This window comes from Anabrus simplex, chromosome 1 (assembly GCF_040414725.1).
Source record: "Anabrus simplex isolate iqAnaSimp1 chromosome 1, ASM4041472v1, whole genome shotgun sequence".
In the NCBI taxonomy this organism is placed as follows: Eukaryota; Metazoa; Arthropoda; class Insecta; order Orthoptera; family Tettigoniidae; genus Anabrus; species Anabrus simplex.
The window spans coordinates 269619402-269691490 of record NC_090265.1 but is presented as its reverse complement, the minus strand read 5'-3'; positions in this window follow the sequence as shown (position 1 = coordinate 269691490).

The window sequence follows — 72089 nt, the reverse complement described above, 5'->3', positions numbered from 1 at the left end:
TTCAATTTCTGGAGAAGAAGGCGGAGATTGGTGAGATGTTCCTGATGATCTTTTCCAGTAACAATAATATCATCCAGGTAGTTAGCACAACCGGGAATTGAGGCGGTGAGTTGAGCCAAATAGCGCTGAAAAATAGCCGCTGAGGATGAAACACCGAATGGGAGCCGCTGGAGCTGGAGCAGTCCGAGAGGAGTGTTGAGTGTGAGAAATTTCTTAGATTCTTCGTCTAAAAGTAGCTGGAGATATGCTTCTTTAAGATCAACTCGAGAGAAGAATTGTCCACCAGAGAGACGACGGAATAAGTCTTCTGGACGTGGAATAGGAAAGATGTCGGTTTCGAGTTGTGCGTTGACTGTAGATCGAAAATCGCCACAAAGTCGAACATTACCATCAGGTTTCTTGATTACCACGAGTGGAGTAGCCCATTGACTAGAAGTAACTGGTACGACAATTCCAGTTTGTATCCATCTTTCTAATTCTTTCGTGACCTGGTCTTGAAGTGCTAGGGGTACTGGACGTGCTTTGAGGAAGCGAGGCTTAGCTCCGGATTTCAGCTGTATGTGAGCGGTATAGTCTTTTGCTGTTCCGAGTTGAGAGTCGAAGACTTCAGGAAACTGCGCCAGGAGAGCGGTAACATCAGAAGTAGGATGCAATGTAGATACGACGTTAATGTTGTCATGTATCTGGAAACCAAATAAGTTAAATAGATCCATGCCCATAATGTTTGATGCAGTGTAGTTGTTAACTACGAGAAGAGGAATGGCCTTCTGAATTCCTTTATAACTAGCCTGAAGCTTAATTTGACCTTTGATGTCAATTTTCTTCTTGTTAAATGTCACGAGCTGGATGTCAGCTGGAGTGCATGAAGGTGAACCTAAGTCGTGGTAGGTAGTCAGGTTAATAATAGAGACAGGTGATCCAGTGTCTAATTGAAAATTGACAGATCGATCAGAGAATGAGAGAGGAATGATGATTTTGTGAGAATCCTTTGTGGGAAGAATAAGATTGATCTGATCCACTTCCATGTCTTGGCGGGGCTGTATATGCTTCCGGCGCGCTGCAGTAGTCTTAGCAGGGCGGAGTGAACTTTGACAGACAGTCTTAATGTGTCCAAGTTTATTACATCGTTCACAAGTAGCTTTGAAAAAACGACAGTCACGACGTTCATGATGCTTGAAACAACCTCGGCAGGAAGGCAGGAGTTTCGAGGTGTTTTTAGAATTGGGCTTCCGTGTAGCATTACGATAGGGAACCTGGCGAGAATGCGTGGTGGAGAGCGCCTTATCCGTACGGTGCACTGTAGCAGAGGACTTGCGGGCCTGAGGCGAGACTTGTGCAACTTCGTGTGGAGAAGCTATGGCTGCGGCAGTCTTGGTAGTAAGCTCATAAACCGTAGCAATACGCTGGACGTCTTCTAAAGAAGGGGTACTCTGCTTGACAGCGTCAAAACGTATTTTGTCTTCAGGAGTATGTAAAATTATCATGTCCCGAATGAGAGAATCAGTGTAGGATGAACCACAACCGTCCTTGGAGCAGATGAACTGGCAGGGTTTAGCTAGACCACGCAATTCAGTTATCCATTCAGTATGTGTCTGATGGGGTTGCTTTCTGCTCTGAAAAAATTTATAGCGAGCAGCCACTATGTGAGGAGCTTTGGCATAGTGTTCCGTGAGACGGGCCAAGAGCTGCGTGAAGGGTACCTCAGATAAGTGTTCTTCTGGACTTAATTTACGTAGTAATTCACACGTAGCATTGCCAACCGAACTAAGAAATAGTGCGCGGCGGCGTTGATCATCTGTGACAGCATGGCAGATGAAATGCTGTTGCAAGCGGGCTAAATAAACTGACCATTCTTCCTTAGCCGGATCAAAAGCAGAGAACGGAGGAATAGCTGACGGCTGTGTAGAGACAGAAATAGCTTGAATAGCCTGAATTAATGCTGCCTGTTGTTGTTGCATAAACTGTTGTTGTTGCTGCTGTAAGGCTTGGAAAACCGTAGCGAGTTGTTCCGCAGTAGCCATTGCGAGATGAGTGCAAGAAAGAGTAAGGTAAGCTGTGTGTCAGAACTGGTTGGAGTGTCGTTGTTGTGTAGCACGTCGCCGTAGAGTTGACAACTGGGCCCGTGGAATTGTAGTGTTGGTTTCGTGTGTACCTCGTCGCTATAGAGTTGGCAACTGGGACCGAAGAATTGTAGTTTGTTGCTTTGTTACCTCGTCGCCATAGAGTTGTGTTGTAACCAAGGTTGAAGTTTACAAAACACAACTTTTATTGCTTCACTTTATGATATTTACACAAATAACTGAAATTTATTTTGAAGCAAAAAGGAATATTGAATCTTGAGAAAAGTCTGTCTTTATACAATATGTACAGGTTTGCAGTCTTTATATACACTTCTATCTTGAAAAGATAGTTTTTGTGAATTGACACTTTGATAGTCGAGAACTATCTGGCACACTAACATAAATGTTCATGAGAGTCCTTGTTTGTTGAAGTGCCTGAATTCCTAAAAAGCAAGTTCAATTGATTGAAGAAATTCCACCTAGCGAAACTAAGGGAGCTTGCATAAATTAGGGAATGAAAATGGCCTGTAAAAGAATTACGGAACATAGGCAGCGGAAACAGGTAAGGGAGCGGTGACCAGAGGTGAAACCTCGTACTGCCAGAAATTCAGTCCACCTGGTCGAAGCACATTTTCAAGAGGAGTAGCCTCCGTGCTCGACGTAGGGTGTATTCTGGAGCTGGACACCGGGGCAAGTGGGCAAGTGAGCAGGCCGGGAGCTCCTATTTATAGTACACTCGATGGTCAGGCACGCGCACTGAGGGCTGCGCGTCGAAGCTAGCAGAATGATACACAGGCGCGCGTGCTGCTGGCTGGCGGAGCGAGAAGGGAGCGCCGGACATACAACAACATCCCTATGGGTATCGGCTGCGATTTGACGAAGCGACCAACCTGCCCTTCTCAGCCCGATCACCATACCCCTCATAAAGTCGTCTGTCTGCTGGAAATGCCTCCGTTGACGGCGGCCTGGCATTCTTAGCTATACACGTGTCCTGTGGCACACGACAACACGTTCTACAATGACTGTCGGCTGAGAAATCACGGTACGAAGTGGGCCATTCGCCAACGCCGTGTCCCATTTATCGTTCGCTACGTGCACAGCACAGCGGCGCATTTCACATCATGAGCATACCTCAGTGACGTCAGTCTACCCTGCAATTGGCATAAAGTTCTGACCACTCCTTCTTGGTGTTGCATTTGCTCTGTCAGTCAGTGTATATAAAAATAGTGAGTCTTGTTGCGATAAAACAGATGAGAATATGAAATTATGACATTGCAACTGAAAGAAACTAGGCATGAATTTGAATTCTTCTTGACCGGACATTTAACAATTTATACGAAATATTTCCCTCACTGACTCACTTGACTGTACCTTCAACACTTTGAGTGTAATTACGACGTATTCCTTTGATCTGGTGTTTACTGTAGATGTGTCACGCCTAACTTGGTGATACATCCTTGTGACTGCTTCTTCTCCATATCATCTGACTTCTTTGTAAGTCAATATGGTATTACCTCATGGCAGATGGTGTCCCTCTCTGACTCCATGGTAAGCCCTTGCGTCTGTGTCTTCAACTAAGTGACTGACCAACTAACTTTGGCCTCACTCTCTCAATGACCAATGATTAATGGCTCACTGAGTCTTCTCCATCTCTCGTTCACACTCGTTGACTGACCGACTGAGGCCTCTTCATCTCGTAGACTTCGTCACTGTTCAGCTTCCGTTTAACTAATGACTGACGCTACAATATGCACCCACCTTTTAATAGACGTTGGTTGACACAGCTACGTAATCTCCAGAAATAACAATGACATACTCCCACATACGCGACAAGTATTACATGTAATGGTGAAATCCCCTGGGGCGGCTGAGTCTCTGAGCGAATTGCTAAAAGCTCACGATGACGTAGCCATGACGTGGCGATGACTTGGCAGAAATGTCAGCAGTATAGCAATATAACAACGTCACATCCACATCTGATACATCGAAACTCTCACTGTACAGGTATTTAATGTTAATCTACATATCTATATATATAAAATAACTTGTCCTGACTGACTGACTGACTGACTGACTGACTGACTGACTGACTGACTGACTGACTGACTGACTGACTGATTCATCATCGCCGAGCCAAAACTACTGGACATAAAGAAATGAAATTTTGGGGATACATTCATATTAACATGTAGGTGCACGCTAAGAGAGGATTTTTGGAAATTCCGTCGTCAAGGGGGTGAAAAGGGGGGTGAAATTTTAAAATGAGTGTATCTATATCTCCAAACCTGCAAAGTTTACAGACGTAAAAATTGGTATTTAAAGTCTTCTCTAAAAATGAGGAAATACGTATTTTTTTTGTTTTCAGAAAATCCCAATAGGAGGGGGGAAAAGGGTAAAAAAGGGGTTGAATACCTTTAATCAGGATACCGGTACTTATATCTCAGAAACTGAAGATATTACAGACCTGAAAATTGGTACTTTTGATCTCTTTTAAAAATAAAGAAACACGTGTTTTTTTGTTTTTAGAAAATCCAATTACTGGGAGGGTGGGAAGGGGCTGAATTTTTAAAGTGACTGTATCTATATCGAGAAACTTTGAAAGTTTACAGATCTAAAACATGGTGCATAGAATCTACTTTCAAAATAAAGAAACACGTATTTTTTTGTTTTCTGAAAATCCCAATAGGAGGGGTGAAAAGGGGTGAAAAATGGTTGAATTCCTTTAATATGGATCCTTATATTTCAGAAACTGAAGATGTCACAGACCTGAAAATCGGTATTTGGGATCTCCTTTATAAATAAAGAAACATGTACTTTTCGTTTTTGGAAAATCCAAATAGTGGAGGGTTGAAAGGGGGGTGAATTTTTAAAATGAGTGTATCTATATCTCAAAAATTTTAAAAGTTTACAGATGTAAAAATTGGTACTTAGAATGTCCTTTCAAAATAAAGAAACACGTATTTTTTCTTTTCGGAAAATCCCAATAGGAGGGGTGAAAAGTGTGAATAAGTTGTTGAATGTCTTTAATGAGGATACTTATATCTCAGAAACTGAAGACATTACAGACCAGACAGTTAGTATATGGAATCTTCTTTCAAAATACAGAAACATGTATTATTTTGTTTTTTGGAAAATCTAATTAATGGGGGTTAAACAGGAGTGACAAATTGGGGTGAATTTTTAGAAACACTATATCTACAGTATATCTCAGAAACGTAAAATTTTACAGATGTAAAAACTGGTATTTGGAATCTCCTGTTAAAGTAAACAAACAGGTATTCTCGGAAAATCCAATGAAGGGAGGGTGGGTGGTGAGGGGGGGGGTGAAAAATTGAAAAATTAATTGAATTAATTGTAAGAGTATACTTACATCTAAGAAAATCTAAAGTTGTTACAGACGTAAAAAGTGGTATTTAGATCTTCTTTAAAAATAAAACGACGCGTTTTGGGGGAGGGGGGATCGGGGAATCATCTTTTGGGGCGGATGTGAAAAGGAGTTGAATTCGTTTCATGAGGACACATATCTCAACATCTGAAGATAATCGGTATTTTGAAGATCCTGTACTATTAAAGAAACAAATACTCTTTGCCGGAAAATTCACTTAAGGGGGGGGGGGAGTGTGAAAGTAAGTGAAAAAGTTAATTATTTTTATGGGAATACTTATATCTCAAAACTGAAGGTAACACACGTAAACATTGTTATTTGGAATCTCCTTTAATCATAAAGAAACACGCCTTCTTTTTTTTGGGGGGGGGGGTAAATCAACTTAACCGCGGTGGGGTGAAGACGGAGGTGAGGCCAATTGATTTTACTGTTCCTAATGTACTTATAAGGAGCCTCCGTGGCTCAGGCGGCAGCGCGCTGGCCTCTCACCGCTGGGTTTCATGGTTCAAATCCAGGTCACTCCATGTGAGATTTGTGCTGGACAAAGCGGAGGCGGGACATGTTTTTCTCCGGGTACTCCGGTTTTCCCCGTCATCATTCATTCCAGCAACACTCTCCAATATCATTTCACTTCATTTGTCATTCACTAATCATTGCTCCAGAGGAGTGGGACAGGCTTCGGCAGCCGGCACAATTCCTATCCTCACCGCTAGCTGGGGGCTATATTAATTCCATTCCTGACCCGGTTGAATGACTGTTGATTTTCAATGGACTTATTCTGATCATAAACCGATCATTTTTAATCTTTCTGGGTTCGTTTTCAAGAGCCATCCTTTCCTTTGGAGAACCTTCTTAGATTACAGTAGATTCTTCTAGCATATAAATAGAAATTTAAACACATTTGAAATAAACGAGAGGTATAAGATTGACCGTGCAATTATTCACTTCTCTAATGAGGTCAATAATACACGGAAGTATGTCATTCGTATCGCCAGAAGTCCTGCGCACTTGCCTACGGGCGACAATGGTGCTGGTCATACTGTCATCAATGACAATGGCAGCAGATGTAATTTACCGCCAAGTAGAAGTCTTGCATCTTGCTGTGGGGTCCAGAACATCAATAATAATAATAATAATAATAATAATAATAATAATAATAATAATAATAATAATGTTCTGGACCGTCGTCAAAATGTGCGGACCGTGCTGGAAACGTGTCCTGGACGGGTATTGACTACGATTGCTGTCCGGCCGCCGGTTCAGTACCGCCAAGGCACCTAAGAGGACACCACGCCGGATCTCCTCAAGAATTTCATCCACACTAAAAATGCTTATAGGAAAGCATGGCTAAGATTTAGGGACCCAACTGACCGGGTGGATTACCTGGACCTAGCCCGGGAAATACGAAATCGATTGCTGGAAAAACGATTGAAAAATGGGAGGAACTTTGCCGTAATCTCTCAGTAAACGAGTCAGATAGCGAATATCGGTGGGATATATATAAAACGTTAAACATTCAATTATAAATTTCAGTATAATACCGTAGCGAAGCACGGGTATCTTGCTAGTACGTACATATGCATACACTCATTTACAAATATGCAAGCGACAAGCTTTGCATAATGGAATTGTATAATAATTACAACAAAATAATAGTAATCTCACAGATAAAATCATAATAATACGGACATAATAATAATAATAATAATAATAATAATAATAATAATAATAATAATAATAATAATAATAATAATAATAATACAGATAAAATAATAAAAATACAGATATCATCTTGTAATGGGATTTGAACCGTTACAAGCTGTTTAACATATGTATTGTATATATTCTGATCTGTTATTTTAAATATTAGTACTCTAGTATTAAGGACTGTATATATCATACTTTCACCTTTACACTTCTGTTCATGTCTATATTTTCTGTTTATGTATTGAATTTTATCAGAGAAATTGTATATTTTGTATAAACTACAACCCTAACATACCTTATGGTAAAATAGGGCTCACAGCACTTTGGAGATTAAATAATAATAATAATAATAATAATAATAATAATAATAATAATAATAATAATAATAATAATAATAATAATAATAATATAAGTATTATACGGCTCCTTGGCGGAAAGGTCAGCGTAGTGGCCTTTGGCTCAGAGGACCCGTGTTCGAATCCCGGGCGGGTAGGGGATTTTACTATTAGCCGAAGTGGTTAATTTACTTCGCTCAGGGAGCAGGTGCTTGTGTTGTCTCGAATATCCCTACAACTCACACACCACACACAACACCATCCTCTACCACAATAATAAGGAGTTTCCTATACACGGCAGATGCCATCCAATCTCGTCGGAGGGTCTGCCTTACAAGAGCTTCACCGGGATAGCAATAGCCACACCAAATTATTGTTATTATTATTATTATTATTATTATTATTATTATTATTATTATTATTAATAAATATAATTTTATTTAATGTTGTTTTTTCTTTCAGACTGCAGATTATTTCTACTGTTTTTAATTGTTCAGGGATGTTAGTGGAGTTGGCGTGATTAGTTCAGTGGTTAGCTGCTGGCTGCACACCCGGAAGGCTGAGACTCGAATCCCGCTCGATCCTGGGTTGAGATTTTTATGTCCAAAATCACGTGGCATCAGGAAAGACAAGACTAAGATGACCCTGGGTGGCTCCAGCGACCCCAGAAATAACTGGGATAAGTTCAAGAAAGTGTTACTGTGTTTACATGACCAGTAATAACAGTTTCTTATCCTCAAGAGTTTATTTTCAACTATGGCTGATGTAGGCTAAGGGTCATCATCGAAATTGAATTCCCGAATTATCAGATATGATCTGAGATCTGTTAAAATCCATTTTGGCTATTTGAATTGTATTCTATATTTAAATGGGGTTTATTTTAATTATGTTTATTTAATATCTTGCACTGTCAACAATCTACTCTTCATCCTGTAATTGGCCTTTTGCTTTGAAATAGATTTTGTTTCCTTACAATTTGTTGTTCGTCGCAGCGACACAGACAGCCTCTTGGCGACAATAGGATAGGAAAGGGCTAGGAGTGGAAAGGAAGTGACTGTAGCTTTAATTAAGGTGCAGGCGTAGCATTTGCCTGGTGTGAAAAAATGGGAAACCACAGAAAACCATCTTCAGGGCTGGCGATGGTGAGATTCGAACCCACCATCTCTCGAACGCAAGTTCACAGCTACGCGGTACGTACTACGCAGTCAACTCGCTCAGTCATCTTGTAATTCCTCACGCAGTCAATAATATAGGGTATATCTAAACATTTGTAACGAACTTCTGGGGATGATTCTTGAGATCAAAACAAGAAAAAAAGCATGCCCCTATGAATATAGATCCTACATTACATTGTTACTGGACAGCTTCAATACGGACTGGCGAAGCCGTTCGACGTACCTGTGTCCTATATAGCAGCTGTTTAGGCGTTATTGACACCTTGTTCTAAATCATTGATGTGGTGTTCAGCACACTTATCATGTATCCTAATGTATAGAAGTCCAGTGGATTAAGGTCAGGAGACCGGGCAGGCCAATGTACTGACCTGGACCCCCGATCCACCGCCGTTTGTAGGTGTTGTTCGAAAACCGGCGTACATGCAAAGTGAAGTGCACTAGAGCCCCAACATGCATGAACACATGGTATGTTGAACTGCTAGGGCACATGTTCCAGTAGTACAGGTAGTGTGTCCCTCAAAAAGTCAATACGCTGGTCCAATCAGTCGTCGGGGTACCATGTATAGACCGATAAGTTGATCATGGATAACATTACACCACACATTGCGTCCAAAGCCCTGTTGATGATAGCGACAATCTTACCACGGGGATTTTCTAATGCCCACGTGTGTATGATGCAAGGCAATAACGTCAGTATGGTAGTGGCCATGGCTGTGAGCTTGCATCCGGGAGATAGTAGGTTCGAGTCCCACTATCGGCAGCCCTAAAAATGGTTTTCCGTGGTTTCCCATTTTCACACCAGCCAAATGCTGGGGCTGTACCTTAATTAAGGCCACGGCCGCTTCCTTCCAACTCCTAGGCCTTTCCTATCCCATCGTCGCCATAAGACCTATCTGTGTCGGTGCGACGTAAAAGCAACTAAAAGCAACTATCAGTAGTGGCCATGAGCAGCGCGTGTTCCTCAACACCAATGCATTGTAGGACATATGTTCATAAGGGCATTTTTATTTACTTTGATCCCAGGAATCAACTCCAAATGTTTCTTACAGGTGTTTAGACACACCTGTATAATATAATATAATATAATATAATATAATATAATATAATATAATATAATATAATATATGTGTATGTTTAGTCTTCAGAGGGGCTGCCTGGCCGAGGCGGTAAAGGCGTGCTCGGTTCGCCCGGAAGGGTTCGAATCCCCGTCAGGAAGTCGTAAAATTTAAGAAACGAGATTTCCACTTCCGGAGGTGCACATGGCCCTGAGGTTCACTCAGCCTACAACAAAAATGAGTACCAGGTTAATTCCTGCGGGCAAAGACGGCCGGGCGTAGAGCTAACCACCCTACGCCATCAAGTGCCGAGGTTACGGATAGTGGGAGCCTTTACCTCCCACCCCTCCAAGGGCCTTTATGGCCTGTACGGAGATGACTTCAGCCCGAAGGCTGGTTGGATCCTCAACGGCTCCACCATCAGTTGTCATAGATGGCCTAGGCATCACTGAAGAGGCGTACTGGGGAAATTAGGAGTGAGGCAGTTTCCCGTTGCTTTCCTCACCGAGCCAGAAGTTGCTATTACATATCAGTCTGCCAAGCCCACTGAAACCCATGCACCAACCGACCCTATGAGCAACACTTTCACACCATTCATTGCAGGGACTGGCTGCATAAGGAATGGCATTACTAGCATCACTCATACCTCACGTCACGTTCATTTTGTCTAAGCCAAGGATAAAGGAAAGTAACAAAATTGCTCTAGCCCATACCAGAAGACATAGTGCACTGTAAACACTAGGTCCTGTCAGCAAAGGCATAATATAATATAATATAATATAATATAATATAATATAATATAATATAATATAATATAATATAATATAATATAATATAATATAATATAATATAATATAATATTGTAGTTAGCCCGGCTGAGTGGTTCAGATAGTATAAGTGCTGCCTTCTGAGTCCAAGTCGGCGGGTTTGATCCCAGGTGACTAGGGTAGTATTTCAGAGTTCTCATATACGCCCAGCTGGTGTCGGCGGATTTGCAAGCATGTTAAGGAACTCCTGTGGGATAAAATTCCTGCATCTGGGTGTCCCGGAAAACCGAAAGAGTAGTTAGTGGACCCGAAAGTAATCACATTATCATTATGAATAAAGCAGTTAACGTTAATTGTACACTTTTACTGTTATAGAATATCTTCAGATAATGTCTCACTAACGCCGACTGTGTAGAGAACGTTCGTCCAGTAAACTGAGCAGTGAATCATAATCGAGCTAATTAAGATAGATGAAGTACAGAATTTGCCCTAAGTAATTGTTTCTGTATCAGAACCGTTAGAGTACGTCAAGTGCAGTGATAAATGGCGGGTGATGTTTATCGCAGGGTAATGAATGAGAAGTGAGGGCGCCCCACGCCACCGGGGTGTTGATTGGTGAATTGCCATCACTTAAGAATACCGCCGGGACTTGTTGAAGAGAGGGGTCTTATCGTGCGGATACCATCTCTCAAAGGACACTGGATTACTCTGTAATATCGAGCTGGGGGAGTATCGGGTGTCCTCACCATTACAGTTTAACTGTCACCATATCGCTCCTCCCGATCTGTATAAACGCGAAGGGTGCATTAGAGTATAGAGATCGCGATCGCTGATAAGCATCTCGCACAATCCCTGTAAATGAATAGGTGCGATTCATGTGCTACGTATTTCATCCCTCTAACCCTTTGGGATGAGGTCTACCTATTCAATGAAGCTGTCGTCTCCCGGACGAGTTTTGATTCACTTAGCTATAAAGTTAAGTTCGTCCTCTTAAAAGCCCTGAGAACATCTGTTAAGAAGGTCGACCGACGACGTTGCCAGGTTCTCACTCTCCCACAACACACTTCCCGACCAAAAAGATGAGCAATAAACGTAGGATCCTAAATATATATGTGAATATGTACTTGGATATACTAATATTTATTCGCCATCAGCCTATCTAACTGAGGTGGTGGTGGTGATTATTGTTTTAAGAGGAAGTACATCTAGGCAACTATCTTCTATAAAGGCCTAACACAAATTAGAAAGAAAACATGGAAGAGATCCAACACTTCGAAAAATGAAGGTGTCGCCCAAAGAAAGACAAGGAATCGGGAGATAGTGGGTTCGTGTCCCACTGTCGGCAGCCTTGAAGATAGTTTTCCGTGGTTTCCCATTTTCACACCAGGCAAATGCCGGGGCTGTACCATAATTAAGGCCACGGCCGCTTCCTTCCAACTCCTAGGCCTTTCCTATCCTATCGTCGCCATAAGACCTATCTGTGTCAGTGCGACGTAAAGCAAATAGCAAAAAAAAAAAAGACAAGGACCATGAGGGGCGTGAAAATGAAAGACTCTCTAGGCCTCGAATGTTCTAATACCGGCGGGGTCGAAAAAGAACAAGAGTTGAGCAAGAAAGGTCGGATAGGAGAAATGAAAGTGAGGACTCGGGCACAAGTAAGCGGAAGCAAAGCCAGAACTCAGCTAAGGGCCCCGTAGTCGTCAACCCACGCTCCAAAGTTCAGAGCCCCTGGTGCCCCTTTTAGTCACCTCATATGACAGGCAAGGGATACCGTGGTTCTTATTCTACCGCCCCCCACACACAGGGAGTCTAAATGTGAACAGCCTTCCCGAATTTTACGACACAGATAATAATAATAATAATAATAATAATAATAGTATGGATTAGTTACCTTGTGGAGACATTTTGATTTGGTGCCATTTAGGCTGCCTGCGTTCCAATTTCAACGTTCCGTTTTGTTCTACAAGACACCAGAGCTTTCAATTAATTTGGTTGGGTAAATACCAACTGTGTCACTAGATCTTTTATATTTTGACATCGTACGGCATTAAGTGCCGAATAGGCTTTCTTCCAGCCTTCAAAAATCAATTATTTTTGCTGGGAACCGGAGGCCGACACTCTACCACTGATCCATAGAGAGACTACCTCATCGCTGACCAAATAGCGCCACTTTACCAGTAGAAGCCTATATCCTGAAGCCCTATTATGCCGCTGAGTGTTTGCCCTCACTCACCACAGTAAGACAGAAAGGATCCAAATAAAAGAGAGGAAATTCCTACGAAAGTCCTCGGCTCACGTCTAAATTCAGATGGCGCATATCGCCTGAGGCCAAATGCAAGAAAGGTCGGATAGGAGAAATGAAATTTGAAAAGCTCTCATTTTCTTTTACGGCCATCCAATGCCAGAACATTACACCACCAGAATAGCACGTACAATTCTTGATATTCCCGTTAGTATTATTTTATTTACCACTATTCTGAACAGACATATGGACGGTCTAAAGAAAAAGGACAGGTCCCAAGTACACATAAAATACCCCACGACTTGGATGTATACCACTCCTTGGGCAACTTCAGTGAAAGAGGATCTGAAGGCACTGATTCACAAAAGAACCATGTTCAATACTTGGGTACAGGGGCTAAAGGATCTTCCGGAAAGAACAAGAAGAGCTGGTGAAAAGTGAAAAGTGAAAAGTGATCTGAAGAGCGAAGAACCACATTCTACACAGAGATAGAGTACCGGAAATTCAGAAAGGATGACAAGTGTATAATCGTGGTTCTACGTTCCCGAAACGACGTGCAAAAAACTAGAAATCAAGGAAAGGAAAAATCCTGAGGAGGATACTAGGTTCCATAGTACAAGAGGATGGCACCTACAGGATCACACAACAATGACCTCTACGAACACCAGGAAGAGATTATTACTTTCATGAAGAAAAGACATTGAAATTGTCCACAGCTAGTTTTACATTTTGTTTTTCGATGAGGTTGGATAGACAGCTCTATAGGATAAATTATGTCCAAACTTTATCTTTTCATTTCGATAGAGTATTTCCAAATGTTTTAATTTGGCTTCAGAATTTGCATCAAAATGATTGAAATCTGGAAATGTGAGGCAATTACTCACATTTCTTTTACTTATTCAGTTGTTCCTAATACATTTAATTATGCGCACCGCCACACATATAAAAAAGAGTTTCATGTCACTAATCACAGGGATGGTGAACTGCAGATTCTAATTTCTTACTGACAGAAAAGTGCTCAAAAGCATTCCTATTGATGCAGTTATTGTCAGAAATTAAATCTCGTACCCTGAATCCTATGTTCTCAATTTCTAACCTTCGCCAATAAACTGTACAATTGCAACGCTGTCATGTGACTAACAGGTACATTGTTACTACATTTTTATAATTTGAAATTACACCAGCATACGCGTGCTCTTTTAGCTACACAGGTAGGATTTTTTTCAATGGACCCGAAAATTCTGCCTGCTTTAAAATTAAGTTGAGAATTTACATAGACTATTTCTCATCAATATGTACATTCACATTTAACTTACTCAGTTTTACCTTACTCTTTAAGTAATTGATGCTACCTTCAATACTCCAGTCAGTCAGAGAAAAAGCACCCATCACTTTCCCTATGTTCCTCGGGTGGGGTTAAAGTAACAATTTGCTATTGTACAGAGCAGCTGTTGATTGAAGGAAAACAGAACATGCAAGTAACATTGTGTGACCTATATATCGCCTATTGTTGGCAGAAGTTTTCCATAAAACCTACTGCTCTTTCAGGAAATCTAAAGTTTCACAGTTGCTAGCAATTTCAGATAATGCTTTAACCAAATGATCAATTACATTGCCAATGTTAACACCTATTGCTCTATTCCTCATCAAGTACATCCACTGAACATAATTTATGTAAATTCTTGGGAAACTTATCTAACCCCAACTTCTTCTCCATTATAACCACATTACATACAAGGCTACTGACGATAACTATAGAAGCTGAAGTAGTGGAACCTGGCACTGCAGGTAAATCTATTAAAAGCAAATAAACTTGTCAATCATGAACTTGCAGTGTCCATCCTTTCCCAGACAGACATTTATGATAATGAGAAACGGCATCATCAACACTAGAAATCAGCTTATCTTTAATAAATTCTTGGTTTGACTTGAGGCTCGTTGCAATTGCCACATTGAGTTGTTCTTCCTCCGCATATGTTAATCTTTTCGGTGCACTTTTTATTTCACTGAGATACTTTGGCACATTTTGAAAAACACAAGGAATTGCACCTTTGGAATTTTTCGAGGAAATTCCTTTCATTCACCTTAACAATGCACTTGTCAACTCTAATAATATCACTTTCTGTAAAATTTCTGATAACAGACAAACGGAGTTTTTAGACCACTGAAATCGGTTAGTATCTTTCGTAGCCACCGAGCCTTCAAATTTTCATCCTTGAGAAGAGAAATAGAAAGAGCCGCTTCTCCTGAGGTGTAATTGGACTTGCACCCTTTCACAGTACAGTGACGAGGCATGCTGCATTGCAGGTTAGGCCGCACAATCTCAGCATTATCTGAAACAGTAATTCATAGGAATTTATAAGTGAACACGAGTGCTAAGAGATATCTCATCAGTAAGAACAAACATGTATCCCATTTACTATACCTTTCAAGCTCCAAATCTTGCACACGCTTCTGAATTGTTTATCTCGCTCGAACGATTTACCTACACCATAAGTTCACACGTACACATATTTATAAACAAATAATGTTACACATACAAAGGTAACTTTCTTCTCAACAAAAATACTCATCAAATGTAATTGAAACGATACTTGAATATTAAATTATATATGATGTTGTAAGAACGGACAAACACAAGACAACATGAATTCTCGCCATATTGGAGACTGACTTGATCACGTGACAATCCCACACCAAGGCCTGTATTTCTTGTTGGACTTGCTCTGAAGGCTGGTTGGATCTTCAACAGTTTCACCATCAGTTATCATAGACAGCGCAGGTGCCTCTGGTGGTCGTGGTGGTAATTATTGTTGTAGTTGCAGTACCTGATCTCTATCACCACAGGAGCGTGAGTAGCTTAATAGTTCTGGGACACTTTCTGTCTACGCAGTGGTGACACAGTGAAGCAAGCTAATTGCAGGTTTTGTAGAAGTTAAGAATTATTTTTGAATTTGTTAAATTTTTTAGTGTCACGCTTATGACATCGTCCTCGCATCCCACAATGTTCTTCCTATCCATTACTTTCCCTAGGAATGGTCACGCCTCTCAGCCACTTATGGATATGAAGTCCATCAAAACAATTTTCGTTGTGTTCATTTTCCAATGTGGGCGTATAAAGGTAAATGAACCTTAAGTACATTATAAGTTACTGTGGGAATGCGCAAATACGTCATGCTAACGTACGCCTAGTTGCTTTACGTCGCACCGACACAGATAGGTCTCATGGTGACGATGAGACAGGAAACGCCTAGGAGTGGGAAGGAAGCGGCCGTGGCCTTAGTTAAGGCGTGAAAATGGGAAACCACGGAAAACCATTTTCAGGGCTGCCGACAGTGGGGTTCGAACCTACTATCTCCCGAATACTGGATACTGGCCGCGCTTAAGCGACTGTAGCTATCGAGCTCGGTACTAACGTACGTCCCTACACTGTGGTACGGTAAGGTTCATTTCCCTTTACTAGGCGAGTTGGCCGTGCGCGTAGAGGCGCGCGGCTGTGAGCTTGCATCCGGGAGATAGTAGGTTCGAATCCCACTATCGGCAGCCCTGAAGATGGTTTTCCGTGGTTTCCCATTTTCACACCAGGCAAATGCTGGGGCTGTACCTTAATTACGGCCACGGCCGCTTCCTTCCAACTCCTAGGCATTTCCTATCCCATCGTCGCCATAAGACCTATCTGTGTCGGTGCGACGTAAAGCCGCTAGCAAAAAAAAAATCCCTTTACACAAAAATATACTAAAACGAACACAACGAAAACAGTTGTGATTGACTAAGTATCCATGTGTGACTGGAAGGCGTGACAAGTCCTAAGGGAAATAAATGATAGGAAGAGCATTATGAGACGCGAGGTTTTGCTCGCGCAGCGACGACATATTGGCGTGTGTTTGTGCTTGGTACTGTCACTGTGTGTATGTGTGGTGTGAGGAGAATGCTCTCACCGCGCCTCCATGCGGGTGAATGTGTGGTCACCCACCCAAGGGGCGACCATGGTGGACGTTGCCTAACTGTGAGCAAGTGCTTGCATGTGTTTGTTTATTTATTTATTTATTTATTTATTTATTTATTTATTTATTTATTTATTTATTTATTTATTTATTTATTTATTTATTTGGTATCCTCTCACTGTATCAGTGTTGTGTTCTCTCACAAATCCCGCGGTGAATTGTGGGTAAGTGTTATTTAGCTGTTGTTGTTGGTACGATCACGCCCATTTTTTCAGTTCGGATTTAGAATTTTGAAATTCGCAGCCGCCTCGGTTGCTACTTTGTTGCAGTGTGTCGTAACGAGAATGGTTACATGTTGTAGAGCCAGTTACATATTGTCTAGAATGATTTGTTTGGATGGCTCTATGTATGAATGTAAGTCTAGTAATATTTGTATGTTTTCTATTTGTGTTCTCTTGGTTTGTTTTTCTCTCAAATTGAGAAATTAGACTTTTTCATTGCAAATCAGTTATGACCTATTAATTTGCGAAATACACATCACTAGTTGCAATTTCTATATGTATCACGGGTGTGTAGTTGTGGGAGGAATGTTCTAATGGTTTAAGATAAGTCGGCTGCTCGAATAAAACAAAAGGCAGTGTTAACATCATCCCACTCCTTACTATAAACACTGCACGGCGGGCCGTTGTTAGGGAGCTTTTTGTGGGCTTCCCACGACCCTCCCCCAGCAGTGAGAGACAGCGTGGGTCCAAGCTCATTCCATGACGGGAAATATTACTAAAGGGTTCAGAATAACAATTTTAAGGTCGCGTTATATTTCAACGTTAAATACTTAACTGTAAGAGCAGTTTCGCGTACCTTTAGAGGACTGCCGATAAATGTTAATTGTAGTACAAAAGGAAGAAGAAACAGGATCCAAAGGTGGTTAAACGTAAAACAACAACAACAACAGTAATAATAATGTTAATAATAAAACAGCCAGGCTGAATAGACTGCCACCGAGCTCGATAGCTGCAGTCGCTTAAATGCGGTCAGTATCCAGTATTCGGGAGATAGTAGGTTCGAACCCCACTGCCGGCAGCCCTGAAAATGGTTTTCCGTGGTTTCCCATTTTCACACCAGGCAAATGCTGGGGCTGTACCTTACTTAAGGCCACGGCCGCTTGCTTCCCACTCCTAGCCCCTCCCTGTCCCATCGTCGCCATAAGACCTATCTGTGTCGGTGCGACGTAAAGCAACTAGCAAAAAAAAAAAAAAAAAAAAATAATAATAATAATAATAGACTGCCGAGCTTCTGAGTCCAAAGTGAGTCGCTCACAGCTCAGTCCGGTGGTGTTTGAAGATGTTCAGACAAGCAGCCTCGCGTCTTGTCGATGAAAGAATTCCTGAAAGGCAAAATTCCGGTAACTCGGAGTCTCCGAAATCTTCAAAGGCAGTTCGTGAGACGTAACACTAACAACGCACCGACGCAGAAAGGTCTTATGGTGACGATGAGATAGGGCAAAACTAGGACTGAAAATAGTGTGACAATGGCTTTAATTAAGGTACAGCCTGGTGTGGAAATGGGAAACGACGGAAAATCATCTTCGGGGGTTCGAGCCCACCATCTGCCGAATGTAAGTTAACAGCCATATGATCCGAGCCGCGCATCGAACTCGCTTTGCATTATTATTATTATTGGTAGAAAGTGATTGGCTACATGCCCATGTTCCTTTTCTTTCCGGATTTAACCTCATTTCTATAGTGAGCTGAGTGAACCATAGTAGTGTTGGCTACTGAGTGTATGATTCGAAGCAGTGCATCGATTCATTCGTGTCCGAGTGAATCTATTCACAGGAACGGCGAGCTCACTACACACGATTCAGTTGACTCGCAGCAGACAGTGCTGAGTGGCTCACTCAAGGATCAGTGAAAAACACACACACACACGCAGTTCATTATCGGCACACTGGACATTCGCGGGGAGTTGTGAAATTATAGCAAATATATTAAAATAGCATTATATAGCATTCATTAACTGAAATAGCATTTATTAGCTATAACTTGTTTTAATATTTTTTTTGCTAGTTATTTTAAGTCGCACCGACACAGATAGGTCTTACGGCGACGATGGGACAGGAAAGTGCTATGAGTGGGAAGGAAGCGACCGTGGACTTAATTAAGGTACAGCCCCAGCATTTGCTTGGTGTGAAAATGGGAAACCACGGAAAACCATTTTCAGGGCTGCCGACAGTGGGGTTCGAACCTACTATCTCCCGAATACTGGAAACTGGCCGCACTTAAGCGACTGCAGCTATCCCTGTTCGAGAGGGTGTAAAGGCAAATAATAAATGACAATATTCATTTAATAACTAGACCTGCAGTAGTTTCAATAATGTAGCAAAGAAGAAAAATGAAAGCGAAAGTAACAACAATGATGGCATTACAAAAAATTGATTTATAGCTAGAATTTACATTTGAATTAAAGAACAATATTGTCAAGTTTCATTTTCTTCTTTGATTGCTTCCCAGTAAAACACAAGGTAGTATTATTGGACATTTAGGTTATCTGTATATTGCCTATTCATGGTATGAATAAAGAACTGGAATTACAGATGCGGATTATGTTGTACTGTAGGCCTATGTGAGCGACTGCAAAATGAACCTCGATAAAGTTGTAAGTTGATAGCAGATAGTGGTATGCTGATGAATGGAGAGAAAAGCCAGTTTGGAAGTTTCATCAAGGGAAAAAGTGCCCTCAGTTATAATTACTGTGTTGATGGAGTGAATGTACCTCACGAGTCGGGATCGGATTTTTGTGTAAGGCCTATCTAAATACGAAATACGTAGCTACATAAACATGTAGTAAATATCAGTGAAATATGTAATATTCATAACATTTGTTAATATATAATATTTATTTTTTTATAACTTCCCTAATTATCGGGTTGCCACTACGACAAAGTATTAATATACTAAAGTTACAGTTTCTTAAAATTATGACTCACGGTTATGATATGATATGATATGATATGATATGATATGATATGATATGATATGATATGATATGATATGATATGATATGATATGATATGATATGATATGATATGATATGATATGATATGATGTGATGTGATGTGATGTGATGTGATGTGATGTGATGTGATATGATATGATATGATATGATATGATATGATATGATATGATATGATATGATATGATATGATATGATATGATATGATATGATATGATATGATATGATATGATATGATGTGATGTGATGTGATGTGATGTGATATGATATATGATATGATATGATATGATATGATATGATATGATATGATATGATATGATATGATATGATATGATATGATATGATATGATATGATATGATATGATATGATATGATATGATATGATATGATATGATATGATATGATATGATATGATATGATATGATATGATATGATATGATATGATATGATATGATATGATATGATATGATATGATATGATATGATATGATATGATATGATATGATATGATATGATATTATATGATTAGACTATATGGAGGTGTTTCAAACTATTTATGACAATGTCAGAAGTGCCAACCTATGGAGTGGGTTATCAGTAATCACCCCCTGCCCATCAGAAAATTGTTGAGTTAATTCCGAAGCATGCTCCTCCCTTCTCGATATTGACACTCCGCTTTACCCTTCCCGGCAGTAATCTATTGTAAAATATATCATAGAACACAACAAAATTTACACATCACTTGTTACTTCAGTGATAAAACATTTTTGTAGTTTGTTTCGCACCTAACAGCTGCTTTTCAGTGTAACTGTTCTTGAAGCATCCTGCCTCCTGTGTTGACATTTACGTCCTATGAACCGTATGCGATTCCAGTGTAGATGTGCTTTAATATAAACCCGAATTTTCTATCAACACTGAAAACCCTTTCTGGGGAAGAATTATTCTCAGGTACAATTAATGCTGCAGATACAACATTGCTTAAGGTTTTACAGTGGAAAAGAGCAGGGTAGAGCTCCTTCATTCACAATGAATTTCACGACACTTAACTTATGCATAGCAAAATGAAGTGACGATCGAATAAGTATCATTGCCATCTCATAAGTATTGAAATGGGGAGGCTTGTGGAGTAATGCTCGAAAACATTGAAGATATTTCCTTCTTTACTTTTGTCGTCAAAAAATATGTTTTCGTGATGATGTCGCTTTTCCGTAATAATTTCTCCTTTGACCGCAATGCCGCAATCAATCAATCAATCAATCAATCAATCAATCAATCAATCAATCAATCAATCAATCAATCAATCAATCAATCAATCAATCAATCAATCAATCAATCAATCAATCAATCAATCAATCAATCAATCAATCAATCAATCAATCAATCAATCAATCACTACTGATCTGCATAATATCGTAATAATTACGGACAATCCGTAATAGTTGGCACCTCTGCTTTCAAAGTCATCGTTGTTGCATTAGATAATTTATGTTTTCTCATTTTGACAGTATTAAATAATGAAATTAACCGCATAATCAAAATACTTGAAATATTTAAAAATAATGCTATGTACTGTAAATCACGGAGTACATTATACAATGTATTGTTGTAACTACAGTAATTTCCTGTTGCCCTCATGCCCTGAAAATGAAACAAATAAATGTTACTAAGAGGTGAAGGAGAAAATCAACTCCATGAAAATGTAGGTGAACAATTAGTGAAAAAATCGAAGTAGACCTGGAAAGAAATACGGGTAATGCCAAGTTATCTACTATAATCTTCCGTGGAGAAACGCAGAATTTTCCAGAAGACATTGCACTCAGCCACGTCATTTTACTGAAGTAGACCTATACACATGTGATCTCAGCGGATGTCGAGAGATCGTTTTCAGTGTAAAACAACACACTTTCCGATAGGTGACAAAACACATCTAAAAATATTAATAAATATACTTTAAGTTATTGTGGTACTTTGTATTTCGTGTTTTGATTAACTGGGATATTGTACCAATAACTATTGAAATATGGTTTGTGTGAAATTAATCTTAATGAACTATTTTTTAATAAGTACTAATTGTTAACTTCGTATGCAGCTTCGATGTTACATATTTAGTGCATACTTTGAAGTTATTGTTTCATGTTTTAGGACAATATTATATAAACTCCAGGGCTGTATTGATGAGCTTGACTGGGGGCACTGATCAGCTCTCTAATATTACAAATAGGGTAAGACTGCAACTTCAAGAAATGAGAGAACGTATTCGGCCGTTTGTTATGGAACCCGATATCTATCGCACACATAATTAAAGAAAGATAAGGATGACTACGTAGGCTATGGTGTTGATGTTCATAATAATGAAGTGGGCTTATATCCATTAGGTGAACCTCAGCGAACAGCAATTACTGCATAAACGACCACTTGTTCCAAGATGTTGTCTAATAACAAAGTCATGGATATCCTACATTTTTCCTTGTCTCGACTTCTCTTAATTGCCACAATATTCCATCTTAATCATGCCCGTTGTCAGCCTCTCTAATGGTTACCAGCGGAAAGAATCTCATTATTGTTTGTAAAACACGGTCCAAGAAATACCGATACGGCCAGGAATTTGCTCCTCCTTGATTTACAGCTCTTCCTGCGAGAATCTCCATTCTTTCCTCTCCGTGAGAGATTTACAAAACACGGAAGTGATTAAAGCCCAGGACATCCCCTGATGTCTGTCACGAATCATATGATCGCCACATGGACCAAACGTGTTCTCATATGTTGAAAATAAAAAGAAATAAATGCAGTGAGACTTAGCTGCGCTCAAAGCAGGTCTCGTGAAGAAAAGGAGAAATAACTGCTGTAGATCTTGTGAAGAGATGCGGTAAGGGCCAATCTTAATTTGTCATCTTTATTTATTAGCCTTTTGTGGCTGTGAAACAAATGAATGTATAGACGCTGTGAATCAGCGGAGGACAGTTTAGTGTGGTCCTGGGCCAGAGGTGCGATGATTATCAAGCCGTGTTTTATTTCAGTCGAGCTTGGAGAATACAATATGGTTACATTTTAACACGGCACCATTGTCAAACCAGGCGCCATTTTGTGTCAATTCTGCTTGTCGTGCCTGGCACGTAAGCTCATCCGAGCGTACTCAACAGACAGAGAGGGACCGACGATGAGGATGAGAGAGGAACAGAGAAGGATAGAGCCAAGGAGTGGGGGGCGAATAGTTTTGTTGCCAGAGCGGAGATTAAAGGATTACGTGTCGAAACAGATGACAGGCGATAAGCACAGACAGCATGGCGAAGGAGAGGAAGGGGATATGGAGGGAAATATTAAGCTCCTTAGCAGCACCGGGACATTTCACATTATCGGCGGCACTGATCTGATTATCAAGTCATTTATTGTACTGGTAATATAAGACTGTGTGATAAAGGCGAGAGGATAAGCCGCAGTTCAACCACTTGAAACAGGAAACCAGATGCGAACTGATAGCTCGGGCACATCATCAGTAGCATCGGAGACCGTGGTTCACTCCTCGGCGTATAGAAAAAGACCACTCTGTTTGTAATGGAATAACTTAATGTATTACTACCTATTCGACGAGTCCGGCTCCTTGGCTGAATAGTTAGCCTAGTGGCCTTCGGCTCAGAGGGTCCTGGGTTCGATTCCTGGCCGGGTGCATTGGCTAATTTCTCTGCCTCGTGAACTGGGTGTTTGTCTTAATACACACCACTTCATTCTAGCACAGAAACACGCAATAGTGAATACATTCCTCCGCATATGATAATTATTTAATAATCGGCTGTGATACCTTCCCCATTCTGAAACTAACAAGGTGCACAATGTACAGATCAGTGTGATACTGGATAACAATGGATCTTTTATAAAGAAAAGGTCTGCGATTTGCTATCATACGTTCTTTACGATCCGTACACGGAAAATACTGTACCTACAGTACATACAGTTATATAGCCTCTTGAGAGATTGAGAACTTCGAAGGGTCGTGAACATTTTTCTTATGTTCGTAGACTAAAGATCTCTGACATTATTTTTTCAAATGAATTGCTTCTAGTACCGTAAAAAATGAAAAATCCTTTACTTTATGTGTGCACTAAAAGCAAAGCAAAGCAAAGCAAAGCAAAGTCATTTTCGTACAAGCCATTAAGGCCCTTGGAGGGATGGATGGTAAAGGTTTCCACTATTGTTAACCTCGGCACGTGTTGGGGTGGAGTGGTTAGCTCTACGCCCGGCCGCCTTTGCCCCCAGGAACTAACCTGGTACTCATTCCTGGAGTAGGCTGAGTGAACCTCAGCGCCATATGCACCTCCGGAAGCGGAAATCTCGTTTCTTAAATTTTACGACTTCCTGACGGGGAGGTGCACTAGCTCGTAAAATAGGCCTACTGTAGTTCCCTGAGAAATGTGAACCTCGTTATTAGGCAAAATATAAATATAATAAAAATAAATAAATAAATAAATAAATAAATAAATAAATAAATATAAGGGATGCTTATTTTGTTTCTACCACTATGCAAAATCGTGAACCATATGATTCAAATGCCTTCCTTTAGTACGGCGGTGGAATTCAATTCAATGACGTCCACGATTCATCTAAAACATCTCCTTATCCTTTGCACTAGTCCTGAAATTCTTCGCCGTAAATTCTTTGTTCTGTTAACCTCAATTCCATACATCAGTGTTTAAGGTGGCCCCCTACCCTGCAAGAAATAGTTTATATTTGATTTCTCGCTGGTTAACGGATAACAGTGTGTACTGTGTGTGTGCGTGTCCTTGCTGGCGATACCTAGTATTTTCAGTGCACAATGACTTCTGGTGTGGGATAAAACAAGTTTCTTACTTGCATTGAACTGTCTCAGTCTTATCCTTGGGTTTTGAGAAATGAAGGCGACTGAGGTATGAACAATGCTAATAATGCAATTCCTTCTGCAGCTAGTCCCTGTTAGCAATGGTGTGAAAATGTCACTTATGATGTCTTAGCCTTGGTAGAAATAACTTCTGGTTCTGTGCGGAAAGGAACAGGAAACTACCTCACTTTTCATATCCCTAGTATCCCTCTTGAGTGATGCCTAGGCCATCCATGACTGCATATGGTGGAGTTGCTGATGACCAAACCAGCCTTCGGGATGAATGATCAACATACATGCATACATACATACATACATACATACATACATACATACATACATACATACATACATACATACATACATACATACATACATACATACATACATACATACATACATACATACATACATACATACATACATACATACATACATACATACATACATACATACATACATACATACATACATACATACATACATACTGTACTTTTCCAAGGCTTCAGTACATAAACAAGTTACCGTGGTTCATAAATATGACGTTAGAATGGAGCACCATCGGTGAGCCTCGAACTCAGCCCGGTCGTCGAAGCCTCACCCTCCCCTACTAGAATGATTCGCTAGCTAAGCCGGTGTCGCATTTGGGTTCAGTAGACCGTCCGATGGGGCGGTAATTTCTTTAAAAATACTCTCTATAGTAGCGGAATATTAATTATGAGAGGAACACTATTTCATTACTAATGAGAAGAGAAACTATATCTTGTATAACAGTTTTTAATATATTAGTGAAACACACCTTATTTACAGGGATATACCATACAACACTGTACATGTGATATTGAAGGTTATCTTGACGTTAATGTTCGGTAGTCTCTCTCTACGCTTCATCATACGTTCAATTATTCAAACTTAAGAGGCGTTCCCTCTTGATCTATTTACACTTAGACTTAGAGAGGCTTTTTCTCTCTGATTACTTCACTTTACACCTACACTGATCACTTTACACACAAATGTATTCAGTATGGACATATCCTGCTGTAATCCTGTTTATTTGCCGAGAATTAATATATTCAAACTATATTAGGTTGTGATATAGGCCTACGAACACATATGAACTGAAATCAGAATATGTTTACTAGGTACACTCCAAATCCTTTGAAGGTCGCATCACCTCACTTCCCTAAGTTCGTCATTGTTTGATAAGTAATATAATAAACACGCTCATTTCATCAGGATTTTTATCAATATGCATAACAGGACATTATTTATACAACGTTGCTATCTGTGAACAAATCATAGAGCGACTTCAATACCAGACATCATAAACAGAGTATCATAGCACTACCTGCAATAAATGGACAAGAATATATACATTTCACACACTCACTCGGACCACAAATGGTACAAGCCACCCGCTGTTGGTAACAGTGAACATAAACTTTCACTGTCTCCTAGAACGAACCCAGGATCTTCTGAGACGGGGTATATCTAACCTGGAATTCCCTGCACGCTGTAAACAATTAAGAAAAGAAATTGGAGGGACCCTTCTTTTAATGCATGTTGGAATCTGTGCGACGTTGGCAATATTTAAATAGATGCACGTAATCATTGTATCCAAAGGAAAGAAACTCGCCACTTGTAGTTGTTTCCTTTCACTGAAGGAGACACATTTACTCCCTTTAAAGGGAGTCATAAATCTCAGCTCTTCCCTGCCCGTGACACACTTCCAAGGAGCGGCCTGCCAGAACTTCCCAGGCAGTTATTTCACGGCAAATAATCTATTCACTTCTCTCAATACTGGCCACAATGGCATCACAACAAATCCCGGCTTTATTCGGCCGTAATTGATACATCCATATCGCGATATCCATATCGCGTATCTTAATGACAGATTCCAAGGGAACTTCACATTTTCATTTCACACTATATATTATGGCTACAGCCTGTTCAACCAAATCTTTTCTCCTCTCGGTACATTGACTACGATGCAGATTTAATGACGACCTCCTGCCACAAGGGTTCAAATTATCTCACGCACTCGCGAACTAAATAATTTAACAATATATACCCCCAATCTCACGTTTCCATCCGTTGTTTTCAGCAGCATTAATTACCAATAAGGAGGACTTCCTAATAGCTTGTGAAATACAAAAAAAATCAATTACTGAGATGTCCTTGAAGACTCCGATCGGCTATAGAAAGATGATAACTGGAGTCGTTTATAATGAATATTTAAGCCCTTTTTACTTGACAGTACTTTACACTTAATTAATCTGAGGTCCTTAAAATTACGTCATGCATTATCAAACCCTTATTAAAAAATGGAAGTAAAATATGGTCGTTCCCAAACCATGAAGAAAATGTTCTATAAAAGACCCAAAATAAAAATGAAATTCTTATTATTATCCCTCTGAAATGGCATACTAGCAGTCTACGTTACATCTATGTGAAAAATCTACATATTTGCAATGGAACACGACCTTCAAAGATATAAATACTTGGAAATGTACTCAGCCTTCTGGATACCGCGTTCACATCCTTACAGGAGGGCACATCCATGAATTACTCGAAATCCATGATGTAGTCAGCGATATGAAGTTCTCTGGTGACTAGCTGGCAAGTCAAGGACACCATGGCTTGACCTCGTTCGACGTTCCAGAAGGTCTTCGCTACTCAGGCAAAATTTCGGCAAACAGCTAGATGACTCGTTCACTCTGGGACACAGGCAGATTCTGGCATGCAGCTGGATATCCCGTCACTCGGACGCTCTTGTAGACTCCTTATGTAAATGAGGGGAAGTTATCTCATGCGAGTGCGTTACTTTGTTACACACCACAATTTAAATACATGGTTGGATCTGTTCAATAGCACGAGCATTCCAAACCAATGCCGGTAATGTCTCTGTCGCCCGACACTGTTCCCTTCTCATATAAACAGCATACAGCTATTCTAGGCCCTGAATAAAGAATGTCACTGGTTAGGCCACTACTGGGTTAAAATTTCTCGTCTCACACGACCGCACTTCATGCATATTCTATTTGACCTAGTCATGCGTAAGTCAGGCTCTCAACTGCATTATGGATTTATATACGTGACACTGCCCTTATTATGCCGACACTGAGCCGTTCACTCACTTTCTTTATATCTCTCATTTATATCGAGCACACACACACTCCATGCACTGAGATACCTGGCTATTGAGGTTAATTGAGCCGTATTAGCTTAGGCTTTTAGGCATATATAAGGCTCGACGCACGACCTCTTCGACACACGGACAGCGGTCATTACGGTTTCGTACTGTTCCTACTCTATTAATTAGCGGCACACTGTACTCGCAAACAGCTTGCTTAGATTGTGGTTATTTCCGCATATTTTTATAGGCTTCAAAAAATTACTGCATTACACTGTTCACAAAAAAAAAAAATATTTCTTCATAAAGGACTAACACACAAATCACGACGAATTACTGCCGAACTGGCATTGCACTGAAAATGAACTGGGTAGTGTCTGCCTCTCAGCTCTTGAATATATAGGCGAGCTACGCGAGAGACTCGGATGCTGAGAGTGGGGGGGAAAATGCAATTCCTTCTCAGAGTTCGGTCCGGTAATATGCAACGTAGAGTGACGAACATGGTATCAAAATGTAGCTCTTGTATTCCCATTTCCACTGAGTGAATGTTTTTGAAATAGCTTCGTAGATTCTCAAGCAATCTTAAAAGCGTCCTTTTGTCTCTGTCAGTAAATGATGACGAGCACAGGGGATTCCTTGTGTTCGCTGGCACGGTTATGGTCCAACATCTGTTAGTCATTAAGACGCACCCTTGTTTACGGCGTAGTTACTGCTCTGTCAGTTAAGTAGAGCACTTCTCGGTCTCATAATTATGCGAAAAATTCCCTGATTAAAATGAATGTTTGCACTTAATTATCCATTGAGTATCTTGCAATTTATAAAAATTAACAGGTAAAGAACAAATGAATTCGATAAGTTGGCAGTGGTGAATGAGCGATGAAAACAGGGTATAATGTTAGTCTTCACGTTGGATATACTCTCTAGGCTCAGCTAGTGACCTAGATTCTCTGTCACGTGATAACGCGTCTCTTTTCATCTCGCTCGCGGTTGGAGTGAGAAAACTTCACGTACAAGCGCTCTTGCACTGCCTCGCTGCTAATTACCAGCAACTAGAGCTAGGTCGCGCGACTCTGGATACTGCAAATCAAGTCCCGAAGCAGGAAGAAAAATTCCACCTTGGGCAGTTTTTATCGTAGAATGACGCGGAAAACGGCATATTTCATCTCCTGGATATCATGACGTACCATAGGTGACGTTGTGAACGGTCACAATACATACATACATGCAAAAACAGCAATTCAAAGTCACCTCTGTACACGCCATGAAGGCCCTTGGAGGGGTGGAAGGTAAAGGCTTCCACTACCCGTAACCTCGGCACTTAATGGGGTAGAGAGGTTACGATCGGCCGCCTTTGCCCCCAGGAATTAACCTGGTACTCATTTCTTAGTGAACCTCAGCGCCATGTGCACCTCCGGAAGCGGAAACTTAGTTTCTTAATATGTACAACTTCCTAACGGGGATTCGAACCCACGTAATTCCGGGCGAACCAAGCACGCCTTTACCGCCCCGGCCAGGCAGTCACTACATACATACATACATACATACATACATACATACATACATACATACATACATACATACATACAGTGTTATGTGTACCCTACAGTTAATCTGTCTATACAGTGTGATTCAGCAGCCCCTTCCAATATCATTTGCTGCAGCCCAACTAACATGCACATGGTTATAGGGGTGCTATTTCTCTGCAGGCGTACTGTATGGTACTAACGTTCAGTGAGCACATTTTGCACACGATTCTGGACCCTAGCCAAATGTTATATCATCCGCTCGCAAAACATGACGCCTTGAAATCATTTAGCAACGTCCTCTTACCATGTAACTATGTTAATGTGCCGTGCCTCGTGACCGAGTGTAACGAAGCGGAGATTCAAAGAATAAACTAGGTAGCAGTGCAGTAATCAATGTCTTAAACATCGAATCGGATAACGTATGTACTCTGCTGGCGTCGCACTACCAGGGTGATCCCAGCAGTGTGGCGTAGCGGGTGTGGTTAGGCGGTCGCCAAGCAATCGACCGAATGTGCCAGCGGCGGCTCGAATCTTGCATCGTTCAAATATTTTTGCAACGGTATGATGTTTGAATGCGTAAACACAGGCCCACGTTTACCACATTCAAACAGTAGAATGTCGCTGTTGTTCATCTTGTTCCCTGCGTATATTCCACTGGTTAGGGCCTGAATGTACTGTAATCTTTGCTGTCATTCGGCACGTTTTCCACAGAGGAATACGTTGACATGCTCCTCATTTATAGGGAAGCAAGGCAAAACGCGTGCGAGGCACTACGTCTGCACCAGGAACGGTATCCCGACAGGCGACACCCGGCTGCTACGACATTCCGCCGTGTTGAAAGACGCCTAAGGACAATAGGCGTGATTTCCAACCAGCCACCAGTCCGCGATAGGCCCGTTACATCGGGTGAAACAGAAGAGGCCGTTCTCGAGGCAGATAATAATCCACACATGAGTACAAGGGCGATTGCACGACAGGTGAACATCAGCCAGCCGTCCATCTGGCGAATACTCCATGAACATAGATTTCACCCATATCATCTTGAGCTACACCAAGAGCTCCATGGGGGGGGGGGGGATTTCGAAGCTCGAATGGAGTCCTGTCAGTGGCTATTAGGCAGGCTGGACAATGATGCAGCATTCGTATGGCATATCTTGTTCTCGGACGAATCGCGCCTCCACAATAATGGGAACGTCAATCTCCACAACATGCACTATTGGAGTCCAGACAATCCTCAATGGGCGCGACAGGCGGCTCATCAAGTACGATGGGGAGTGAATGTTTGGTGTGGTATCTTGAGGGATCGTCTGATTGGATCTTATTTCTTTGAGGGCCATTGAACGGGCCCATGCTACTCTCACTCAGGAACTCCCACTACTGGTGGGGGATGTGCCCTCTCACGATCGTTCGACGATGTGGTTGCAACAGGATGGAGCTCCACCACATTCGACTTTGCCCGTTCGTAACCATATGGACGAGGAACTGCCAGGGAAAAGGATAGGACGAGGAGGCCCTGTTTCTTGGCCCGCCAGATCACCGGATTTAATGCCGTTAGACTTCTTATTGTGAGGACATTTGAAGAACGTCGTTTACACTCATGCGCCGGGAAACCCCAACCATCTCCGGCAACTCATCATGGACACCTGCCGAGCAATTACAACCTGGAATGCTTCAACGCGCAAGACGATCCGGGTCCGAATATACATGAAGGAAAACGGTCATCACATCGAGTATTTGCTGCGATAAAATATTGTTAGAGCAGCTGTGTTCCTATTATTTTCGGTCTGTATGTATCCGGCTTGTTAACTAATCGGCTCTTCTTAGTGCGCCGTACCCATACGCCTCATTTGGTATATTTAATCATATATTTAACGTGGACTGCAGTCTGATGGTTCAAACGTAGCAAGTTGGAGCCGAGACTGGAAATCAGGCGGAGTGACGTGAGAGACTCGCCGGTAATTTTCCACCAGCCGCATGATGCTCCAAATTTTGAAGCAAGCTAGGATCGATACGCATTTGTATGGGAACAACACACCACCAGTTGAATCCAGCCAACGAGAAGCTAGGGGCACGGCTGATTTGAATGCAGATATGCCCGAGACTAAGAATCCCGAATGACCAACTTCATTGTGGCAGTGCTGTGATCGTCGTAATGTGGTATTTAAATCCGTTATTTGTGGCTGTTCCACAGGCCTCAGTGTGACAGATATCTGAGAGAAGATTATGGAATATAACTGAACATTTAAACTGAATACTTGAGCGCTTTTGCTAATTATTTAATTGAAATTAATAAGGTCTAGACCGCTGATTGGTTACCTGTTCAAACACTAGGGGATTCTCCCTGAGCTAACGAACTTGGTGAAGTATAATTAAGCTCGCCGCAAGGTGAAGCGTCCTCCTTTTTCCCTCTTTCTTTCTTGTGCTGTGCGTGGTAAGAGTTGTACGTGACGCGAGAGACGGTTGCCACGTGGGCAGAACTTTCGTTGTGGGCTCAGGCAGACCAGTAACAGTGTATTTTTAAACAAGTGAAATCGCGTCTTATGTTAAAATTAACTGCAGTCATTTGCCAAGTGCGGGATGGCATTATTTTCTTGTATTAACTGTGTAAATATTAGTAACTATTTTACTGCAACCTGATAATAAAAGCGCGAGGGATGCTTATGACTATTTTCATCGGTCGGGTCGCGATAGCGCGATAAACTGTACGAGTGCGTTTCGTGAAACGTTGTGTCGCTACCAAGGACTAGCGTTAAACCTAAGATATTTATATCTTAAAGTGTACGATGTGTTAACATTAATTTTCGTACTTAGGCTTTGTTATTGTATAGCCTGTGTTAGTTCGATGCTGTGCTCCGAGCACGCTTAGCGGTGAAGAGGAACGAACACTCTGTACACTTTGCAGTTCTACAAGAACGTGTTTGGAAGAAGATGACATCACCAAGAGAAGAACCAAGGACTAACCTACGTGTGCCAGGTGTGATGATCATGAAGTGAGGAGTCTAGACGCAGCGGCGTTGTGTATCGCTGGCGGCGTCATGTGAGCTGCTGAAGTTATGTGGCATGATGTCTTTTTAATTGCATGATTTATGATATACAATAAATGCTAGTGAGAATTAGGTTAGTGATTTTAATGTAATTTTCAGCCAGATGGCATTTGCTTATTTTGTATTTTTAATTAATTGTAAATATGGACAGGGTTGGACTGCATGCTTTCTTTGATTTTCTGCATGTAGCTTGATAGTTAGAAATCGAGGGAACTGTAGGTTCATTTTGTATCTTTTCTGGGTGTTTTTGTGGATTGTTATATATTTTTATTCATGTGTTCTACGTGTGAAGGTTTAGATAGCCGCAATCATCAGAATATTTAAGAGTAATATTGATATTAACTTCATTTTGTAATTACAGAAAATAGATTCCGTTAGGATGCTTTATTTGCATGTGTTTTCAGTGTCTTCAAGAAGGAATGTGTTGCGTGCATGTCGTTGATTTTAAGCAGGGTCATTGAAATAGATTGGAGGCTTGTTTGGGAAAAGGTTGAGCAGGAAGTCGAACCATGGAGATTTATTGAAGGGCTTATGATATTGCACGTTGGATGAGAATGAAATGCATGCTGATTAATTAGTGAATTGCCGGGATGGGTGGCTTAGACGGTTGAGGCGCTGGCCTTCTGGCCCCAACTTGGCAGGTTCGATCCTGGCTCAGTCCGGTGGTATTTGAAGGTGCTCAAATACGTCAGCCTCGTGTCAGTAGATTTACTGGCACGTAAAAGAACTCCTGCGGGACTAAATTCCGGCACCTCGGCGTCTCCGTGGACCGAAAAAGTAATTAGTGGGACGTAAAAGCATATAGCATTACTATTATTAATAAGTGAATTTAAGGGCACGTGCGGAGTGAACATTTGACGATGTTGTATTTAATATGATAGGCCAGAGTGAGCCCAGTGTTTGCACGGGGATAGATATTATTGAAATGCGAAAGGAAGCCTCGAATGATTTGTCAGGCAATGAAAATATTATATTGTGTATTTGAGAAGGAGTTAGTCTCCTCGTAGTGTGTGTTAATATGATCCCGAGTGAGCCTGTTGATAAATAAGCTCGATACCGAGCAATGTAATCAGCTTAGAGAAATATTAGCCCTGTTGTGAAATAAAGGGTCACTTCCGTAGTAAGACTGGCTCCCAAGCAGCAAACCAAGTCTAGTGAGTAAATTTGCTTTTTGACATTTACAGCTGTTAGCCAAGCAGGTGGCGTGAAAAGGAGAGACGACGGTGGGCGTTGTGTTACGCTCATATGTAGCTGGATGAGACGGGATATTTCCCGTTGCCTTCTTATTGTGCATTGTGATATGCTTTTGCCTAGTTTTATTTTCAGGTTTGTTTATTTATGTGTGTTGAAATTTATATTGTCTGTCTAGATCTTTGTTGTGAATCAGAATTCACATGTAAAATCTGTGTTTTTGGATAAGTTATTTTACCAACCTTGTACCAGTGTATATCATTTGATTGGCATTGCCGTATTCACGGATGTACATATAGGATAGTTGAACTTCACTAGTATTTGATCGTATATTATAAATTCATGTTAAGTACATTCAATCCTGGTTAGGCCACTCGACATCTCATTTAACCGACGCGGTATCACAATCGTATAACTCCGTAAACTTAGTTTTTCTCGTGACTCCATGTAATCCAAGAACTTTGAAATTGTACATTTTGATTTGTGACGATATTTTAATTTTTATTTAATTGCGTAAATCATTTTGGAACGTTATCCGACTTTGTTTGATTCAGTAATTATTTTCGATTCATTTAATGATTGTTATTATGTGCGGATCCTTATTTTGAAACCGATTTGAGGCCATTTCTATTCTGATTTATTTTTTGAGTTAGTTTAGATCGTTTATTTTTCTGGAAAAAATCCATCTTACCCCTTAAATGTATTTCTCATTCGACAAACCGACATTATTCCTGTCATTATACTTAGTTGTAAGTTTGAACTTCGGCTTTACTTCTACCCTAGACAACCTTCCCCTCTCTCTAAGCACTTGAGCTCAGTCGGATGTTTCAGACAGGAAATGGAGGCGTCGTCCTAGGTGGTCCTTACCCTACGGTACGGTATATTAGGGACACAAACACATTCACACACAATTTGCATGAAAGCGTGTATTGAGCTTACATTACGTGTGGTACGTATTAAACAAATATTTCAAAAATTCGTAATCTTCGCCCCGGACTCAAAGATGACATGAAATGCAAGCCTGCTCCCTCTCTCCTTTACCAACTACAGTACACTATGGTTCCGTGCGCCACAGTGCGCAACTTATACCAAGTGTTAGGTTTACTCTGGTCACAATATCAATTTAGTGTTTCGCCGGCGTGTCAGGTTCATATGAACTAGAAGGCACACGCATGTCTTCCAGAACCCTAGAGTGGTCGCATGGCTTTTGTTAATATTAATGGTCGCACCGCGTCTCTCTCTAACACATTTTTCTCAGTGTTTTACTATTGAATTTTTATACTTTATTTCCAATGACAGTATTATAGTACATTATTTCGTTTATTTTAATGCAGTTTACATGACTACAATATTTAACTATCTCGTTTCTTAACCAAAAAATGTATTTTCATAATTACACTTAAAAATCTGATTCTTATCTGTTAATTTGTAAATGGTAAAACATGGTAACAGTAAAACTTTTTCCTGCATCCTCATGCACAAAGCAACACTTTCATCTATTTTCTACACAGTCTTAATAAAACATATTTTTGAGAATTTCACACTTGAACTATTGGTACACAAATATGATTTTTTTTAGCTATGTGTGATGTATGTGTCACAATTCATAAAATAAAAATCAAATTAGTTTTAGAAACACACCCAAGTACAGGAAAACATCACTTTAATCAATTTCTACACACATTCTGCAGACAAGTTGCCCATGATCTCAGCAAATGAAATTTTGGCACTTGGGGCAGATGAAGGATGTCTTTCTGTCTTTGTTGTTGGGCAGAAATGACCAAGAAATTCTTCATCTTCAGATTCCTCCAATATGGAACGAATCCAGGCAGAATTAGCTTCATCCTTTGTTACACAGAAGAAAAAGTGTACTAAACTAACAACGCGAAGTTTGCACAACGAAGACCAACGTTAGCAGTCGCACCGGGTCTGCGAGACCCCGAACAGCCTGTAAGCACAAAGTTGCCAAGGCAACTGAGAGCGGGCTACTGTGTTCGGTTGAAGGTCGGGAGCCAAGAAGCTACCAGGGAGGGGGAAGCGCTCGGTGCATTCCAACAATAGGAACACCAATAAGTATGTTCACCCGGGTCTCGTAGACCTATCGCAACCACTGAAGGGTTTTAATACGAGTACACTGTAACGTTACGGCGTCCTAACATGGTTAGGCGCTAAACAACAAGATATCCGGTTGTGTTCTCTGAGCATACCGGCAGGGTAGATGTTTTCAGGATGGAATGAATATTGTGGGTTGCATAAAACTACACTGGAAGGGGCGACTGAATCACGCAGTGTAGAGGGGCCTCGTCAAGGATATGCCACATTGTTAAACATGTTTGTTATGGCACATTATCCTCAAGACCTAGGTGTAGTGATGGGATAAGCGAATGCTTTTAACAATCGAATAACCTCCATCATATTATTTAAATAATCGAATAAAATAATCGAATGAGTTTCAAATACCATTCAGTTGTTGTGATGGTATAATCGAATATTTTAATATTCGAATAACCTCCATCTGATTATTTAGATAATCGAATAAAAATCGAATGAGAGCCAAATATCATTCAGTTGTATCGCACAGAATATTCGGATGTGCCATGAATCAATTTTTCGATTTAAGTGTGTCGGATGGATAATCGATTGAAATAAGCAAATAGACGAACTCTTATGGAAAATAGAAATACGCCTTTTCCCAAACATAATGTTAAACAATAATAAAAAGGTTAAGACTCACGTTATGCATTGTGAATGCGTTAAACATTGTAAAAGTATTAAGTGATTTTTATGGCTAATTACATACCGTAAAAGAAATTGTCGTGATTTAATTTGAATAAATATTTTACCCTCCAGGGTTGGTTTTTTCCTCGGACTCAGCGAGGGATCCCATCTCTACCGCCTCAAGGCCAGTGCCCTGGAGCGTGAGACATAGGGTCGGGGGATACAACTGGGGAGAATGATAAGTACCTCGCCCAGGCGGCCTCACCTGTTATGCTGAACAGGGGCCTTGGTGGGGGATGGGAAGATTGTTAAGGATAGGCAAGGAAGAGGGAAGGAAGCATTTATGGCCTTAAGTTAGGAACCATCCCGACATTTGCCTGGAGGAGAAGTGGGAAACCACGGAAAACGACTTCCATGATGGCTGAGGTGGGAATCGAACCCGGGCCTCCGGGGATGGCAGCTAATCACACTAACCACTACACCACAGAGGCGAACATCGAATACTTTTAACAATCGAATTACCTCCATCCGATTATTTAGATAATCGAATAAATACTCGAATGAGTTTCAAATATCATTCAGTTGAATCGCACAGAATATTAGGGTGTGTCATGAATCAATTTTTCGATTTAAGTGTATCGGATGGATAATCGATTGAAATAAGCGAATAAACGAACTCTTATGAAAAATAGAAATACGCCTTTTTCCAAACGTAATGTTAAACAATAATAAAAAGTTAAGACTCACGTTATGCATTGCGACTGCATTAAACATTGTAAAATTTTAAGTGATTTTTATGGCTAATTACATAAAAAACTTGTGATTTAATTTGAATAAATAATTTAGTACGCACATTTTTGCTTCTCATTTAAAGTAGTTAGGCTCTCTTCTGAACCCCATCGTTTGGTCAATGTAGTGACAGAAAAAAACGCGCTACGACCCCAAGACCTAAGAGTTCGATATTGCTCTATTGAAGCAGCCGAGGCCGACGACCAACGAGGGAACGGTAGGTTCAAGGGTTCACCGCTATGGTCGCTAATGCACTTTCCCAAGTTGTGAGCCCTTGGAGTCCGCTCTTAAGACAGGCAACACATTGCAGACATATCCTACTGCCGACACCCGTGTTTGATTAGCGACCAATTTTACCTCAGTTTTGAAGGGTTGGAATTCTTCTCTTGGGTCGGTAGATGCAGAGTGGGTCTCGGCCGTTAAGTGGCCACGGCTGGTCCATGGTCCAATAGCTCCGCACTCTGACCGGCCAACCCAGCAGAGGAGGCTCTACCGTGGCTCTACGACTCTGAATTCGGGAGACGGGACAGGGGTGGACCGCACGACTGGCCTGAACCGTTGGCCACCAACCTCCTCACCTTCTCCTAGCATCATCTTCCCGGTATAGTTGGGGACAAAACATGACGGCCTCAGTTCCTAGAAGCGAGCTGGAAGCCAGTAGTCAATCACACCCTACACCCTGCTGAGTTAACGAGTTGTAAGTGATCCTTGTTTGTTTTGGAGAGGTTGCCAAACCACTTTTTTCTTCACTCTCTGCAGTATTTACCCTTTCTTCGTGTAGAGTGCAGTAGCCGATTTGGCAACTCTGGCTGCAGTAGAGGTAGTAAATCCTATAAACCGCTAATAGACACCGAGCTGCCACTGGAAAGTAGTGGTGTGAGGCGAGGTCGTCATGATTTGTCCCTAACTACAACAAATCTCCCTGCCTGAGAGACGGCGTCACCATCTAAGAAGCCCACCTCCCCCTTCAGGGTAGGAATGAAAATATTTTAGTAGTAGTATTAGTAGTTCTTGTCATACCTTATTCGTTTAAAAAGATTACTTGTCGATAATCTTGTTTACCCGTTAAAACGACAGTCAGCACATCACATCGCCATTAATCAGAATGTTTCATGTATAAACAACATCGTACAGTAGTTTGTGCTCACTGAAACCTGCGAATAAAAATCTTTCTAGAGCCATTTACCCAACTTGTCATCATTTCTGAACTTTGTGGCTGCACTCCTATTGTCAGCAAGAGGAGTGTTGAGTTGATAGGGGGCACAAAGAGGGGGGTGGATGGTGGGGGAAGATGTCAAAAATCGCCGAGCACGTAACGTTTCTGCCTCATTACTTGCCTGCGCTCCAGGCGCTTTGTGGTCCGTTAGTTCCGTTCTCTGCCGGCAGGTGGTCTCTCCCCCCAGATGCTCATTTGTCGCTCCGTATTTTGTTGAAGGGAGGCTGCACTGGAGCAACGAGGACTGGGGGTGGAGGAAGTAAAAAGTTAGTGAAGCAGACAAGAACAAGATGAGGAGGAAGCCAACCAAAATCAGGGCGAGGCGAATGGAAGATTGCGGTCTTATACAACAGACTGCAGTTCTAAATACTATCTTACTATGTCAGGAGAGTGATTAAGAAATTAGAGTCATCGGGATCATCAGTTCCCTGTATATTCTCAAATACTCGAGTAGCTCAAAGTTTCAGGTTCTAACAAATTAGATCATCTGCGAGGCGTAATCGGCTCGCGCTTTCACACGAGAAACTTGTGTTGAGTAATTAACTGGCAATTCCTTTGGGAAAATTTCAAGCACCTTCTTCTTCTTCTTCTTCTTCTTCTTCTTCTTCTCCCTCTTCTTCTTCTGATGCCGATGCTGATGCTGCTTTTCCCACATTCAGGTGAGGTTGCAGGTGCGAACTGTGCTGCACGTGTATGGAACCCTCACCAGGATTACCTGATTCAAGAACTGGAAAAAATCCAAAGAAAAGCAGCTCGATTTGTTCTGGGTGATTTCCTACAAAAGAGTAGTGTTACAAAAATGTTGCAAAGTTTGGGCTGGGAAGAACTGAGAGAAAGAAGGAGAGCTGCTCGACTAAGTGGTATGTTCCGAGCTGTCAGCGGAGAGATGGCGTGGAATGACATTAGTAGACGAATAAGTTTGAGTGGCGTTTATAAAAGTAGCAAAGATCACAATAGGAAGATAAAGTTGGAATTCATGAGGACAAACTGGGACAAATATTAATTTATAGGAAGGGGAGTTAGGGATTGGAATAACTTAACAAGGGAGATGGTCAGTAAATTTCCAATTTCTCTGAAATCATTTAGGAAAAGGCTAGAAAAACAACAGATAGGGAATCTGCCACTTGGGCGACTGCCCTAAATGCAGATCAGTATTGATTGATTGATTGATTGATTGATTGATTGATTGATTGATTGATTGATTGATTGATTGATTGATTGATTGATTGATTGATTGATTGATTGATTGATTGATTGATTGATTGATTGCGCATTTAGATTTGGCCCTGTTTTAGGCCAAGTTTCCTGCCTGGAGGGATTTATAAACTAACGCATGTTCCTGTGGAGATTAGTACTGTTGTGTTGTGCGTATGTGAAAAGGAGTGTACTGGAACAAACACAGACATCCAGTCCCCAAATAAGAGGAACTGATCAGCTAAAATCCGAGGCACGGCGGAGACGAACCCAGGACCCTTAGAACCGAAATTCTCAACGCTTACGATTCAGCCAAGGAGCTCGAATAATTTCAAGCACCCTGCAATTAAAACCCACACACCATGAAAGGTCGTTGAGCATAAAGTTATTCTTTCTTAATCTGCTTACCCTCCAGGGTTGGTTTTTCCCTCAGACTCAGCGAGGGATCCCACCTCTACCGCCTAAAGGGTAGAGTCCTGGAGCTTGAGACATTGGGTTGGGGGATACAACTGAGGAGAATTACCAGTACCTCGCCAAGGTGGCCTCACCTGCTATGCTGAACAGGGGCCTTGGTGGGGGATGGGAACATTGGAAAGGATAGGCAAGCAAGAGGGAAGGAAGCGGCCGTGGCCTTAAGTTAGGTACCATCCCGGCATTTTCCTGGAGGAGAAGTGCAAAACCACGGAAAACCACTTCCAGGATGGCTGAGGTGGGAATCGAACCCACCTTTACTCAGTTGACCTCCCGAGGCTGAGTGTAAGCCGTTCCAGCCCTCATGCCACTTTTCAAATTATGTGGCAGCGCCGGGAATCGAACCCGGACCTCCAGGGGTGGCAGTTAATCACACTAACCACTACATCACAGAGGCGGACGTTATTATTATTATTATTATTATTATTATTATTATTATTATTATTATTATTATATTATATTATATTATATTATATTATATTATATTATATTATATTATATTATATTATATTATATTATATTATATTATATTATATTATATTATATTATATTAGGCTATAGATTAATTACAATTTAAACGTCTGTTCAAACCCATCTGGTGAGAAAGGCGGAGAGACAGAGAGAGAGAGCATACCTAAACAAAAAAACCGATAGCCCTAACAACATATTAGAAGGCCTACCTGAAAAAAGAAACAAATTAAATTCTAATTAAATTATAATTTAATTAAGTTGTTTCTTTTTATGTATAATCCGTTATCGTATGTTTTTCATGTATATGCTACATGTTTATTCATACATTAGTTTTGGAGAGACTGAATAAACCTAACAGTTATAAACGTTATAATAATGACTAAAGGTTTGGATTCCAATGAAACGGCGTTCTCGTTCGTCAGCAAATGTGAGGGTATTTGGAGAGGTACTTCATGTCAACATTTTGCACCAAATGGCTTTACGTACCAGTCTTCAGAAACGACATGGTGCCGGAATTTTGTCCCACAGGAGTTATTTTACGTTTCAATAAATCTACCAACACTAGACTAACGTACTTGAACACCCTCAAGTGTCACTGGAATGAGCCAAAATCACCAATTGAACTCAGAAGGCGAGCAGACCTGCAGTTGATTTTCCGTGGTTTCACATTTTCACACCAGACAAATGCATCGCCGAAAAACCTTCGATGTGTTAATGTGATGTTAAACCACTATAATAATAATAATAATAATAATAATAATAATAATAATAATAATAATAATAATAATAATAATAATAATAATACATATAAAATCCATTTCAAATCCTAATGATCTTAACAGACACCGAGGTGTCAGAATTTTGACCTACTGAAAATCTGTAATTTGTCGAAAGTCAAAATCACGGAGTTGTAGCAGTTCGCCCACTTCATTTCATAATCAAAGCAGCAAGCGAACGATTCATCATTTGCGCCACCAAGGTTGGCGTAGTAGGCCTATATTGCTCTTACCAAGTGGATTTACATTCGATTCTGAGCCCATTCATAGATTCTAATCCTGTCTGAGAATTGGAACGCGGTTTATTTAGCCTAGTGAGGTCAAGCGGGAAGCTGTCTGACATGAAAGACTGTAAACCTGGTCAAAAACGTAGGACCATATTATTATTATTATTATTATTATTATTATTATTATTATTATTATTATTACGTCGTCGGTGTGTGCATGAGTGTGCAAAATACACAAGCTCACGAAGCACAGGCCCACCTTAGTTGCCTGTTAAGTGTCCAACTTGGAGGCTCGTAGAATCTTCAAATGACACCATCAGTGGCTATGCGGCTATAGAAAAACTGCAATTCTTCCCCCCACCTCCACCCCCACCATCCTGGCGCTATCGTCCCCGAAAGGCCTTTGGCCCAGTAAACGACCGCTGCTCATGTCGAAAACCTGCAGGTTATGAGGTTCGGCGTGCTCAGCACGACCTAGCCGAGAATCGAACCAGGGGCCTCCGGGTAAGAGGCAAGCGCGTTACTTCTACACTACAGGGGTGGTTACAAAAACTGATGGCGGCGCTATAATGAGGTGTACCAGGCATAAGGGGGAGTAAGGTAGATTTCCATTGCTTTCTTCACTGGGCCAACAATGCTGCTGCTGCTGCTGCTGCTGCTGCACGAATGAACTTACGAGTAGAACCTTTCATACCGGACGAGTGGCCATGCGGTTAGGATGTGCACAGCTGTGAGCTTGCATCCGGGAGATAGTGGTTTCGAACCCCACTGTCGGCAGCCCTGAAGATGGTTTTCCGTGTTTTCCAATTTTCACTCCAGGCTAATGCTGGGGCTGTACCTTAATTAAGGCCTCGGCCGCTTTCCTTCCCACTCCTAGACCTTCCCTATCCCATTGTCACCATCTGTGTCGGTGTGACGTAAAGCAAATTGTAAAAAAGAACCTTTCATAACATCCAGACACATTAACCATGCATGCTCTGAATGTCATCACTCAGCACCACGCTTACCTCAGCAGCTTCCATACTGTCACAGCCATAAATGAGACCGAGACTTCAGTGGAAGCTACATTTTTCCACATCTTGTGCCAAGGACAGATGTAAACATACTACATCCCTCAAGAAATAGCAACAAACCCCAGAGAATATGCATAGATAATAATAAAGACAAACAAGATGCCTCCACTGAAATGTTGAATTTTCTTACTGCCCCGCTGATTCCTCAGAATACAGACGGAGATTATGACTGGAGCTATAACATAAGTGTGTTTATACTAGTAAAACGAACAAGAACACAAAATAAAGCCAAGAAATTTCTCCTTAAAACGCAAAAAAAGACAGGAATGTTAAAATATCCAACTCATAATTTCTTTGTTATATAATAGGTCAAAAGTTTACGTCAGCGAACCTGTTTAAAGAATCAAGATTGCAGAGAGGTATGTAGTAAATAAAAGTCCAAGTCATCTCTCTCTCCGTTGTTTCATCTTGCAGGTACGTGGTAGAATTCACTGGAGAAGTGCCAGCTTTTGTATGCTTAAAGGTGACAACTTTTACCAAAATTCAGAGATAATTTACAATCTTCTACTCATTAATATACTCAACAGTCATTCGTATTAGCAGTAGGAACAACCAGAAACGAAAACCTAGATAATACAGCAATAATGGAAGGTAGGCAATAGAAAAAATGCAGCCCACTGAAGTATTTTTAACATTACTTTTTAAAGAGCTTATGTTCTATTACAAAATGCAATTCATTATATAAAAATGCAACGTGAGTAAACACAAGTGATACAGAGAACAGAAAAGAAAAGAGAAGACGATGTAAATAAAACGTTATCTCGTAGATAAAACGTACTGTTTGAAGTAAAGTTTCTACATTTTAATTATTGTTAATCTTGGGACTGAAACGCCAACCTACGCTAAAAAAAGAAATGATGACAACGACGAGGTATTCTGAATAATTTTGACATCAGGTTCACAGTTTTTGAACCATAATCTGAAAATATTACCGAGCTCGATAGCTGCAGTCGCTTAAGTGCGGCCAGTATCCAGTAATCGGGAGATAGAGGTTTCGAGCCCCACTGTCGGCAGCCCTGAAGAAGGTTTTCCGTGGTTTCCCATTTTCACGCCAGGCAAATGCCGGGGTTGTACCTTAATTAAGGCCACGGCCGCTTCCTTCCACTTCCTAGGCCTTTCCTATCCCATCGTCGCCATAAGACATGTCTGTGTCCGTGCGACGAAAAGCAAATAGCAAAAAAATCTGAAAATATTAGTAAAACTGACTTAACATTCTGATTCCTCTTGTACTATACAGTTCACCAGCTAAAGCAGCTGTGTTTCATTTTTAACACTGGTGCTAGAATTCATGGATTCTATCGTACGATTCAGCATAATGCTTAAAAGTTAATTTTGTAAATGAGGAAAGGTGGAGGAAAAAGATACCGGCCATCAAAAGCGTATAACATCAGGGTAATTGACCCGACTGTTAGTCAGTGTCTGTAGTATCCTCCTCCCGTGGGTGGGGGCGGTAGAATAGCATCCATGATATCCCCTCCCCGTCTTAAGTGGTGACTAGGAGGGACCCAAGGGGCTCATAACTTGCGTGCGTGTATTGGTGACCATGGGATCCTCAGCTGAGTTCTGGCATTGCTTCCACTTACTTGTGCCAGGCTCCTCACTTTCATCTATCATATCGGACCTTCCTTAGTCAACTCCTGTTCTTTCCCGACCCCGGCGGTATTAGGTTTGCGAGGCCTGGGGAGTCCTTCATTTGCATCCCTGGTGGTCATTGTCTTTCTTTGGCCGGTATGTTCATTTTGCGAAGTGTCGGGTCCCTTCCATTTTCTGTCCCTAATTAGTGTTATCTAGAGTATGGTTGCCTAATTGTACTTCCTCTTAGAACAGTAATCACAACCACCACCTTTCCGGCTCAATGACTAAATGGCTAAATGGTCACAGGGGTCCCCGGTTCGATTCCTGGCAAGGTTGGGAATTTTAACCATCATTGGTTAATTTTGTTGGCTCGGGGGCTGGGTGTATGTGTCGTCTTCATCATCATTTCATTCTCATAACACGCGCAGGTTGCCTACGGATGTGAAATAAAAAAAGACCTCTAGCTGGAGTGCCGAACATGTCCTCGGATACTCCCGGGACTACAAGCCATACGCAGCCCTGAAGATGGCTTTCCGTGGTTTCCCATTTTCAGACCAGGCAAATGCTGGGGCTGTACCTTTATTAAGGCCACAGCCGCTTCCTTCCCACTCCTAGGCCTTCCCCATTCCTCCGTCGCCATAAGACCCATCTGTGTCGGTGCGACGTAAAGCAAATTGTAAGAAGAAAAAAAAAGTCATACGCCATTTCCTTTCATTACTACCACCGCCTCCATATGGACCATCTGCTGAAAGGTATAAAGAGGCAGGAAGGGATTTAGTTTAGTGGAAATGTAGTAAGCCGATGACTTGCTCTTAATGGCAGACTCTGCTGAAAGCCTGCAGTCTAATATCTTGGAACTTGAAAATAGGTGCAGTGATTATGATATTAAAATTAGCCTTTCCAAGATTGAAGTAATTTCAGAAGGGAAAAACCTAAGAGAAACCGTTATGAAATGTCTCTTTTGGAAAATCAAATGATCATAAATATCGTCGCTGCACGAGCAAAACCTCGTATCCCATAATGTTCTTCCAATCCGTTATTCTCCTTAAGACTTGTCACACCTCCCAGCCACATATGGACATGCAGTCCATCAGAACAATTTTCGTTATTTTCATTTTCCTATGCTGACCGGTAAAGAAAAATGAACCTTAAATGCATTATACTGTAGGAGTCAGTTGCGTGCGGCGAATACATTCGTTACCCCAGCTGCGATTTTTTTTAAAAAGGAAGCAATCGCAAACACCCAGCATTCCCTCTAAAGCCAACATTAATATTTTATAAACTCACTCGATTTCTAAGTGGAAGTATAACAAGCAAACAGATCAGACAATAAATAAATAAATAAATAAATAAATAAGACAATTTAGGTACTAAAGAACTTACGAAATTATAATTCACTTGAAAAAGAATATTTTCAACCACATACTCGCACATAGCCAACGGCCGTAGCCGTGTTGAAACACCGGATCCCGTGAGATCTCCGAAGTTAAGCAACATTGGGCGTGGTCAGGAGTTGGATGGGTTGCCATGCGCTGTTGGTGGGGCTAAGGGAATGGGGCAGTGGAAAGGAACTGGCCACCCTACCGCACGTAAACTCCGGCTCAGGAACACCTCTGCGGAGGTTCGGACCTGCCTTCGGGCAGAATAACCCTTACCTTACCTACTCGCACATACTTCCAAATTGGTTTTCACGGCAGTGACGGTATAATCGTAACTTAAGATACTTAAGATATTTACTTACAGTTTCACTCGCTGACGCTTAGTAATAGTACAGTAATAGTTTTCATAGAGATATACTGGGACTAACGTTTCTTAATATAAAAAGCCTGACCTTAAGTGAATGAGCAAAATTTAGCAGGTACTTTACCGTAGCCGAAGTTTTACAGTTTCAATCGCTTACTGAGCATAGGTACGGAAACGACAAACGAGGAAAAAATATTCCTCACGACGTATACCACTGTTTAATTCACGAAAAGTGCCACCAGAAATCGTGAAAACTTCACCTATAATCCAACAGGATTTAATGATGTTCAGTGCAAAACAGTTCATATGCAGATGCATCTTTTTTATACTAGTAATTAAAGGATAATTAAAGACCACAATATCCGGAATTGTCGCCGCTTTGAGTGGGCAGTGTTTAGAATTTTTAGAAAATTTCAAACCCCTATTCTCAATAACCTGACCTTTACATGTATCGTAGTCTTCAACTGGCGCGGCGATTTATTGATGTGGTTAATGTACAATTTAGTTCAATATATTCGAGTTACGATTTTGATCTTTTGCATGAAGATGGCATTGGTGTTTGTGATGACGAAACCTTCTATACTGCAGCAGAGAATAGACTGATGATTTATTGTTTTGCGATGTCCTCTGCACATGGTGGAAGAGGAAGGAATCAAAACACATAAAGCCGAAAAGCGACGCGATGTCGCCATCTTTTGTGATTGATGATTCCACTTCTACAGCAGGAGCGCGCTGTTATTTATCATTGGCGAGGTGGAACGATCGGTTTTTCAGCTCGTTTCCTGCAGAGCCCGTTCTTCTGTGATTGGTGAGGATATTGTTCCGGTTTCCGGTCTGATGCTCTTTCTGGACAGGATGTGGCGCCGTTTGGGCCAATGGTGACTCTTCTCTGCAGGCGTGGGGGGTTCCCCGCTCTTCCCAACCACCGCGCCATGACGGCGTCCACTGCTAAGTTCACAATTACTTCAACTGTGCATCAGAAGAATGAACACTTCACGTCTTAAATCATGTACTTTAAGTTCGACTAATCTTCGTTTCTGACTCACTCATCATCACATGGGATTTTCAAGTTCTCCTTGACAGAAAACATTCTTCCTGGTATTTAATTAAGGTCCATATCACAAGCCAGTCAAGGAAAAAAATACGTTTCAAAGAAATGTACAGCATTTATGCAAAACAATTATTTTTTACGTAGTCACTGTGAATATTCAAACATTTGCTGCAGTGATGCACACATTTAAATATTCTGTTTAGTACTTTCCCCGTCTAAGGATGGTGAAGTAGGCCTACTACATAACTGGATAAGTATACCTTGAGCAATAATTATTTTACATTTATGTTCCTCGGTCAAAATTTTTGGAATGATTTACTCTTAGGGAAAATATAAAGTTGGTATGAGGTTATAAATAGTGCTTTGTTAAATGTTTGCTATTCGGGCAATTTCTCGAACTCCAGTTCTTTGATATAGCCTTATTTAATGCAGACAACTATGTGTAACGTCCTTCATCTGCATCTATTTTGCCATCAATCATCAATCAATTCCGTCTCATAATTTGTTGTGAAATACGAAAAAAAGGCAAAATTCCAGATTTAAAAAGCCCTGGTCATAGACGATGTTTCATTAAATATCTTATAATTTCACACATATACCTCCACGTTGGAATGTTGTTCATTCCGAGCGATCGTTTTAATTTCTTACAAATCTCATACTGATTGAAGCGAACAACAACAACAACAACAGCAACCACTCCAATTCGATGAATGAAATACGCCCATGAGACGAACTGAAAATATTAGGTATCTTGATATAACCTTTTCCAACACATTCATTTTTGACGAAGAGAAAACCGCAATGAACTCAGAGGAGATCTAAATCTAGTAGCACGTGACCCACTTCTGAAACCCAAATGAAAGTTTTCGGTGGTACATCAGTTCATCGTCCCTTCTTTCGATCTATCCCTTTCAAAATATTAACAAACTCAAACACACATTCTCATATTAGATAAAATAATAACTTAATAAGTACAGGTAAAGAAATGTTACAGCTACCAACTTCTGATGCCATGATTTATTCATATAGAAGAGCAAAAGAGCAGTTTAAATGTTTTCAAATCCACGGAAAATGTCGTAATGAATACATTAATGCCACCTGAGATCTACGTATTGACAAATTCAAATATTTGAATGATACATACAGCTATTTATTCTTTCATTCAAAATACAAACGATATTCAAAACCGATAAAATAATTATGTTACAGTTCACTTCTAGACATTCCACGATTTTTTTCTGGAATTATCTTGCAACAATTAACCATACACAGGATTTATGACGCCTTTTCAATAGTTCAACGAAGTTATAGGAGTCGGATACCTCCTCCAATGTATCCTCACTACATAACACATTCTTTCTATTTTCTTTTATTCATTCTTCTGATAATTATACATAATTTTAATGTTCACTCTCATTTGTTCAATTTTCTGATTAAGAAATTAATTACGTTAATATCAATTTATTTTTAAATTCAAACTATTTTTATCCATAGGCCTATATCTTCCTTGCCAGCCCCGTGGTGTAGGGGTAGCGTGCCTGCCTCTTACCCGGAGGCCCCAGGTTCGATTCCCGGCCAGGTCAGGGATTTTTACCTGGACCTGAGGGTTGGTTCGAGGTCCACAAAGCCTGCGTGATTGGAATTGAGGAGCTATCTGACAGCGAGATGGCGGCCCCGGTCTAGAAAGCCAAGAATAACGGCCGAGAGGATTCGTCGTGCTGACCACACGACACTTCGTACTCTGCAGGTCTTCGGGCTGAGAAGCGGTCGCTTGGTAGGCCAAGGCCCTTCAAGGGCTGTAGTGCCATGGGATTTGGTCTATATCTTCCTTTGTTTACCCTTGTCTCTTCGCAATATTATTTCCTTTATTTCTATACTCCTTTACTACGCTATCATGTGATTTATTATGTGTAAAATTCTAATTGCAGGATATCAGCAAAATAATAATAATAATAATAATAATAATAATAATAATAATAATAATAATAATAATAATAATAATAATTTAATTTCGTGTGGCTATTTCTAGCCGAGTGCAGCCCTTGTAAGGCAGACCCTCCGACGAGGGTGGGCGGCATCTGCCATGTGTAGGTAACTGCGTCTTAATGTGGTGGAGGATAGTGTTATGTGTGGTGTGTGAGTTGCAGGGATGTTGGGGACAGAACAAACACCCAGCCCCCGGGCCACTGAAATTAACCAATGAAGGTTAAAATCCCCGTCCCAGCCGGGAATCGAACCCGGAACCCTCTGAACAGAAGGCCAGTACGCTGACCATTCAGCCAACGAGTCGGACATAATAATAATGATAATAATAGTAATAATAATAATAAGGAGAAGAAGAAGTGTAATATTTATTTCTTCCGGCACCTTGGTGGAACTGTCGGTATAGCGGCCTTCGGTTCAGAAGGCCCACGAGTTTGATTCCCAACCAGACCTGTTTTCTTTCGCCATGCCTGGTTAATACCTTTGGTTCGAAGACAGGGTGTTTGTGCTTGTCCTAACACGCACCTATTCATTTGTACACAACACACCACATTACTAGCCACCATAGAAACACGCAGTAGTAAATATAATTCTTCGCATTCATAAGGCTGGGTATCCGATGTAAAAGTGGACTTAAACCACGTGTAGTAACGACTTCAAGTAGAGGGAAAAGGCGAGAATATACAGTGTAAATTTGTTTTTATAATTTTCCACTTCTGGTAACGCGCTACGACTATGTAGTTAATCTCTGCATTCGGGAGACGAATGGGTTCGAATCCCACCGTCGGCTGTACTCGAAATGGCTTTCCGTGGTTTCCCATTTTCAGTTCCAGGCAAATGCCGGACAGTAGTTCCAGTGTATAGGTCACAGTAGATTCCTTCCATCTCCCTACACAATTTCATTCACCATCATTCATTTCACCTTCATTAGCACCTCGACTGAGGTTGGCGTCAGGAAGGGCATTCGGCCATGAAAAACATGTCATTAAACTTCATATCCCCTCATTCCAGACCCGGAGCCAGCAAGCGTACTTTTGGGCTTATGCCGTGTAAAGAAAATAAGACTTCAAGAAGTTTTCCTCGTGAACAGTCGAGATTTTCTTCAGAAGACGCAGAGCAAAGTTCTCTGGGAAACGTAAAGAGTGTTACGTCGTTTTCTTGACACGGCATAACCCCAAAAGCCTATATATTGTCTATAAGTACGGGCCGTGAAAGTACTAATGGTAATAATATGATGTTTATGAAGTGCGGGTTGCGTTAAGCTAAATTTTAAGGGGCTTATGGAACACCCTCTATTTAACTAAACGTTGGAGGAACTCTGGCTGCCTGACACAACGTGCTGTAAGCTAGGGCAAAATATAAAATAATGCAGTACAGTAGGTGAGAGAATTGCAATTCGTATCTCATCAAATTTTAGAAGAATAACATTTATTTAGTACTCTTCATAGGAAGGCAACTTACAAGAATGTTATTAACTTAAGCAGTGTTTATATATTTAATACGGGAGAAGTTCAACGAGATTTATATTAATACTGGCAAAGCATTCTTGTAAAAGATTTACTCGCAGCTAAAAGATGTAAATAATTCTTTCAATGAATAATAGTGTACGAATAAAACACTGCCTGCTTTATCGCTCTAGCTTATTTCAGGATGGCCTAAAAACACACACGCATATATAGACACGATACTATTCAACCAAACGAAGTTGTGACACTTGCACGGAGTGACACTTGCACGGAGATGGAATGTGTTGACACTTGCACGGAAAGACAAAAATTCCTGGAAATTACTAAGCATGACTATTTCAAACAGTGACACTTGCACGGAGGCCCAAGGGGGATTGGAAAACCAGAAACAGGGGAGGGGAATGCCCACCCGGTAAGTGGAATTCATTGCTACAGTTGATACGTCCGTGTTGAACTGGTGATAATTTCTCTGCAGCTATGGAGTTCACTGAGACCGCCTTTATTGATTTACGACGGACATCAGTATATTGTGGTCTATGCCAATAAAGATTAAATGACTTATTGGCGGTGCGTATATTTCAAGAAAAGTAAATGTGAAGGAAGAATAACAACGAAAGATAATACAATTTTAGGCGAGACAAGTCATGTTTGCATTCCGGACGACGCGGCGAATGAAGTGAAAAAATTGTAGTAAATGCAAAAAAAGTGCAAGGGAAACAGACAGTATGATTTCAACAGTTTACACCGGAGAAGTAGGCCAGCTCTTCAATAGAGGCTATGACATGTGACATCGCTGCCATCACATAGAAGTGCCAAACAGTCATTACATCGCATCCGACAGAAAAGAATGGGACCTACAAAAGACCCGACCGATTCTGGAAGTGTAATAATACACGAAAGACACAAGCAATGGACGATGGTGGAAAATTCCTACTTGAAGACGACAACAGGAGGATTAAAGACAGGATATTAGTGTTTGCCAGCGAGAAAGGAAAATCTGCTTTATCAAGTTGCTCTTCCTTCTTTGTCGACGAAACCTTCTAAAGTTCAAGCAAGCAGTTTGGGCTGTTATTTAACATCCACGCCGATCTTGGAAGTTCTTGGGAAGAAACCAACACACCAGCTGTCTACGATCTGTTACCAAACAAGAAACGGGAAACGTTATGCTCGTTTCTTCGAAGCTGTTAAAAACAACGTACCAGGATGGGACCCTGTGACACCTGTAAAACGATGTTTCCTCAAGCTGAGATTCTTGGTTGCAACTATCATTTAGTCAATGTCTATGAAGGAAAATACTAGATTGTGGCCTTGTTACTGCGTACAGGGAAAATGAAGAAATTAGACTTCATATTCGAATATGTTCAGCACTAGCGCACATTTCCCTACAAATGATTGATGATGGTATCCGACTCGTTGGCTGAATGGTCAGCGTACTGGCCTTCGGTTCAGAGGGTCGCGGGTTCGATTCCCGGCTGGGTCGGGGATTTTAAACTTCGTTGGTTAATACCAGTGGCCCGAGGGCTGGGTGTTTGTGCTGTCCCCAACATCCCTCCACCACAGTAACACGCAGTTACCTACACATGGCAGATGCCGCCAACCCTCATCGGAGGGTCTGCCTTACAAGGGCTGCACACACGAAATTATTATTATTATTATTATTGATGATGGTTGGCTATGTATTCAGGAGAGCTCGCCTGAAAATCAGAATGTACAGGTGTTTTACGACCATGTCGTCGATCAATGGCTGGATAACGAGCACATGCCAAGGAATATGTGGAACTGTTGTGGAAGGCGGCATCGGACCAATAACGTTTCTGAAGGCTGGAACCAAAGAATAAACAGTTTAATTTCGAGAGAGCACCCGAATGTATATTCGCTGATCAAGACTCTTCGAGATGACGCAGAGTACTACGGTCACCAATTTGACAGGATAGTTTTGAATATCGATGGGAAGAGAAGAAAGAAATCAGCAGTGAAGATCGTTGGGAGTATTTCAAAGGTCTTATAAATACCTTAAGTTGATGGCAAACTAAGATCATTCCTAGTTTGTGTTGCTTACGCTCAGAAACTGCAGTGAAACTACCCTGGAATATTACAGGATTTGTAAATCATGTAAATATATAAATATACTGAATCATAATTAATAAAGAGAAAACATGACAGTGGAATATCACTTCATAACTATGCAAATACCTTGAATCAGCACGTAAAAAATAAAAAAACTTGAACTTGCATAAAGTGAAAAAATATATCTATGAGGAACGCAAAGAGACTACCTCCCCGTGGTGTTCTCTGGAAACGGCGCTAAGTCGGCTAAATGTCTCTTACAATGTATAAAATTAACCAGAAAAACAAACCCCATGGCGCAACAGCCCTTGAAGGGCCTTGGTCTACCAAGTGACCGCTGCTCAGCCCGAAGGTCTGCAGATTACGAGGTGACGTGTGGTCAGCATGATGAATCGTTACAGTAGTTATTCTTGGCTCTCTACACCAGCGCCGCTATCTCGCCATCAGATAGCTCCTCAATTCCAATCTAACCACCTCGAACCAGCCCTCAGATTCAGGTAAAAATCCCTGACCTGGCCGGGAATCGAACCCGGGGCTTCCGGGTAAGAGGCAGGCACGCTACTCCTACATCATGGGGCCGGCATTTATAAAATTAACAGTTACTTATAAATTGCATCTAAATTCACTACCGTGATTACCAGAGCTAGGATTTTATGACATGTAATCTTTTAATTGATTCTAAATAGGCATTGCTAACTTGAATACAAATCCTTATCATACTGTAGTTCCCACATTGTAGAAATGCTAATTACCGAGCAAGTGGCCGTGCGGTTAGGGTCGCGCAGCCGTGAGCTTGCATTCGGGAGATAGCGGGTTCGAACCCCACTGTCGGCAGCCCTGAAGATGGTTTTCCGTGGTTTCCCCATTTTCACACCAGGCAAATGCTGGGGCTCTACCTTAATGAAGGCCACGGCCGCTACCTTCCCAATCTCCCACCCTTCCTTCGCCGAAAACCTTCGATATGTTAGTGCGACGTTAAACAAATAGCAAATAAATGCTAATTTATTAGGTTATTTTTCTCATTTTTTGCCATTTTGTATTATTAGGTCATTTTATAAATGTGTTGGTCATTATGCAGTCATTTTATGGAATCTATTGTCCGGCTCCATGGCTAAATGGTTAGCGTGCTGGCCTCTGGCCACAGGGGTCCCGGGTTCGTTCCGCTGGCACGGGGGCTGGGTGTACGACCCGCAGGTCGCCTACAGGAGTCAAATCAAAAAGACCTGCACCTGGCAAGCCGAAGCATTTTTTATACTTTTTGAGTCATTTTCTTACATGTTGAAGCATTTACGCGTGTGGTATTGGATTTCGAGGAGAGGCCAGTATTTATGTGCATCTCCGTCAAAGTACGTATCAAATTACATTAGGTACCCAAAATTTATGTTAGTATGGCCATCCTACTTCTGACTCATCAGGTAGAGTGAAAGCTCTGTGCAAGTGTCACCATCCTACTTCTCATCAGGTAGAGTGAAAGGCTCCGTGCAAATGTCACTCCGTGCAAATGTCACTCCGTGCAAGTGTCACTCTGTGCAAGTGTTCCAACCCCAACCAAACATACTCCACTAATTGCTATATATTTACATGTCATCACTCCTGTGCCAAAACCGCGAATGTGACAATGCTCTTCCTATCGATTATTTCCCTTAAGAATGGTCACGCCTCCCAGTCACATGCTGATACGCGGGTCCATCAGAACAAATTTTCGTCGAGTTCATTTTCCTATGCGCATATGTAAAGGAAAATTAACCTTAAATACATCATACTCTACGAGCGGGTAAATATATCATGACCGAGCGAGTTGAACGTGCGGTTAGGGGTGCGCAACTGTGAACTTGCATCCGGGAAATAGTGGGTTTGAACCCCACTGTCGGCAACCCCACGATGGTTTTCCGTGGTTTCCCATTTTCAGGCAAATAGTGGGGCTGCACCTTAATTAAGGCCACGGCCGCTCCCTTCCCATTCCTAGGCCTTTCCTGTCCCATCGTCGCCATAAGATCTGTGTCGGTGCGACGTAAAGCAAATAGCAATATATATCCAGATGTAGCTGGAACGTGCGACTAATCTTAAGGGAAATAATGAATAGGAAGAGCTTTGTCACATTCGCGATTTTGGCATAAGAGCGACGATTAGTCTGTCCTACTCACAGCGAGCGGCCAGTAGGTGGCCTATCCGGACGGGCTATAATCCTAATTGACAAGCCTTTCACGTTCGCTTCTGCAAGCTGAGACCCTTCACATACACAGCTACACGCAGAGGTTTGAACACAGAGCTGCTGACGCCCACAACACACGATGACTATTCCCTGATTGGACTCCAGAGAAAATCCAGTAATTCACACAGTCAACACAGTGGCTGACGTGGCGGCTCTACACAGTGAACTACTCAACACTGACAACTAAAGAACGGGCACATAACAGCAGCAACTCAACTGTACTAGCCACCACTACAATACTCTTCACAGCAACGGCAGTTAACACTGTTCCAGTTCTACTCACGACAGCTGTACCGCACGCTGACTCCAAGACGGTCTGTAGTCCGCGGTAACACACACACAGTACTCCAAGGCAGTACACATAGAGTACTCCGTACTTCAGAATGACGATATTTTGACATCGGCGAGACACTGACGGCAGCCAGTAGTGCCGCCCCAGTCCAGTTACCGAACCCCAGCACCGACTGGTGGAACATCCACCACGCACTCGACCCTCTAATACTACGTACCTAACCTCATTTTTATAGCTCGGAGGATGAGTACCGAAATATCCGCGATGTGGCTAGACAGGGTAGTTTCTCGTTTCCCGTTCCAGAAAGCGCATGCGGGAACCAGAAGAAGAGAAACATATAGGAAGAGGCCGGCCATGCCATCCAGGCTGGCTGTGAGGGCCCCAGTCTGACTCACTAATCCCTTCCAAGAAATGCCGAAGGTAGGCGCGAGAGAGCTAACACATAACACTAATGTTGACACTGACTCTTCAATGTCATGTTTGGGCTTGTCTCTTAGAGCATATACAGTTTTAAATGTTGGCCACAGCTTTAATAAGTAAACAAAAAAATTCGTGTGGCTATTTCTAGCCGAGTGCAGCCCTTGTAAGGCAGACCCTCCGCTGAGGGCGGGCGGCATCTGCCATGTGTAGGTAACTGCGTGTTATTGTGGTGGAGGATAGTGTTGTGTGTGGTGTGTGAGTTGCAGGAATGTTCGGGACAGCACAAACACCCAGCCCCTGGGCCATTGGAATTAACCAATTAAGGTTAAAATTCCCGACCCGGCCTGGAATCTAACCCGGGACCCACTGAACCGAAGGCCAGTACGCTGACCATTCAGCTAACGAGTCGGACATAAGTAAGCAGAAACTTGTTCTTCGACGGTCAAAAGCCAACGGCATTTGTTGCTCGGTTTTAAGATTTGTCAAACACGAAAACGTCTCTTCATATAAATAAGTAGAGAATTCCTTCGCTGAATGGTCAGGGTACTGGCCTTCTATTCAGAGGGCGCTTGGTTCGATCATAGTCGGGCCAAGGATTTTTACTGTGTATTTTTATTTCCTATAGCTTGGAGACTGGGTGTTTGTGTTCTTCTTCATACAATTGTCTTTATCTACAGACAACACAACACACCCCACCACACTACCAACCACCGCAGAAACAAGAAATACTGAATACATCCCTCCACATAGGGCTGGCGTCAGTAAAAGCATCCAGTCGTAAAACCGGGCCAAATTCACATAAAGTGTCAACCCCAATACATCTAGAAAAACTCCACGAAGAAAATGATATTACAAGAAAGGCTGTTTTTTTAAGCAAGTCCGCTTGTCGAATCATGACCAGAATTCATGTGCAGCATCCACAACAAAAAGACAACGTGAGTTTTATGACTGTTAAAATATGTTATGCAATTTCGCGGAATCTCTAACATGGCGTCGCGGAACCCTGGTTAGGATTCACTGGGATAGACGAAAGTATGTAGAATACTTCAAGACAATGCTTGAAAGAAATCATGGCCTGATCACAGGAAGAGCTGATAAGGAGAGAATTAAAATCCCACGGAAGGCAGGCTCTTCACAAGAGCGACGACTTTCTCGTCTGACGTAAGGACTACCTGCCACATGTGGTTTGTGACTCCCTGTGGCGCAGTATTTATTCTGACCGCCCCCCGTGACAAGCTCGTAAACCACACCTGGGGCCCCAGCTAGGGCCCGCAGTCCTGCTAATTGCTGGCAGCACGGACATGCCTCGCCCGAACATCCGATACGTGTTCTCCGCATAAATTACCGCCACCGCTTGATAGCCGTAATTCCTACCTTGTTCAGATTTGTTAACATGAACGTATTATTATTATTATTATTATTATTATTATTATTATTATTATTATTATTATTATTATTATTATTATTATTATTATTATTATTATTATTATTATTATTACCGTGTTTTCACGGAGCAGGGAGGGAAAGAAGCGTGAGGGGTGAATAGATGGAAAGAGGAAAAAATTAAAGTTCGAGAAAACCTATTAAAATTTGAGAAATGTGTATTTTCTTTCTTTTCACACCAATATAACAAAGTAATAGGAAGAGAGCAGGAAGCTCAGGCAATAAAAAAATAGAGACAAAGGCTCAGTATTATTACAAAATTGGGATATTTAACATCAAATAAGAGCTCTTCAACTCTTTAATACAGGGAGCTCGGATGCTCAGACGTCACTTACAAGAAATAGCTCAACAGCTCAAAGTACTGTAATTTACTCTACATGAGCAGAGAAGCTAACACACTTTACATACAGGGAATTTTGACTCTTACACGTCGTTACATAAAGGTTTATTAAAAAAGTATGTTAAATGCCAATCAAGAAAGAAGCCGTAGCTTCTGATACGATTTTTAAGACGGGTCTGGAACCCAGTAGTTTCAATTACGAAATATTACAAGGATTTTAACCCAGGAGTATAATTTACAAAAAGCAAGGGTCTCAAACTCAAGAGTCCATTTAACAAGGTTTACAAAGATTTACACAATGGACCAGAAGATCGCATTATTAGTTGAAAAGCAACAACCAGTTGTTCGAAAAACAGTTATACGCTCGTTATTCTCACTATACAAGGAAACAGGAACAGAAAGCCCACGCTACACGGCCACAAGGTGAAGAAAGAGTAGAAATTTTACAAATAGGCCGAAAATCAAAATGAATGGAGGCCAAACCCAAATATTCATATTACCTAATTGGGTATAAGGCCCGATGAAGCAGAAGCTAATCCATACTACCCGATGACTAAGTAATTGAAGAACACTAAAGTCCGAAAAGAAGATATTAAGTTTAGCAGTTAGAAAACTGAAGCCACCAAAATTTAAGTTGAGAAGAAGTTTAACGAGGGTATATCTATCGTGCTTCCTTATAAGTTACCATTAGGGAAACTGTATAAGTCCGAAGATGGAGAATGGAGGCCTATATTGAGTCTAATTTTACAAGAGAAAATCCTACATTTAAAATTTAAAGGAAATAGAAGCAGAAAATCATATTATAAAAGGGGCGTAGAAATCTTCGCTAAATACACACGCAGATAGTTCACATAATGAGTATTCTGTCCACCTCATAACTGCACACTTACGCTGGCCGCTCCCCCACCTCCATAATTTCCGCTTTCAGAGGAACTCTCCTTTCTGTAGCACTACTAAAGCTTCACTGTCGCATGACCAGACTTATAGGAAAAGGCACTCTTTAAAAAGCTACAATGCAGATTTTTCCAGGAAGAACAAGAAAGAGGAGACGTAATTGGATGATAGGTTCCTAGGAGAGGAGTACGATTGGAGAAACACATTAATATCAGGGTTGCTAACCAACAAACAAATGAATCCTCTCGAAAGTAATTGAAGGCTTTGAACACTAGACATCGCTACATAAATGACCCTAGGGACATCTAGTTTATACAGTTTAAACATTTCCCATCTGAGAGTTCATGCGTTTTGAAGTAGATTACATTACTGTAGGGCTGGCGGACGAATTGAACAGCCGGAAATGCCTAACTCATAGTTCAATTAAGTTATTATAGTTTCCTCCGCGCGGTTCGGTGGTTGCATATCGACTTGCGGCTCCCATGATCGCAGGTTCAAACCCGACAGAGGTAATCGGATTTATGAAGAGCGGTAAATAGTCCATCTGACACTTCATACCGTTCGATGTCAACAAGTAAAAGATCTCTGCTGAAATTTTTTTGTTTACCTGACAGAAATGATTAAAATTCAGCCATAGATCTCCCAAGAGCCATCAGGGACTTCAAAATTGACGTGCGGGCAGCCTAGATATTGCCTGCACATGGTAACCTAAGCATGCGATTCTTCTTCTTATTCTTCTTATTCTTCTTCTTATTTTTATTATTCCTGAACCGCGATATAGGAGTAAGTGACAACCTCATATCTGGAAGTCCCAGGTTAGATTCCCAGTTCGTGCAGAGATTCTTAATTCTCCAGCGAAGGCTACAACATGACTTAAGTCAATCCAGGCGAAGAACTGTCTGTCGTGAGAAGCAGAGAGAGTAAGAAGCTCTACCTCCCTTAGATCCGAAGTTAAGGTTGGTGGATACAGTCACCTTAAAATCACAATTTGAACTAAAGACGAATAAAAGCCGAAACGGCGGCCACACTTCCCTCGGGATTAGCATAAGCCAGTAGTAGGCAAGAAGAGCCACTGATATTTCAATCTGCTGCTATGGGAGGTTTAGCCAGACATCGATTAGAGACGCTAATGCAAATCAATGAAATGATTAAATTGCTCGGCATCTTAATAATAGAATAATAATCTGAATAATATAAATGTGCATAGTGATATATGGATAATTAGAGACCTTAAGAATGAGCATTAACTCTCCGACAAATTAGCGCCAATTGTTCCAAAATTAACACCTCGCGTTTTCGCAAAATTAATATTATTTTTCTCGAATTGGCATCTTTTCCAAATTCGGTAAATATTTCACTTCAAATCAGCATATATATCTCGATAAGTACCTTTCTAATCAGAAATTAACTTTTTCCAAAATTAACATCTACCATACTTTTCGTCAAATTACTAGATACTGTACTTTTTTTCAAATACGGTATTTTAAAAAATAACATCTATTTTTCTCCAAATCACCATATATTTTCCCAGCCCCATTTAATACTTTTGCGAATAAAACACTGCCTAATCGAATATAGAATGACCCTATTAGTACACACATACACACACACATAAACACAGAGCTATATTTGAAAATGGATAACAACAGTTCCCCTATTAGTAGATATTTACAAAGTCTCTTGACCTCGTCACAGCAGGCCACCAGCTCTGGTAATTTACCTGGAATGACGATCCCTTCTGTAATCTTGATTGACACCTCACCTTTCACTTCGTTTCGCACGCTCAGTCACTTCATTAAGCAGCTTCACGCACACAGGTTCGAACACACAATCTGTTAGCAATCACGGCGCACGACGACTGTTAATTGGCTCGACTCCAAAGAAGTCCGTCACTCACAAAGTCACCTCACATGGTCACTCCATACGGTGAACTATTCAGCACATATTACTCGGCAAGACATTAACAGAGCACCACTAAACAACGGTGACCACACTTCAACATTACTCTCCGTCGTACTCCTACAATACACTCAACGACGACAACCACGACGAGCACTACTAGTGTTCGATCACTCCAACAACTACTGCGATCCAGCTGCACAACATAACAACACTCACTGACACTGACTCACTCGCCGCTAACCTCCTCATATATCCCTGCTGATGATCTACTGGAATCCTCAGGATGCGGTCAGAAAATAAATATTCGCTTTTCGCGTTCCACAAGGTCCACGGGGAAACAAGTCGAAAGAGCAATACAAGGAGAACCGGCCATGCTCGCAGGCTGGCTGGGAGGTCTCCGGCTTGACTCACTCATCATTTCCAAGAAATACCGAAGGGGGCTACGACAGAGCTGAGAGATCGAGCACGTAACGATGCCAATGCATATATTGTACCTGTCATAGGCCTCGAAAGAGTATTAAATATAAAATCCTCCTTCACAAATATATCATCGGATGGAAACCTGTCCCAGACCTCGACCGAGTATTAAGTATAAAATCCCGATTCACAAATATATCATCGGATGGAAATCTTATGGATGAAGAACTTCAGAAAAACAAACTCGGCCATTGAAGTCCCATCTTCCCTACTTTCATTCAGCACAACGGCTACGCTCGAGAGCATACGGGTCAGTGGTTAAGTACGGTAAAGTAAAGTGGGCATGTAATCTAAATGGCACTATAGTAAGAGGAACACGCTTATCTACTAAATGATAAGAATGGATTTCCCCAAATAAAAAAAACAATTTTAATCACTGAGAGAATCATTTGTGAAAAATTTATACACACGAGAAATACCAAATAATTGCCTGCGTAGCAATTTTTAAAATATATTATACTGAACTTTATAATATGGGTAATACCGTTAAATTTCTTTATCAGTTCATTGTTCACTCCTGCATCTCATTCTGGCATTCCCAAACCAAAATCATTAAACACTGCATGTGTACATTTTCAGTACGAATTAACAAGGATCTGTCTCTTTTACCTTGATATTGATATAATGTGGATATCCACTATATTATAACATAACAACACAAATTATATGGAAACGATGGCATTCTCGTGAGAAACAATAATATTTTTACTTCATTATCGTTGTGTTGAAAACATTTTTAAGATTACATTCCCCTCTGGTTCGATATCCGACTGTATCGAAGTCCTTGGAACGGTACCAGAAGACCTGTCAGGGGTCACACATTTTCTGGAAAGCATTAAAGTGTGTTTATTGTGTATCTATAGGAATAATGCTCCACCATATTATGTGTTTACTATTTGTGTATTGTGTAAGTGGATGTTGACTTCTGTGGAATTACAGGCTAACAAACGTCGAACTGTCCGCTTTGTAAATATTAGTAAATAAGTATTACCCCGGGAAGCACTTATATTCGATAGTGTGATAATATTTAATGTTATAATGTAGACACTATTAACGATAGGCGACGACGTGATTTTCATGACTAGATAATTGTACGTGAATGAGTGATATGTTATATGTTTAACGTATAACATATCACTCATTCACGTATCTATCTGGGTTATCGGTTCGCACCTCGAGTCAGCTTTCCTTTCTCCACTTCAGCATCCTTAAACTAAGGGAGGAGTAACTATAGTCATGCATTAAAGTTGTGAAGTACCTGAACAATTCATATTCTGAACTTGAGAAGACTCTAACAACTGATTTAAATTGGGAAATACTATGAAGTCCGCCGAAGTATGTAAGTCCACCCCATCTACGAATGCTTATTTTTTGCTACTTGCTTTACGTCGCACCGACTCAGATACGTCTTATGGCGACGATGGGACAGGGAAGGGCTAGGAGTGGGAAGGAAGCAGCCGTGGCCTTAATTAAGGTACAGCTCCAGCATTTGCATGGTGTGAAAATGGGAACCACGGAAAACCATTTTCAGGGCTGCCGACAGTGGGATTCGAACCTACTATCTCCCGAATACTGGATACTGGCCGCACTTAAGCGACTGCAGCTATCGAGCTCGGTGCGAATGCTTCACTAACACACGTAACACGCCATGGGACTTTATACACCAGTTCATGCAAATTCCAGGAATAACTGTATGATTGCCCTAAAATCACATAGAGGACAAGAAAAATAAAATTAATAAAGGAAGTCTTACCCCATTGAAACTCACATATTTCGTTACCTAGAAGTTATATATGAAATCAAAATGTATACTACTAAATTTTATCTACAAAATTAAATTTACATCTTAATGGGACACGGGCTGATTTGCATGCTAAGATATCACTGGAATGTACTGGGGCGCAGACCAAGAATATACCCACGGTATCCCCTGCCTGTCGTAAGTGGTGACTAATCATTTTGGTGTGTAACCTGCTATCATCTGGCGGCACCCATATGGATTTAGTTATCCACGACTGCCCTCTCGCTAGCTGAAAGTCCTGGGTTCATCTTGTTCCGCGTTGACTTCATGATGTCCTGGAACTGCTACCTCCAGCCACTGAACGGTCCCCGTTGTCTTAATACAGGAATACCGTTAGGCACATAGGCGCGATCTCGATGCTGTAAATCCTAGGTATGAGGAACACTCACATACATGCGAGCATAATTAGAAGTCGGGTTACTTGAAGCAATGTTTATATCACTTCAAAATACAGTAATGCGAGACAGGTATATTCACTCATAAGTTCGAGATGGACTTACCACAAGTAGCGATTACTGTCCCAGAAGGTGGCTTCTCGAGCCCCGTTCGTTATAGAAAGAGATATTCGCTGATCTGTTTATTCCTAATTAGCGTCACTCTTCGGTACGGTAAACTTCTCTGGCTACTCTGACGACGTCTACTTTATTAAATTTGTTGCCTCTGATAACTACACATGCGTTACTTATAGTACAATAATCATTGGTTCTCTATACTCACCCACTACGCCATGACGATTGCAGATAGCGCAACCGGCTCCTAACTGAATATATTAATTTAGCCTGAAATAATATTACTTTCACTCCGTCTATGAGTACTGATATTGCTATTTCACACATCCACACACAACGGCTGTAACTTCACACAAAGGAACTACAGCTGTACTATGAAAAAGACTGCGTATCGGACTAACATAGAGTAAGCCTATGGCTCGAAAAATACTGAGAGTTGATGGGCCTTGCAGGGCTCATTTTATGGATGACTATGGTAGTCCGCTATGAAAAGGGAAACTCCTCCCACATTGAAAAAATCGCTCCACTAATAATCGTCTTTCGTAGTCGAATAGGTATTCAATTAATAGACCTTGACACCTTCTATTTACTGATCTATTTTAGTTTAAATTGAATCACAGGTTTACTAGTAATTTCGATAAGTAATAAGTAATTCATCTTCTTAAATTATCAGATACTACAAATTATGCTGAGTTTATTGATTCCTTACTTGTAATTTTCTTGGGGTAGTGACGAATTTTCTTTATTATTACTTAACCCGGGAAATTCGTGGGTTGGTACTCAAGAAATATGCAGGTGAACGGTGATAATGTCCAGTTCTCAAGTTAAAACCCTGTAAATTTAACCACGCCTACTGACACAGGCAACAGTTGAACGTAGCACCCTCTCTCGTTCCCCCTTTCCACGATAGAGAGCGCAATACCAAGGCCACGCTGTATTTAGAGCTTCTGCCTCTCTGTATGCGCAACTAGAGCTCCTGCATGCGAACTCACGCAGCGTCGTTCGTATCCTGGACCGGGCATAAAATGCTCGTTACAACTAAATACTTCATAGAATGATGCGGAAAACGGCACATATGTCTTACTGGGCTTCTGACACGTCTATTAACGTGATATTGAACGGTTACATCATGCAATATAATTACGAATAGTATCTAAATTTCCTCGAAATAATACGTACATTTTTAAAAAATAAGCATGTTATTGTCTCAAAAATTAATATCAATATTTTCAAAATTAGCTCATTTTTCTCCAAATAAGCTGTAATTTTTCCAATTAACATATATTCTTCCCTAAATTAGAATATAATCTTCCTCAAATTAGCACATTTTCCTCATAATTAACATTTAAGTTTCTACAGATTAGTATATATTTTTTTCAAAGCTAGCATAATTTTTTCATACTAGCATCAATTTGTCCAAAATTAGCACCAATTGTTAAAAAATGAGCAAATTTTTCTCCCAAATATGATCATCTCTTGTATATTTAGATCTATTACTCACTGATCATACGGATGTTCTTCAAGGTATGTTTTCGAACTCCACTGTCGGCAGCCCTGAAGATGGTTTTCCGAGATTTCCCATTTTCACACCAGGCAAATGCTGGAGCTGTACCTTAATTAAGGCCACGGCCGCTTCCTTCCCACTCCTAGCCCTTCCCTGTCCCATCGTCGCCATAAGACCTATCTGTGTTGGTGCGACGTAAAACAACTAGCAAAAAAAAAAAAACCTTCAAGGTATGTCAATTGCAATCTTAAAGGATTTTCTCCAAATTGTACAAAACCATACGGATAACTTAAAATAATTGCCATTGAAATAAACAGTATCCTTCCGGAGTTAGCAGCCCAAAAAAATAAATACTGAGATTTAAATCCTCTAAATTCCACTGCTGCCTGATGCTGTTCTTAAAGGTATGCAGTATTTTTACAGCCGCCCCTCGACACAGGCAGAGTAAAATGTAGCTTCCACTGGAACCCAAGTCCCAGTTATGGCAGTGACAAGCTGTTGAGGTATGAGTGGTACTGAGTACTGATATTCACAGCACAACTGGTGCATGTAAGTATTACAAAGAATGCTACTCATATGCTGAAACAGTACTTTCTGACCAGTGAGGAAAGCAATACAAATTTCCTCAGTCCACAACCTGCCTAGTTTGCTTCACTTTTGGTGCCACCATCGGATTTTGTGGTTTCCTTATAACCGCATAACCTTTGGTGGTGGTAGTAGTGATATTTGAGGATCCAACCAGCCTTCGGGCTGGTGGCTTAATTGGTCGCAGTGCAAGGTCATGCAGTGACCTCCCTATTGTAACCAAACCAATGGACCATATATGGCAAGAAGTTCCATAATACCTAAAAGACTATTATGAGTTATGAGACATACCTAGGTCTTTCATTATGACCACGAAAAGAAAAACATAAACTGTATGTATAAACTATATCTAATGTACAATTTTATTTCTGAGGTATCTATAATCTCCCAATTTTCTAAAAATTAATTTTAAATTGTAGTGTAATTGTATTGTAGGGGCTGCCTGGCCGCGGTAAAGGCGAGCTAACCACTCTACCGCATCACGTGCCGAGGTTAACAATGGTGGAAGCCTTTACCATCCACTCCTCCAAGGGCCTTCATGACCTGTACGGAGGTGACTTTGTTTGCTTTGCTTTGTAGTTGTATTGTAATATTTTATGGCTAACACAGGACCACTCCAGTTAATTATACAAAGAAAATTTAACTTTCCTGTTCTTCCAGTATTTCTTCATCCACTGAGAGGCCGACGTCCTTTCTTCATTTGAGAACACTCTACCTTTTGTCATTTTATTAATTTTGGTTTGTAGTCTCACTTGTGAGTCATTGAGAATCTTAATTTTGTCTGTTTTGTTCTTGAGATCATTTAGTGTTATATGTAGTTCATTAATTTTTCTTCTTTGCTACCGCTTCTTCCCACACCTGTTGGGTCGCGGGTGCGAACTGCGTCGCATATGTGGATTTGCCCTGTTTTACAGCCGGATGCCCTTCCTGACGCCAACCTTATATGAAGGGATGTAATCAATATTGCGTCTTTCTGTGGTGGTTGGTAGTGTTCTATGTTGTCTGAGTATGATGAGGAGAGTGTTGGGACGGACACATACACCCAGTCCCCGATCCAGAAACGATTAAAATCCCCGACCCGGCCGGGAATCGAACCCGTGACCCTCTGAACCGAAGACCAGTACGCTGATAATCCTAGTGCTATTCCATAATTTTTCTATTATTTTTCTCCGAGTTCTAGTTTACGGTGTTCTAATAAGATGTCCGAAAAATGAGATGCGATTATTTCTAATTGTGCTCAATACTAGTTCAATTTACTTACAAACTGTATCATTTGAAGCTATTCTCCTATGGCCAGTTAGTAGATCCCAGGGAATCACTGGGCATGTGAAAGGAATATTTTGAAAATCATTCTAAAGTCTCTGGTAAGACCCCAACTAGAGTATGGTTCCAGTCTATGGGACCCTCACCAGGATTACTTGATTCAAGAACTGAAAAAAAAAAAAAAAAAAAAAAAATCCAAAGAAAAGCAGCTCTATTTGTTCTGGTTGATTTCCGACAAAAGAGTACGGTAGCTTTACAAAAATGTTGCAAATTTTGGGCTGGGAAGAGTTGGGAGAAAGAAGACGTGTTGCTCGACTACGTGGTATGTTCCGAGCTGTCAGTGGAGAGATGGCGTGGGAGGACATCAGTAGACGAATAAGTTTGAGTGGTGTTTTTAAAAGTAAGAAAGTATTAAGATAAAGTTGGAATTCAAGAGGACAAATTGGGGCAAATATTCGTTTATAGCAAGGGGAGTTAGGGATTGGAATAAGTTACCAAGGGAGATGTTCAATAAATTTCCTATTTCTTTGCAATCATTTAAGAAAAGGCTAGGAAAACAACAGATAGGGAATCTGCCACCTGGGCGACTGTACTAAATGCAGATCAGTAATGATTGATTGATTGATTGATTGATTGATTGATTGATTGATTGATTGATTGATTGATTGATTGATTGATTGATTGATTGATTGATTGATTGATTGATTGATTGATTGATTGATTGAAACGCACATTTAAAGGGAATATTTCTGTTGAAGTCGCGAGTAACGAAACTCAACGGGAGGAGGTCAATGCTGTTAGTGAGATTACTCTTGAGGAAGTGGAAAATATGGTAAATAAAGTCCATTGTCATGGAGCAGCAAGAATGGATGAAATTAGACCTGAAATTTTGAAATATAATGGGAAGGTAGGGATAATATAGATCTGACCTTAGTAGGTGGTGCAGATAACGGAAGAAAAATGACTTTTTCATTCCAAAATCATTCTCTGACTTGAGAGAAATGTAAGAGTTACTGTACCATATACAAGTAGCATTTTACATTTTACTGCGCGAGTATAATTATTTGGTGGGGAATTGTAGGCCTACATCTTGAGGAAACGAAGATTCGAGGACAAGCACTAGAACAAGTCCATACAAATACCACTTGGAATGACTGAAGGATTATATTCATGACTAGCAAACACAGTCATGTCTTCAAGCGCAAACCGGGTACAAACTCTGTTATTTACGGGACTGGTATGGTGTAAGCTATGTGCTCCGCTCATGAAGAATGTATTGCTTGCAAGTGACGTGGAAGACGATCCATAAAGTAGCTTCTCTTTTAGGATCTAATGCCATAAATGGTTCTGAACATGCGCCATTAATTCGCGCCTCGAAAACAAGTAGCATGGACAACATTCCATCGCGGCTGCCTCGACAGCTTCTCCAATTGAAAATGTGAGCTTGTATGGCTGAACTGCGACAATAGTTTATATTTAACTCTGACCTTACACTAGTGCCGGCGCTGTTCCCCGAGTGGTCAGCGGGCCACCTGTTATATATCCAAAATCGCGGGTACGATGAAGGCTGGCTTTGAAGGTAACGAAATCCATAGCTGGCCATGTCGACATGTTAATGAGCGCTGAAGTCCATCCTCCAAAAGTTTACATTTTTATTTTCCTACCCGTTTATATGAAGATCTTAGAATCACTGTAGGGAGATTTGACTGAAGCATTGAAGCAAAGCCATCACCACACAGGCCATGAAAGCACCTGGAGGAGTAGATGTAAAGGCTTACACTTTACATAACCTCGGTACTAATGAGTAAGTGATATTTCTACTCTATATCTGACCATATTTGAAAAAAATGCACAAAAAACCCATGGCGCAGCAACCCATTGCCATTAGGGCCTTGGGCCTGCCAATACGACTGCTGTCGCGGCAGATGGCTTCCAGACACTGAAGTTCCACGTGGTCGGTGTGACGACATCATCAACCACATTGCTTGCCTTTCGCGACCGGCTCCTCACTTGGTCTCATGAAGATAAGCGAATCCTGTTCCCTTGGTCCAGAATTAAAATCGAAAATCGAACCTGACACTTCCACGCTACCCCTACACCGCGGAGCAGACAGGCGGCATTTTACTCCAGGAATTAACCTGGTTCTCATTAATCCTGCTGTAGGCTGATTGAATATCAGGACTATGTGTTCGCTCCAGAAGTGTAAGACTCGTTTCTAAATTTTTCGAAATCTTGAAGGGGAATTGAATCCACGTCCTTTCAGGTGAAACAAGCACGCCTCTACCACCTCGGCTGGCAGCTCCTCATTTAAACAAGTAATTAATGCGTATTCTTATGAGATATTAGTCTAGTTTGGTCTATAAGATCCCATCTTATACAATGCTACTCCCACCTTCACTAATAACTTCTGAATAACCGAACAAGTTTCCGGCTGAATGCAAGTAGGAACTCATTAAACCCCTTATTATAAACTACATAATATATTACACTGTTAGGTGGAACGATGTAAAACCTAAATATACGTAATAATTAACTCTAAGTGGCTCTGCTCAGATTGTATGGCGTCAATGCTATCAGCTTCATATTTGAGTAGTGCCATGAGAGTAATGTGACAGCAACAGTGACAGAACATTTTGCACTGTACTATTGTTTGAGTTTTACACTCGTAATATTAAAGAGTTCAATATAAATGTAATAGGAAACACATTTCAGTGATTGCCGGGTGGATGACCTAGAATTTAGGGCCCATTAAAGACCAAGCATCATCATCCACCACTGACTGCCGGGCTTAGTAGCTCAGACGGTAAAGTGCTGGCCTTGGCGGGCTCGATATCGGCTCAATTCAGTGGTATTTGAAGCTTGAAATCAGGTAACATTGGTCCCTAAAACAGCAAATATGGCTGTGCTATGCACGGCTCATCTCTATTGCCAAAAGGTAAACAAATAAAATAAAAATAAAAATTTGAATAGTTAGATATCAAAATCACTAAACATAACGAAAACAAACAATCTCAAGGCAAGCAGCAATAATGTTCTCTTACCCGAGTACATTGTTCGAAAAAACGCCATATCGCGGGTTGAAACAATACCACGTATCTGTCAGGCTCTTAAGCCACATATGGATATTTAGTCCATCAGAACAATATTCTCATTTTCGTATGATGATGTGTAAAAGAAGGATAAAGTTGGAATTCAAGAGGACAAATTGGGGCAAATACTCGTTTTTAGGAAGGGGAGTTAGGGATTGGAATAATTTACCAAGGGAAATATTCAATAAATGTCAAAATTCTTTGCAATTATTTAAGAAAAGACTAGGTAAACAACAGATAGGGAATCTGCCATCTGGGCGACTGCCCTAAATGCAGATCAGTGGTGACTGATCCGGGAAAATGCACCTTGTACCGTACTGTACTTTGTACTGCATGACGTATTATTTACGCACTCCTACAGTATAATGTATTTAAGGTTCATTTTCATTTACCCTTAAGCATAGGAAAATTAACACAAAGAAAGTTGTTCTGATGGACTGTATTCCCATATGCGGCTGGGAGGCGTGACCAGTCTTAAAGAAGAGCATTGCCCGATACATGGTATTGTTTCTTAAACTGCAATATGAAATAGGTGTTGATATTCATAATTAAGTCAGTGTTTAAGCTCACTGAGGAAATAAGAAAGCACTCACCCACTTTAATTTATGTATGTATACATGGACTGCGTGGTAACAACCAACTTCATTTTAGTGTCTAGTTCTTGTTCTTGTTCCGGCTTTGACTTCCTGCCAGTATCTTCTGAGTATTTTCTACATTATTATTCCTGTATTCTGAAAATGATACATTTAATTGGACGAATTTCAAGAGTTCAAGAAGTTAGATGGCATGCATATCTCCTTCCTTCCTTCCTTCCTTCCTTCTGGATGCATTTCTGCAACAAATCGAGAAAGAGATAGACAGGCAGAGGCGGAGAGAGCTTTAAACAGATTTTCAGCTTGAAGGCTGGTTTTATGTTCAAGATTACTACAATATGAAAACCTAGGTCATTTACAGGGACGGTAAAAAGTCATACTATGTCAATACAAAACAGGGTCATCATTTCACTTCATTGTTTACAACTCTGATTAGTGAGAAATTTCAATAAACAGCCTGAGATGCACTGGTGTATAATAATAATCCAGTTATAATACTAACTGAGATATATTGCTTCAAACTGGACATGATAATTACGATTTCAGTATTTAAATCGACCGAGCGAGTTGGTTGTGCGGTTAGGGGCGCACAGCTATGAGCTTGCACTCCGGAGATAGTGGGCTCTAACCCCACTATCGGCAGACCAGAAGATGGTTTTCCGTGCTTGACTGTACCTTAATTAAGGCCACGGACGCTTCCTTCCCACTCCTAGCCATTTCCTATCCCATAGTCACCATAAGACCTATCTGAGTCGGTGCGAAGTAAAGCAACTTGTAAAAAAATAAAAGAGATATTTCGATCTTCATGCGTCAAGTACCTTCACAGAATATATTTTCCCTTATTTGACTTGGTGTAGGTAAAAGATCGAATGAATTTTGGGATAGATGTTAGTATATTTACATTTTGAAGACATATTGCTCTAATAATAAAAAAATTATTATTATTATTATTATTATTATTATTATTATTATTATTATTATTATTATTATTATTATTATTATTATATAGCCATTTAGTCTGTGTTCAGTCGATGTGTTATGTGTTATACATACATACACACATAGGCCTATATACATATATTGTTCATTGAAGTGGGCTCTTTCTCTTCGTGCCACTCATCTCTGCTAGATGGTAATATCGTTAGAATTGTACAAAAATCAAGGAACGAAGGACACAACAGCTAGTAATAAATAAATAAATAAATAAATAAATAAATAAATAAATAAATAAATACCGAGAGGTAGTAACCACCGCAGCCACTTGCGAGATTGTCGCCTCAGTTCTGAAAATCGTCACCGATCATTATCAATCAATCAATCAATCAATCAATCAATCAATCAATCAATCAATCAATCAATCAATCAATCAATCAATCACTGATCTGCACTTAGCGCAGTCTGCCAGGTGCCAGATTCCCTATCTGTTGTTAACCTAGTCTTTTCTTAAATAATTTCAAATAATTTGAAAATTTATCGAACATCTCCCGTGGTAATTATTCCAACCCTTAACTCTTTTTCCTAAAGTCTAGGCCTAAACGAATATTTTCACTAATTTGTCGTCTTGAATTCCAACTTTAAGTTATCTTCATATTGTGATCTTCACTCTTTTAAAACACCACTTAAACTTTGCTGTCTACTAATGTCATTCCACGCCATCTCTCCACTGACAGCTCGCAACATACCACGCAGTCGAGCAACTCGCTTCCTTTCTCCCAAGTCTTCCCAGCACAAACTTTGCAACATTTCCGTAACGCTACGTTTCTGTCGGAAATCATCCAGAACAAATCGAGCTCCATTTCTCTGCATTTTTTCTAGTTCTCGAATCATAATCCTGATGAGGGTCCTGTAGAATGGAACCATACTCTAATTGCAGTCTTACCGAGACTTTCATGCCACCTCCTTTACATCATTACTAAAACACCTAGATGCCCTCATAACTATATGAAGAGATCTGTAACCTTTATTTACAATCCCGTTAATGAAGATATTTCTTTATATTAACTCCTAGGTACGTACTTGTAGTGATCCCCTTGAGGAACGCAGCAATTAAAACAGAGGACCTTTCTTCTTTGCGAAACACACAACCTGATTTTCCACCCATTTTATCATATCGATGGCTTACTTCTAAAACCTCGTGTATCCCAATGTTATTCCTAACAATTATATTCCTTCAGACTGGTCACGCCTCCCAGTCATATATTTATATGCAGTCCTTCAGAATAATTGTCGTTGTGTTCATTTTCCTATGCTGTTATGTAAAGGAAAATAAACCTTATCGTACCGCATTGTAGGGACGTTGTTTGCAAGCGAATTCACACACTCCTACAGTATAATGTATTTAAGGTTCATTTTCCTTTACAGAGAGGTTTTAGGAAAATGGACAAAAGGAAAATTGTTTTGATGGGCTGCATATCTATGTGGGCTGGGAGGCGTGACCAGTATTAAGGTATATAATGGGCTGGAAGAGCATTGGGACATACGAGGTTTTATAAGTGAGCCATCGATATGCTATTGCCTGCTG